This window comes from Rutidosis leptorrhynchoides, chromosome 6 (assembly GCF_046630445.1).
Source record: "Rutidosis leptorrhynchoides isolate AG116_Rl617_1_P2 chromosome 6, CSIRO_AGI_Rlap_v1, whole genome shotgun sequence".
Lineage (NCBI taxonomy): Eukaryota > Viridiplantae > Streptophyta > Magnoliopsida > Asterales > Asteraceae > Rutidosis > Rutidosis leptorrhynchoides.
In genome coordinates, this window is record NC_092338.1 from 260,971,023 (window position 1) to 261,043,111 (window position 72,089).

At 33.4% G+C, this 72,089-nt stretch overlaps 1 protein-coding gene and 1 long non-coding RNA gene across 3 annotated transcripts; one reads left to right on the top strand and one right to left on the bottom strand.

The window, feature by feature from the left end:
- Positions 1-25,357: 25,357 nt before the first annotated feature.
- On the top strand, positions 25,358-27,980 carry LOC139852324 (uncharacterized). Its single transcript, XR_011761019.1, has 3 exons — positions 25,358-26,859; positions 27,009-27,157; positions 27,741-27,980. It is a non-coding gene; the product is annotated as an uncharacterized lncRNA (long non-coding RNA).
- LOC139852323 (G-type lectin S-receptor-like serine/threonine-protein kinase At1g61370) lies at positions 25,923-29,588 on the bottom strand. 2 transcript variants are annotated; one of them, XM_071841597.1, is made up of 7 exons: positions 28,147-29,588; positions 27,926-28,030; positions 27,649-27,842; positions 26,935-27,145; positions 26,594-26,846; positions 26,353-26,500; positions 25,923-26,252 (listed from the first exon to the last, which is right to left on the bottom strand). In XM_071841597.1, the coding sequence occupies exons 1-7, from the start codon at positions 29,441-29,443 to the stop codon at positions 25,950-25,952; spliced, it is 2,511 nt and encodes an 836-aa protein (XP_071697698.1). In that variant the 5' UTR covers positions 29,444-29,588; the 3' UTR covers positions 25,923-25,949. The 2 variants fall into 2 exon arrangements, with proteins under 2 accessions (XP_071697698.1, XP_071697697.1); XM_071841596.1 differs by having other exon boundaries at positions 26,594-26,831; positions 28,147-29,453.
- Positions 29,589-72,089: the final 42,501 nt, after the last annotated feature.

Genomic DNA, 72,089 nt, shown 5'->3' on the forward strand with positions numbered 1-72,089 from the left:
AACCCATTCGACAACTTTACACAACTTAACGATTTATTCAACTTGTACACCTTGTTCATGGTTCTTATGCACGTCTAAACTTCATCTTTTAGTCTCACAAGACTTAACATCAACAAGGACCCATGCATATACTCATACATGCATATATTCTAAACACATATATATACACATACATATTCATATATATATATATATATATATATATATATATATATATATATATATATATATATATATATATATATATATATATATATATATATATATATACACAATAACTAGCACTTGGGTCTTTTAATCACATAAATGCACAAGTTATAAGTGTACTAATAATTAAGTTTGTACCTTTAAATATGTACGGGAAAAACGGGATGTTACAACTCTCCCCCACTTGAATCGGAGCGCGTCCTCGTGATCCAAGCCGCATGACAAGCTGGAAGATAAACCAAGACAAAATCTTCGGATTCCCACGTAAACTCGGAACCCTTTCGATGTCGCCATTGAACTTTAAAGGTCCTCACTTCTTTGTTACGCAACAATTTAACCTTTTCATCGAGAATAGCTATCGGTTCTTCAACATACTCTAGCTTGTTATTCAAGGTAATCTCATCTAACGGCACCCAAGTCGAGTCATCCGCAAGACACCTACGGAGATGGGAAACATGAAACGTGCTATGAATCCCCGCAAGCTCTTCGGGCAACTCTAGTCTATAGGTAACCTCACCCACACGTGCCAAAACCTTGAAAGGACCAATAAACCGAGAAGCTAATTTTCCTCATTTTCAAAACCAAATAACTCCTTTCCATGGCGAAAATTTAAGCATCACCATGTCTCCTTCTTGAAGCTCAATCGTTCGCCTCCCTTTATCGGCATAAGATTTTTGTCTATCTTGCGCTGCCTTAAGTCGAGCCCGAATCATCTCAATTTTACTATTCGTCTCTAGAACCAAATCGGTACTCCCGATTTCTCATTGTCCCACTTCACCCCAACAAATAGGAGTTCGACACCTACGCCCATAAAGCATCTCATAAGGTGGCATTCCAATACTAGTGCGGTAACTATTATTGTACGAGAATTCCACCAATGGTAAGTGCTCATCCCAACTACCGCCGAAATCAATAACACACGCCCTTAACATATCCTCCAACGTTTGGTTCGTACGCTCGGTTTGACCATCTGTTTGAGGATGATACGCCGTGCTCATTTTCAATTGAGTACCCATATCTTCATGAACTTATTCCAAAACTGAGACGTGAAACGAGTATCTCGATCCGAAACAATAGATATAGGAACCCCATGCCTTGATATCACCTCTTTGATAAACAACTTGGACAAGGTCTCTGACGATATAGTTTCCCGAATGGGAAGAAACAAAGCACTCCTCGTCAATCGATCGACTATCACCCATATCGTATCATATTGGGTTCTCACCGTCTTTGGTAACTTTGTAATGAAGTCCATGGTAATGTGCACCCATTTCCATTTCGGGACTTCCAATGGTTGTAACTTACCGTACGGCTTTTGGTGTTCGGCTTTAACTTGCAAACATGTGACGCATTGTTCAACATACTTAACAACGTCACGTTTCATGCTCGGCCACCAATACTCCTTCTTTAAATCAAGGTACATTTTCGTCGCACCCGGATGAATGGAATATTTTGACTTATGTGTTTCATCAAGGAGCACTTGTCGGTAACCACCCATCTTAGGCACCCACACTCTTCCTTGAAAAGATAACAAGCCGTGCGGGCCTAAAGTAATAGACCCCGTTTGTCCCATGATTCGTTCCTCATGCTTGTTATTGACAAAAGCCTCAATTTGAATCTCACCAAGCTTTACAAGGAAATCATTAGTAATAATCATGCGTAACGATCCTACTCGTATTGCCGGATGTTGACTCTTTCTACTTAACGCATCCGCGACCACGTTCGCCTTACCCGAATGATAAAGTATCTCGCAATCATAATCTTTTACCACATACATCCACCTACGTTGACGATAATTCAAATCTCGTTGATTAAAGAGATGTTTTAAGCTCTTGTGATCCGAATAAATCGTACACTTAACACCATACAAGTAATGGCGCCCAATTTTCAATGCATGGACCACCACCGCCAATTCAAGATCATGAGTTAGGTATCTCTTTTTGTGTTCCTTTAGTTGTCGAGAGGCATAGGCGATAACTTTACCTCTTTGCATCAAAACACACCCGAACCCATTTAATGAAGCATCACAATAAACCGTCATGTCCTATACCCCTTCCGGCAACACTAACACTGGAGCTTGACACAACTTCTCTTTTAGCAATTGAAAAGCAATCTCTTGCTCGTTTTCCCAATTGAACCTTACGTTCTTCCTCGTCAACTTCGTCAAAGGAGAAGAAATTTTAGAAAAGTCTTGGATAAACCGACGATATTAACCGGCCAATCCGAGAAAACTTCGGATTTCCGTAGGCGTAGTCGGTCGTCCCCAACTCTTCACCGTATCTATCTTCCCCGGATTTACTTGAATACATTCTTTATTCACAATATGGCCAACGAATTGAACTTCCCTTAGCCAAAATTCACATTTGGAGAATTTAGCATACAACTTCTCCTTCCGCAACGTCTTCAACACTTCATGCAAATGGTGTTCATGTTCCTTCATACTCTTAGAGTAAACAAGTATGTCATCGATGAACATGATTACTGACTTGTCCAACATAGGTTGGCACACTCGGTTCATTAGATCCATGAATGCCGCCGGTGCATTCGTAAGACCAAAAGGCATAACTACAAACTCAAAATGCCCGTAACGAGTTCGGAAAGCCGTCTTCTCTATATCTTCCTCACGGACCTGCACTTGGTGATAGCCGGACCGTAAGTCAATCTTAGAAAAATACGTTGCACCTTGGAGTTGGTCAAACAAATCATCAATCCGAGGCAATGGATAATGATTCTTGATCGTCACTTTGTTCAACTCTCGATAATCGATGCACATCCGCATACTACCGTCTTTCTTTTTCACAAATAAAACCGGAGCACCCCATGGCGAGGAACTCGGTCGAATAAAACCCTTCTTAAGCAACTCTTGGGTTTGATTTAACAACTCTTGCATTTCTGTCGGCGCTAAACGATAAGGAGTTTTAGCAATGGGGGTAGCCCCCGGAACCAACTCAATGCGAAATTCAACTTGTCTTTCCGCCGGAACACCCAGTAACTCATCCGGAAAAACGTCTTCAAATTCATTTACCACCGGAATTGCACAAATGGGTGGTGGCTCATCACGAGTATCAACAACATGGGCAAGGAAAGCCATGCCACCACTAACAAGGAAACTACATGCCCGTGCAAAAGTGCATATCGGCGCAAGTCTTCTTCGCTTATCGCCATGAATAATTAACTCTCCCCCACTTGGGGTCTTCACCCGAATGAATTTATCATGGCATGCAATATTGGCTCTATTACGAAAGAGCCAATCCATACCAACAATAATATCAAAATCACCCAAAGTCATCGGAATGAGATCGATTTCAAAAGTTTCGGTACCAAACACAACATTGCAATTTTTACAAACATCAACCCCTAGCACCGTTTTACCATCCGCTATTTCGACTTCTACCGGATGACTTAACTTAGCTAGCAGTTTATTCAACTTAGGCACAAATCTTGGAGACACAAACGACAAGTTAGCACCACTATCAAAAAGTATACGTGCCGGACTAGAGTTAATTATGAAAGTACCTGAGATGACTTCATTGGATTGTTTGGCTTCTTCATTCATCATCAAGTAGTTGCGACCCCTAGCCGTACCCGTCGCTTTCTCTAATTTCTTAACATGATCATTGTTCAAATTGGGACATTCCGGCCTCTTATGCCCTTCTTTACCACAATTATAACAAGTGAGTTTGGTTGTAGAAGGAGCGTTGGTGCAATCACGGGCCATATGTCCCTCTCGTCCACAATTGTGACAAGAATAACGGAACTCTCCGGGAACACTTTTCTTCACACTACCGAAACTCTCGGTTGCACCCTTACTCTTCTTGTTCGAATGACTTGTAGCTTCGAACTTCCTCTTGCCAAAAGTAAAGCTACTATTTCTTAACACGAGCGCCTCAAAACCTTTGGCCATATTAAACAACTCATCGAAACTCCTCACCACATTCACACTAATCTTCTCTTGATAACTATCATTCAAGATTCGATAGAAATCTTCTTTCAACATTTTATCATTCCCGACATACTCCGGGCAAAATTGGGTCTTGGACAAAAACACGGATTTGAGAGTGTTCAAATCCATTGACCCTTGCCTCAAGGAACGTAACTCATCCTTAAGCCTAGTAAGATCGGCCGAAGTTCGGTATTCATCGAAAAACTCCGCCTTGAACTCGTCTCATGTAAAATCCATGCATTGTTCTTCACCATAGACTTGGATTTTCGTGTCCCACCACAATTTAGCATCGCATCTTAACATGCTACAACCATATCTCGTCTTTTTATCGAGAGGGCATTCACATGTACGAAAGGCCCCCTCCATATCGGAGATCCAACGGGCACTCTTAAGTGGGTCCCGTTCACCATCGAAGGTGGGAGGTTGAGAGTCCTTGAAATTCTTATAAAAGAAGTCCCGTCTCCCCACATTATCCCCTTGTAGAACAAGCTTAACTTGTTCCCTAATCACATTAACTAGTTGCTCGTTGATCGTATCTAGAAACATCTTCTTAACGTCTTCGAGAACCTCCGCTTTTTGATGTTTAAAGATGACCTCAACTTTAGTCGTGAACTCGGGGTCCTCACTCGTGCCCCCATTATCGGTGTCGTGTCCATTTCTCATCTTCATTCTATAAAACGAAAGAGGTTAAATAACGAATGAAAAGACATGATACGCATATATATACATATACACCTTACCGCCCCATCTTGCTCAACAATCGTCGTACATCGCTCATTTGACACGATTTGCACACGTAACAATGGTAGCTAGTCATTGCTACGTGAGCACGTCACATTAACTCATTAGTACAACGTCTATCTCGCTTGATGATTACAACTACAACACAAAACAATTAGTGCAAGGTTAGATCACATAAACCTAAGCACTAACAATTCCCGATTCGACCCGAAGATCTACAAGTCCCGAATAAAAGCGCATACACAATAAAGTCTAAGTCTAGGCACCTATCTCAAGTCGCCTAAATCCCTTAGACCATACTCTGATACCACTTGAAACAACCCAACCCGTATTCCATACGATAATAATTTTTTTTTTATAATACACATTTACGCGCCAATTAAATATGTAACCATACCACACGTTCCATTAGAACATACTAAAATTTTAATGTTTTACAAAAGGCACGAAGGCCATTAACAAATGTGATACAAGTTTTACCTATCCAAAAATGATAGTTTTAATCCAAACAACACATCGAGCATGGTTTGGGGCAAAACTACTCAAAACGCTAGGCCAACTTCAAAAGCTCCAACAAACATCATCAAAGGGCACCTAGTGCCCAACAACCCCTTTCCCCTATCCGCACCTGCATCTAAAAAGATAAACAACGAGAGGGGTAAGCTAACACTTAGTGAATGCAATAATTATACATGTTCATATATAACCTACTTACTTGTAATCACTTACGCAATACCGCATAAAAGCTAGCATCTCAACAACCATGCAAACATCATGCATAAACTACTATCCACATTTCACGATAAGCTAGAAACATTAATAGCATATAGTTCACAATTTGTTATGCTAAATACAATTCACACAACCATGGTTAACCAATCGTACAAGGGAACGGTACTCGTAAAAGACCGTCGGTGTTCATAACATCCATTAGTGTTACTTAAACACCGCGTAATCACCAATCCCCTGGGTGATGTCTTGAACACCGCGACTAACTCACCCCCATGACAATGTGGCGTCTTGAACACCGCGACGATTCCACATGTCAATCAAAACCATGAGTGGTGCCTTGAACACTGCGGCATCCACTCCCATGACAATGTGGTGTCTTAAACACCGCGACAATACCACATGTCAATCAAACAATGAGTAGTGTCTTGAACACCGCGACAATACTACTCGTTACTTAGAATGTGGTGTCTTGAACTCCGCGACAATGCCACATTCATACTACACAAATAAATACATTTTATACGTACACGCATAATTATTCCACTCACCTTGACACAAGGATGATGATTATGCACTTCCGAACTTTAAAGCAATGTACCTAATACATTAAGTACACCTTTAATACACAAACTAGTGGAACTAGCCACATTACTTACACTTGAGCATTTAATAACCCAATTTGCATTAAATAACATCAACTACACCAAAACCGCCCTTAATTGGACAAGACACATGTTAAATCACCAAAACTAGTTATTTAAAGTCTACTAACATAAACCAACACAAACTTAGGGTAATTCATACCCATTTCACCCAAACTTGGTCAACATTACTATTTTGACCCATTTCAACACTTAAACTTACAAACTCGGTCAACTTAACCCATTTACCATTCTTTCAACATTTAACAAGTGTTTTAGTGCTTAACAACACAATTAACACTTACAAATCTCATTTCATTTCACCAAAACTCTAGATTGTAGCTATTAGGGTTTCCTTTCATCAACATAACCCAAATTCATCCATATATCCCCCAAATGGGTCTTACAAGTTCCAAATGAACCAAACCCTAGCATAAACTAATTAAAACTCAAAATATGGAGTTAAGACTTACCAACACTATCCACTCGTAGCTAAGAATGAGGAGAAAAACTTTAATTCTTGCTCCAAAGATCAACTCTAAATTCTTCAATCTCAAATCTCACTTGAATCTAAGTGGGTTTTTATGTTTTGAGAGAAATTGGAGAAAGAAAAGAGAAAAGGAAATGAATTAAATGGATAAGTGGTGGAGATTAAATGCTCCCTTCAGATCTACACGTAAAAAGACGAATTTGCCCTTGAACCACTTATTTTAAAAACAAAATCCGGAACCAGTTCGCCCAGTGGGTCGCGGCGCGGCTCCAGTTGTCGCGTCGCGGCAATTAACTTATTTTACGAGTTGTCTTAATTCACTCCTGACTCAGATTCTAGTTATTGGTCACGGCGCGACATATAAAGGAACACTCTACCCTTCTTAGCAGGCCTCCTGACTTTGTTTTGAGTTCAATGTCGCGGCGCGACAAAGGCTTCCGCGGCGTGGCAATGGCCTTCAACTGACCCATTCGACAACTTTACACAACTTAACAATTTATTCAACTTGTACACCTTGTTCATGCTTCCTATGCACGTCTAAACTTCATCTTTTAGTCTCACAAGACTTAGCATCAACAAGGACCTTTAAAAATGTTTACACATACATATTCATATATATATATATATATATATATATATATATATATATATATATATATATATATATATATATATATATATATATATATATATATATATTTACACAATAACTAGCACTTAGGTCTTTTAATCACATAAATGCACAAGTTATAAGCGTACTAATAATTAAGTTTGTACCTTTAAAAATGTACGGGAAAAATGGGATGTTACACCTCTTTATATTGATAATACTGCTGTAATCGCAATTACTAAGAATCCTGTGCAACATTTTTAGACTAAACACATAGGTGTTAAGTATCATTTTCTTAGGGATTGCCATGAGAAAAAGATTATTGAGGTTAAGAGAATAGGTACTAAGGACCAGAGGGCTGACCTTTTCACTAAGGCTTTTGATAAACCTAGGTTCTTGCTACTTTTAGAGATGAATGGCATTGTTGATCGAAACAAAGTAATTTCGGATGTTGATTGTGAGGTTTAATCAAACTTTTAGACTTTGCATGTAGGATGCATGACATATAGATTTTAGTTTCTAATTATCTGTACTGCATATTTTTGCTTTCTGTCTACATTTCCTTGCATGATTTCTTTCATGTTTGCATGCTAGTCTGTAGATATTTTCTGTTTGTTTAAAATGCTAAAAGGCAAAAAGATTTTATGTTTTAGTATTTTAGGGGGAGTATATGTTTCAACAAAAAAATACCTAAAAAGTGTAAAATGCCTCATCAGAAAATCCTAAAAAGTTGAAAATTTCAAAAATGAGCTTGTTTTGATTAATATGTTGGAGATGAAGATATTACTGTACTGAGAATTGATATATTTGATTAGTAAGGACTGATTTGAACGTTTATGTTTATCTGTTGTGTGATGTACTAATAGATGTGACTTATGAATTCTTGGCATTAGACAATCATAATAAGAATAACGATCATCTAAGATTCATAAGTCATGGACAATCTGTAGCATTTGAAGGTAATCACCTAATTATCTCCGAATCTGTATGAAGTGATAATTGTTGAGGAACTCAACAGTCGGTTGAGGGTATCCCCTATCATAATTGATAATCACTAGAAAAGGTTGGGGGTGGATTTAAGGTTGAGGATTATCTGTTTGGCTGGTGCATACCATGTTGTCACGGGCCTAAGACTTAATAATCAAAACTAAACCCCCAAAATGTCAGAGAAAAATTAGTTTATGTCGAAGTAAGTGTCCCTTCTCGCTTAAGGTCGAAAAGTATAATTCCTTATTGCGGATCGTTCAAGCATTTAAGGGAGAACACCTTCGAGTGATCTGAGCACACAACAAAGAAACATGAGTTCAAGCATAAATATGGAAAATCCATTCATGATGCAGATCAAAATCAGTATACCAAAAGACAATGATATGCTGAAAAAGAAATATCAAAAGAAAATCAAAGTAAAAAATAATTGGTGTATCAAGATGGCAAAGTCCTGAAAGTTGAAAGAAAGAGAAATGCTGATTCATGAAGAGCTCATAAAGAACTCAGATCATTCTTAGTGTGACACCCCCGCGCAGCTTGAATTGTTTAATCACGACGTTCACACTGAACTATCAAGATTCTTGTCATCTGCAATTTAGAGTTATACCAATTAAGGCTGTAAGTTAGGAAGATACTTACCTAGATATACTATATATATATATATATATATATATATATATATATATATATATATATATATATATATATATATATATATATATATATATATATATATATATATATATATATATATATATATATATATATATATATATATATATATATATATATATATATATATATATATATATATATATATATATATATATATATATATATATATATATATATATATATATATATATAAAGTTTAACTTTTGATTCCGTTTTCCATGTCAACTTAAACATAAAGAAGTTAAGGGCCTTGAGATTTATTTCGTGTGACGACTGGTCATCTGGCAAGTCTGCTTTAATTGTAGACCAATCCCCGCGGTAAATAATGCGCCTATTCGGATAATCCAATATATTCTGAGATCTGCCGACCAACTAGATTAAAGATTGTCAATACATTAGTAGAAGCCAAAGGCTGACCGGGTTATTCAAAATGCCGTGAGAACCATCCTGTTCAATTTGAACGAAGTACATGGATAGAGATAACGGAAAGTTACGTGTAATGAATTGACAACATAATAGAAATGCACAATCATAAGTGATGAAAGAATCAAGGATTAATGAACTTAGCGTGATCTCAAAAATCACTGCTCTTTAATGTTCAAGTAATTAATGCCAACATGATTGTCGAAGTGTCCGGAATAAATATGTTCATGTTTAATGAGGATTGATATCAGTAATTGCATGACAATAGACATAGGCTGGATAATTAGGAATGAATAACAGAAGTTGATTCAATATGTCAGTTCTGATCCATTTTTAAAATTGTTAAATCATCTTGCTCACAAAAAGAATGTGGATTTGAATGTTTTTGCTTGTCTGTATGTTAATTAGTTTGCATTGAAAACTGTAAAATAACAAAAAGATTTTGGTTTGCATGTTACTGCATTTCATGATAGAATGTCTTTCATTTGCATATTTTTAGTTGCATGACATTATATCTCAGAAAATTCTTAAAGATTTTATCTTTCCTTTGTTTTCTGATTATCCTCTGAATGCACAATGACATCTAAAAGAACCTTGTTGAGATCAAAATATTTCTGGCCACCAAATCCATGAGATAGAAGTTTGTAGAGCTTGTGATTGTTTGAAGGACTTTAATGATTTAAGGTGTTAGTGACATTAAGATGACATTACACTATAGGACTTACTCATGTGAAACATAATGTTTAGAGTAATAACCTCGTTTTCGTTAAGATGTTTGGATTGCCTAAGTGTTAGTGTTCATTTCTTGATGGATTAGTGATTTATGATTCAAATTGAAGGTGCTAGTTAGCTCTAAGATTGACAAAAGAGTCAAAATCCTAAGTTTGAGAAAATTTAAATTTGCCTAAGTGGCTCACTCGCACGTTTGAAGTGTGAACCGTACGAGTTATCACGCGATTGAGGTTAACCGTACGGATGACCCTGTTCTAGACTTGTCCAAAGACTTCTGGGTCACATGCACGAGTGAATGTAAGATGCGCGGTTAGAAGGTGAATCATGTGCTCACCCGTACGGTTGAGCGCGAGAGTATAAATATGGGGGGCTGAGCACAGTCGCTCACTCTTGCACACCCACATCATTTTTCTCTCAAAATTCAATCTTCACCAATCAAGTTTTCCACCGTAGGTTTTGTTAAGCGTCTTAAGCCGATATCAGTGCCACTAACTAGGTACAATTTCATTGATGTTTCATTGGTTAATTCGTTGTTTGAATGTGTCAAAACCCTAGAGGGTTATAAATCGAATTTTGTATAATTGCTTTGTGTTTTAGTTGCTATTTGCTATTGTTTTGTGTTAAACGATACCTAAACTTACTATCGTGATGTAAATCGGCCCCTAAAACACTCAAACATGCAATCTCATTGATTTAAATAATTGCATTTAATATTGGTTTCATCAAACATGCACGAGTGACATCACTCGCACGCATGGGACATGACTCGCACGAGTCAGTACGCGGTTAAGGCTTAACGTGTGAACCTTTTAGCCCACTCGTTTGATACCACTTAATGTTTATTTGGATGCTCACTCATTTGACTGAGCTGACACGTGTGCTTAACCACACGAGTTACCACACAGTTGACTCACTCGCTTATCCAGGTTGCCTCAACCGTGTACCTTGTCTGAAACCATGTTATTGCTCAAATGTGTCAACAGTGACACGAGTGACAATGTTACTCACACGACTGACCTCTCAGTCGTACGTGTGACAGTACCACTTGCATGGTTTGTCCTGTCTAACAAGTTTATGACACTTTGTTGCAAATTCTTTGATGATTTATGATTACTATTTCTAACATTTATGTTGATGTTTCAGTTTGTTAATATACTTCAAATGGCTGAACAACAAGTTAATGTTCCGATTGTTAATCAAGAAGCTTAGGGGGAGCAAGGACAGAATCCTCAAGTGAATCCCGTTAACCCACCTGCTCAACCAGAGATTATCCTAGAAATGGGTAAGCTCAACAATCAAGTCGCTCTCTACGACACTACTCTTGAGAAAGGAAACCACTTTGTAGAGATTGTTGATTTTCTTAAGCGATCAAGGATCCATACTGCCATTTCTACTCAGTGTACAGCCTACTATAGTCACCAAAGGGAATTATGGAGAAATGTAGTACTTGATGTGTCAGAGGATGAAGTTAAGCTAGTTAGTAATGTTCAAGGGCACGAGATTACTATTTCCAAGACTGTGATTAGGTGGATCCTAGGCTTTAATGATAAGAATTGCTCCCACATGACAATTAATCGAGAAAGAATCCACGGATGCTTCAAGAGATGTGGATACTCTGGTTACCTTGCTGGTAATTCAGAACTGATGAAGACACTTTTGCCTCCACAGTATCGATATCTTGCTCATGTGTTGATACACTGCTTGAGTGGACGAAAAGCAGGTTTTGATAAGCTGAATGAGAAAGTGCATAGTATGTTTGTTGCACTCGTCCTAAAGGCAACGTATGATTTCTTCGGATTTGTTTTCTATTACTTCAAAGCTAATCACTTCAGTTCTACTCAGAGGTATCATATCTACGCCCGTTTTCTTCAATTGATTATCAACGACGCTACACCAGACTTACCTAAGCTTGAACATGATATTATTCATATACATCCAATGAATGTTGTTACCTTTCAAAGAATAGAGCAAACACGAAACGAGGGTTTAAAACCTGATTTTAACAGAAAGCTTGTTTTCCATCGTATCAAGGAGGATTATAGATGTCCATCTGGTAATGCTTGGAGAAACGATGATTCCGATTCTGACTATGAAGTTACTGATGAGGAAGAAGGAGAAGATGATAATCAGAAAGCTACTAGTGAAGCACAAGGAGGAAACAATGATGATGTTAATGATGGTGATGATGATGAAGCGACTGAAGAGGATGTTAGTCTAATTCAAAGGAAGAGGAAAGGAAAGGAAGCGATGACTTCCGAGCAACTTAAGAAGAAGGAGAGGAGAACCAAACACCATTATGACTCATCTCAGAGATCATCACATGGAGGTTCAAAGCAACAAGCTCAACCCCAACCTTCCATCTTTATGAAGGAAGCTAGAGCTGCCGTTACCTCACCTAAAGCTGCAGTTACAACACCTTAAGTTACCCCATCAGAATTCAAGACACAACAAAATCTTCTTTTGTCATTGATCATGAAGATTACAAATCTTGAAAATCAAGCCGTTGAAGAGAAGAAAGCTAGTGAAGCAAAGATTGAGTTGTTGGTGGAAGACAACAAAAAGTTGTGGAGACGTGTGAACTGTGAGAAGGGGAAGTCTGCAAAGATGAGGAAGGAGATTGTGGAAGTTAAGAATTCGAATGAGATCAAGTTGAAGGAGTTGAATGATAAGATTAATCAACTCACTTCTGGTAAAACCAAATTGATAACGGATGGAGGAGAAGAATATTCCTCTGATTTGGGTGGTGACGAAAAAGATGAAGAAGACACTGGCATTGGAGGACCCTCTTTTAGATACCCGTTAGTGATACCTATTTGAAGTTTTAATGAATATGGTGAGGTCTTTACTGCTGAATATTATATGAAATATTCAAATGTTTTTAATGATGCAGAAAAAGGGGACGTTCCACCAAGTGATTTCCCAATGGAACAGCTTGTTGCTCTGGCATACGACAGTGATAATGATACAAAGGATGCAGAGACAGTTGAAGCTGAAAACAAGGCTCCACTGGAAGAGCCAGCTGCTGAAGTCCCTCCCGAATCAATCCAAAATATCGATTTAAGTGATTTCGATAATTTGTTCACGGATGAAAAGAGTGAAGATTATGTCGGTAAAGGTAATGTGAAAGAGGATGTGATTATTGAATCCGAAGATGAACTGGTGATAGAATCTGAGAGTGAAGAAGAAAAAGAAGAAGAAGTTGAGATTGTAATACCTTCGCTCGAGCCCTACTCGAATCCGTCACTCAATACTTTAAGTGACTTTTTCAATTTGAGTAGTAAGGTGAAAATGAAGAGGTTGATTGAATTAGAAAAGGCAAGGAAGGTATACAAGGAGCAAATCAAATAAGTTGATGTTTTGATGGAAAGGAATAAGAGAATCCGACATGAGAAACTGCTCGTTGAGAAAGAAAGAAATGAGATTGAACTAAAGAAGAAGAAACTCTGATCCGAGCAAGCTAAGACCGAGGGATGGAATGAGATTAAGAAGTGGTTCGAACGTGATAGGTTTAAAGTGAATATAAACGTTGAAGAAGACGAGATTCGTCAAAGTTGGTGGAAACAGAACGTTGATAACCCTGATCAGATGAATAAACCAGAACTCGAGCAAACGTTTGTTAGTTTTTATGAAAAAGGGAAAAGAAGTATGCCAAGGGTAAAATATTGAGCTGGGGTTACTTCAAGGAGATCAATTGTTTTACGATCAAAAGAGTAGGAGGAGTTGATTACATGGCAAGACTGAGTCACTTCAAAACTCTACCTTACTTTGAGATCATGCAACTTGCAAAGCTGAAGATGTTGAACGCTGAGGATAGTAACCTTTCCAGATTGTTTCAAAGAAAACTCAGATTTGAGTACAAAACAGGGAAGTAGGATATCCTCAAGTCAACGGCCGCCAGGTTCTCCATGCACCCGACAAAGTTGAATTCGAAAGGTGGACATGTTCGTGTTGTTAAGTTCCGTCCAGCTAAGTACATGAAACGGTCTCCCTTGATGCCCTTACCCAAGGACATTTGCAAAAACTTCAGATGGTGTTTCTATGATGAATTATTGGAGGAAGCGGTGATCCTGACTGCAATTGGGAAAGATGATGGAAGCATACAGTTCGACAATGTGAGGATTCTGGATCCTATGTGGCTGAGGAACTTGATGAGATTTGATGTGGAGACACTTCACCGCCATCATATTACGTTCAGAGATGATAGAAAAGAGGAAGCTATGAGATATCAACGTGTGATCGATGTCTATCATGCCTACCTCAACAGAGATAATGATGCTCAAAGATTGAACCAAGCTCATGCTAACTGAATCCTGTCTGATCCTGTGTTGCTAGTTTGTATTTTGTTTTTGGTGATGTATTTATGTGAGAGAAAGAATCTGGATATGTATTGATGTTAAACTGATGTTACTTTTGGACTTTTATGTATTTCACAAATGTTTACTTTATTGTAATCAATGTTCTAGGTCCTAGGGGGAGTTGTTGATGCATTTTCTATAAGTCCCTAGGACATCTATCCTACGTTTATGATTAGTACTTCAGTTTATGGGTTACCATGATCGCTCATTGTTATCCTATATGTGTTTATATGTGGTTACAGGTACTGCAGGAACGTGATAAGGAAGTTTGACTATATTAGACTCACTCAGAAGTACGAGTGAAGCCTCACTCGTACGGCTGACAAGCTCATACACACGAGTGTGCTGAGCTGAATCACAAACCTAATCTGTTTACACATACACGAGTAGGTGATCAACCGTACGACTGAGTCAGGCCACTCGTACGAGTGAGGACTGACTCGCACAGTTGACTCAACAGCAGGGGTATATAAGTGTTCATGTTCTTCATTTTAGGTTAAGCCTCTCATTACACACACATCACTCAGATCTGGTAACCTGTCCGATTCTCTCTCAACCCAAATCACTCAAGGGGTGAATAATAGCTCTAGGTATTAATCTAATCACACATCCATTGTTTTGGTTTGACTTAATTAATCCCAAAAAGCATTTCATATTCACTAGAGGGTTTGATTCACTAATTCCGCCATTGTGTGAGTTAAATCTGTTGATTTCGAAGTTCCTAGTCATGTTTCATCATCATGAATAATCTTGTTCCCAAGTTTCTTGTAAGGCACTCCAAAATCTAGAAGTGAAACGAGCATCTTGATCCGAAGTGAGGTACATTTCTTTCAGATACATTTGAACAAGTTTTATCGGTTTCTGAAAACGTTTGCTAGGATTATTCACCCTCGTGACGAATACTAGTATAATGTGAAGAGTCTCTCTCTCCATTGAGAATTTAGATAAAAGATTTCCTTATACGGAATTACGAGTGTAATACGAGAGAAGTTTCCACCTCGATGTGAGCATATCAAACATTTTGTAGTTCATCGATAAAACTGTGCAAAACGAGATAGTATACACGTGTATCATATGTTTTGAAGTTGAAAGAATTTGTCATTTATTCAGAAGCATCAATATGGTTTGACAATAATCAAAGGTGTGTCCTTGGTATGGTTGTTATCAATATTCTCGGAGTTTTCGGATGTTCAATAAAGAAAAATAAAGTCACGTAACATGGCATATGGTGGTGATTAGGATGATCGAGTCCAATCACCATCACGAATCATTAGAACTTTGGTATGACTTACCATAATTTAACCACGTTGATCGAGTGTCGTTATATTATGCTAACTCACACCTCCATTCCCACATCACTCTATATATTTTAGTTCGTGTAATCGTGAAGATTTAAAATGAACAAAGTGTAATGACATCTCTAACGTGACTCGTATTTAATCGAAAGAATTAGTGCAACTCTGAAGATGCGTTTCCTGAGGGAAGTGTATAACTGGTTGTTCGCGTCAATGCGGTTCAAACCAAACAATAATGTCTTTAGGTACGAAAAGAGTAACGAATTATGATTACGAGTAGTACACAACCGTAGTGATAAGTAGTGATGACAATACTCACCTAGAGTAGTGGTGGTAGTAACAAGAAGTGGTAGATAGTGAAGAACATCGGTGTAACATCGGTAGTGGTTAATGATTGCCATAGTGGTGGAAACTTTACAACACTTGTGGATAGTAAGCTGGAACGATGGTGAATAACAACCTGGGATACAGAGTTCCTGAACTAGTATAACTAATGAAATCGTCGTCATCCTTACGTGTATGAATCTTGAATTTACGTGTGTTACCAGAAAGTGGCAGAATACAGATTCGTATGATGAGAGTTAGGTACAATTAAGAAGTTCACCTAAGAAAGTTTCAAATATGAATGCACAAGTAGTCAAGTAAGTGCTATTTATAGCAAATGCAAGTCAAAATGCAATGGTTAACTATCGGGTTGTAGTCTAGACTCACTAATGCGTCCTAACGACTCTGTCAGGCACATTAATGCATATCCTAGATCCCTACAACCAACACTCTGATACTAGCTGTGACGACCCGCCAAAATCGCCATTGACGGTGCCATCAACTTAGGTCCCGTTACGTGGTCATAGTCCCTAAATGAGACGTGTTTGACCAAAATTATGTCGCATTCATTTAAAACGTACATGACTTGCAAAGTTTTAAGTTACCAAACGGTTCGACAACAAGTTTAAGTTTACAAAAGTTATAAAGTATAAATGAAATAACTTGCGACATAATATAAGTTGAAAATCACGAATGCTATCAATAGCGTATGCATGTATGCCTTAAGTTTGAATCCAAAGGTGCTATCAATAGCGTTTGCATGTATGCTTGACCCCAAGCAAGTAAACAAAGTGTGCGGAAGCATGTATCAAGTAGCCAATCAAGAACCTGATAAATATATAGAAAACTGTCAACGAAAAATGTTGGTGAAATCATAGGTGTATTTGTAAACGTTGTTTTTGACCCACAAGATTTAGTATAAGCTGATTATCCAAATCGTTTGTATTCCAAAGATGTTGTTTGTTTGTTGAGCACCCAATTATCAAGGCTTAATTGAATGGTACCTCTGAATCATAGTGTTAGAATCTACACTATGCCCGTAAATATATTTCATCCGCTAACGGTAGCGAACCGTCCGAATGAGGGCTCGTCAAGCCCGTATCGATCCACACAACATAAGTTCTCGCTTACACTTACACCCTACAAGTGTAACTAATGATAATTAAATTTGAGGATTTTTGTTCTAACTCGTACGTGGAATGTTTGTTTTCGTACTTGTGTTCAAAGTTTAAAAGTATAAACCGTATATGTTTCTCATCCCATGATTTAAAAGAGTAAAAGTTGTTGAAAAGATGGGACTATGATCTCACCGTAGTTGCATGCCAAACTACTTCATTTTAAACGTTGTGCAATGAAAGTTGTTTAGTCTTGACCTAAACAAGTAAGTTATATCAATACTGGGTAAGACACAAGGTCGGTCAAAATGTGTTCAATTAGTTCTATGGCTCGTTACAACTCGATTATATAGCATGTGAGTCAAGTTTTCAAGTTTCATGCAAGATATAAGTATAAAAAAAGAGCTAGGACGATTGCATAAGTCTTTGGTTAAGTTTTGATAAAAGTCAACTTTGGTCAAAGTCAACGTAAAAAGTCAAAGTGATCGGGTAGGATATTCGATAAGTTTTCTATGAAATATAGTCATATATAAGCATGTGGGAACAAGTTGCATGTTAAACGAAGTTGTGGATCGACGGGAACATTAAAAGATGCGAAATTTGGTCAGCAGGAATCGGAGCCGCGCTCCAAGCCTTTGAGCGGCGCTCAAATAGGCATGTGGGGGCCTTGAGCGGCACTCCAGGGGCCTTGAGTTGCGCTCAGGGTGTCAGATCAGCAATTTGAGCAGTTTTGAACACTTAATGCACGAATCAAGACACAAACCACCACATTTAATGATCAAGAAACATGTAAAACACATATCTTATATCGTTGGAAAGCTCTTTTAACAAGGAATACAAGTAAACACATATCATCAACCAAATCCATTATTTACAATAACAAAATCCTCGTCGAATGATCATTGAATTTTCATCATTCAAAGTTTCAAGCTCATAAATGCAAATGATGATTCGGGGACTTAATACACACATATAATACGCCGTTTCGTAGGTAATTACGCATACAATACAACTAAACACTTACCAACAATGCTCGTTATTGTTTAAGACCTTAAATGTTCATATCAAAACCTATCAAACCCAAATCAAGAATCACAAAATCAATAATCATGTTAATGTGAGATTTTCATGTCATCCAACATACCAAATTGAAGCATATGAAGTAACTAACTCTTTGAACACACAAACATTAACATCTAAACACATTTCATCATTCAAAATTAAAGATTTGACAAACCCATTTCAAGTGTTCATGCTAGTTATTCAAAACAAACAAATCGAGCAAACCATTTACATACACAACAACCTAGTGAGCCATAGACACTAATTAACACCATTTCAAGTCTATAAAACGAATTTAGAGAAATCTATAGTTTTTAGAAACCTTACCCCAAGTAGTGAAATTGGCATCTATGTATAGAGGATGATGAGGGAATCCGAAAAGTACAATTTGTTTGAGTTGAGGCTTGCTAGATCCTGAGTAGATGATGAATTTGTGGAGAAGATGAAGATGAGTTTAAGTTGAGGATTTTATGTTGAGAGAAAATGGAAAAAGAAGTGAAATGAGGATTGGGTGGTGGGAGGTGGTGATTAATTGACTTAGTCAACTACTAGTTGATCAAGTTTGGCCAAGTGACAAAGTTAGTCCCTCGAGTTTAAATGTGGGTGCGTGAATTACCCAAACGAATTATTTTAAATATGCAAGAGTAAACAGAAGATGTTATAATTAAATAACGGGAATATTAAAATGCTTATTAGTGAAAAATACGAATTTAGATAACGAAAGATATTATCTAAAAAAAAGACGGGTGTTAAAATAAATTAGCAAAAAAAGGCGGGTTATTACAGGGCAGGCCGTGCAAACTGCCCTTGTAAAACTGGGCAACCCATGGTGGGTGCGCGTAGAACAAGCCGAGTTGCCCTTGGAAACTGTCCATGTTCTTCTTTGGTCGTGGAGAATGTCAGTGTAATTGGTCGGGGTGGCAGCCCGTGTCTGATAATGGGCAGCTTGGTTGGCAGCCCGTGTGGCTTGTCTTGGCAGCCCATGTCTGGCTTGTTTCCCGGGTCATAACTTGATTTCACCGTTTTCGCTCTAGATTCTTCATTTTAAGTCTGTTTTCGCTGATTCTTGCATTGCCTTTTTAATTTCTAGACCTACAAAATAAAGCAAACAAATGCATATTTTCTCGATAAAGTTCGAATCTTTTTTATGTTTGGGCCTATATCGAGCGTAAAAACATGTATTTTTAGACGATATCAAATATCCCACACTTAAGCTTTGTTTGTCCTCAAGCAGAATGCTATTAATAAAAGGTCTTTTTACTTAATTCTTACCTTGCCAAACCTCGGATTCTTTTATTATGCTAGAGTCGAAAATCAGAACATTGTTCGAAGGTAATAGAAAAAGTTTCTATCACACCCCCAAATAGGGCCAGGGGTATTTGTGACCATTCATATCATAACAGTTGTATAACGAGAACGACTTTATATGAGACGTTTTGAAATAAACCTTTATTAATAAAACAGCGAAAGCATTAAGAGTGTTTACATCAAATCCAAACTGAAATAGTAATAGTTTTAAAATGCAAAGTAAATGTAATAAAATGAAGACTCCATGCAGCAGCATTCAATTCATCAAGTAGCAGTCATAGCAATCATCTTATTCGTCACTTTAGACAAAACATGCTTAAAGTGTCAACCAAAAAGGTTGAGTGAAATTCATAGGTTTATATAATATGCATTAGACCACAAGATTTAGTTTAAGGTTGATTGATACCAAATATATCAATCTAAAAGTGTTGCTGCAGTTTGTAATATCGCGACTAAACAAAAGTTACCCCTTGACACCTTGTACTGTCAGTGTCGTTGAATCATTATTATGTAACCAAAGACCAGAGGTCAAATGGTTAGAGACGTTACTCTCAATAGGCCTACTCATAATAATTAAGTTTGCGTTATACCAAGCAATTAACGATATTACGGTGAGGATTTGCATGACAAAGCAAGACAGCATAATAACATTTGAGTACTTGTATCTAAACGTAAAATAGTTATAAAGCAAGCATGTGTCTCACCCCAAAAGTTATAAATAGTTAAGTAAATAGTAAAAGTGGGGCTATGAAAATCACCTTAAATAGCTGTTGAAGTATTCCACGCAAGAAAGGAAAGTAAAGAAAGTAAGTGGCCGGGATATCAACCTAGAGGTATAACGTTCGATCAGTAAATGTCTAATAGACCAAGTGTATGTTTATTAATATAATGAATTATATTAATAGAGACAGTCCAAAATAGGAAGATTTCAACTTATGGAAAGTTTATAAGTTCAGGTTATATTCATTAATAAGACGTTGTACAACTTTACTCAAACTTCGTTGCTATCAAATAAGTCAGGAATGACCAGATGTAACTGGGGGCCCAGGACTCTTGACCAAAATCTAAGTCATGGCATTCGAGATCCACAAGCTTACCCATAAATGGCAACCTAGACATCATTCACTTACGACTATAAGTAGCGATGAAGTTTGTATATAGTGCACGTTATCTTTAGAGTATAACCTTCACGTTATGTGCGTATAGAATTACAACACATTGATATAATTTACTTATATAGTAAATATATATTGTATTAAGTTTGAATATATTTAATATTATTAATGTATTATCATTATTAATTTATTTTAAAATTAATCTTATAACAAAGTATTATAAGTTTAATTATGTAGATAGGTTAAATATATAATAATTATGTCTTACATATTTATTACAGATCTTAAATTTATATACTATTATTTGATTAATATAAATCTTATATTTATTATATATATCGAAATTTATATACATAAATTATCTAAATTCAAATTTATATATCAATAAATTATCTAATAATTCTAATTAGTATTTTATTGACTTTAAATCAGTAGATAATTTGTACAAAATTTTATAAAATAATCTATACAATATTACTAGTTTTTATGTATTAATTATTATTTTCAATAATCGTTTAATACTTAAAATACAAAAAAATAGGTAAACGAGTTTAAAATTATATTTTATATTTTTCTCAGCATCTACTAATCTTAATAAACATACAAAAATTTTATAAAATATTTTTATCACGTTTTAGTATTTATTTCTAATATTGTTCTCAGTTTGCATTAAATCAAAATTAATTATGTAATAAATACCAAATCGAATTAAGTAAATTAGTTTATAATTTTCTCAGGCTTCTATATGTTTAATAAACTCAAAAAAATTATTTATGTATTTTTATTGCTAATAAACATATTTATTACGAATTTTATATATCTTTTAATATATAATCGAAATTAATTATAAATAATAATCCAAAAATTCTAAAAATCGTTTTTATAACTTTCTTAACAGTTCCTAACTATTTTCTATTCATTCTTACAGTTATAAATAGTTTTCACCAATTAATTCTATTTTTATATACATATATAATAGTTACCGATAAAAATTAGAGAATAAATATATAAAATAGTAAATAAATTACAATTTCGATTCTATAATTACTTTTATGTTATGTATGACCTGAGAAAAATATCTTTAAATATTTTAAGTATATAAAATATTTTCTATTGATTTATTTTGTTATATATAAATAATCCGTATATGATATATATATTCTTAAATTCGTTTTTAAATAAAAAATATTAAATCTGTACATATAATTCATGAAAATAATTTTTATATCTAACATAATAGTTAATACTAATTATCAAGTGTTTACTTGATTTTGTTATAATTGTTTCATATTTTCTATAATTAATATCGGCTAGTACAATAAAATAAATAAATAAAAAGCGTATAAAATAAAAAAAAAATAAATAAATGTAGAGAACTTATAATATTTCTCCAGAGGATTTTGAAGGTTCTCCAATTTTTTTGTGGCAAAATTTGTGAAGATTGAGTGTAGTATTTATAGTTGGAAAAATGGATAAAGAAATAATAAAAATAAAAAGAATTCCTAGTTAATTTGCAAATGGGTTTTAAAAAAATAAAAAGTATACATGTCTAGTCATTTTTGGCATGTTACTAATTAAAATAAGGAAAAGTAATTTTTATCTTTTATTTATTTATTAAAAGTAGATCTAAAAGTTAAAATAAGAAAAAGTAGTTTGTATTTTTATTAAAAGTAAATCTTAAAAGTTAAAATAAGAAAAAGTAGTTTGTATCTTTATTAAAAGTAAATCTTAAAAGTTAAAATAAGAAAAAGTAGTTTGTATCTTTGTATTTATTTATTAAAAGTAGATCCAGTTTTGATTTTTTTTTTAATTCTAAAAATCGTTTAATATATTTCTAAGAACATTTAACATTTTATTTCTATTTTTGTTTAATTATTAAATACGAATTTTATATAAAAAAGTATTATTATATTCGGTTTTTATAATTAAAATTAAAATTTATGATTATTACTTTATAGTTTTTATTAGTTTTATTAGTTTTATAAGTGTTATAATATTATTTATTATTTAATTAATTATATATTTTATTAACTAAATAACAAAAGTAATATAAATAATATATATATTCATTGATGTAATTATGTTATATTATATAACATAACCTTATTTATAATATTTATAATTATATTATTTATTTTAAGCGTACGTTTATTCGATCAACGTTAAATTTATTCGTATATAATAACTCTAGGTATTTTATTAAAATCGGAAGTCGAAAAGTGAGGGTTGTTATAGTTTCAAACGTTATGTTTTTAACGCTGGATTCGAGTTCGTTTCTTGCTTCAAAAAAGGGCGTACCTTCCAATTCTCATCTATAGAATATACATGACCAGGCTTCTCACTAACAGATCACTTACATTACTCAAGTGTTTAGGGTGTCATACTCTTATTGTATTGTCTCTCAAAAGCCATTCGTGTAATGGTTATCGTCATAAGCTTGGTCAGGAATCGATATCTCCACCGGTTAGAAAAGGAAGGAACCGATCTTCTTCCTAGTCATTCTTTTAAGAGGAAGACGGGTTTAAGGGTTGTTTAACTAAGCATACTAGAGCACATAATTAAGCATAAAAGCACAAATTGAACAAAAGTCAAATTTTTAACCCTAGGTCAAAACTCAAATTTTAAAGAAAAAGAGTACCTTCAACACCAAATTGGACACGGGAATGAGCTTGTATGGCACGAGAGAACAAATTTTGAGCTTTGAATCGTTTGATTTGCTCAAAAATTGAGGTGTGTAGGTGTGTGTTGAGGCCGACGGCCAAGAGAGAAGAGGAGGAAGAGAAAGAAGAAAAAGAAGAAGAAAAGAAAGGAGGAGAAAGAAGAAAAGAAAAAGGAAAGAAAATTTAAATGGGCCCGTGAATTTCCGGGCTCGTTCCCCGACTCGACTCTCGATTTGTTTTTCGGTTTTAACGGTTATAAATTATGGGTTATCGGGTATTATTATTATTATTATTATTATTATTATTATTATTATTATTATTATTATTATTATTATTATTATCATTTTTTATAATTAAACTTGCCCGATATATTTTATATTTTAAAATATTCTACAAAATAAAGGGAAGCAGAATAAAATAAAACAAAATTTTATTATTTATAAACGTTTACATAGGTTCCGAATATCCTACAACAGTTTTCCAAAGATGACGAGGAAAGGAATGCGAATCTAAAGACTTTTTTTTACCATCCAAAGCAAATCAGCGGATCGTAATGAAAATCTTCAAATTCACTTGATATTTTTTTTTTCACATGTTTGTAAATCTCGGGTATCATCCATGAATTGAACTAGGGCTTTTCTAACTTTCTTGGAGTTTAATATTCCGTCCATAGGTCCTTTATCGTGATAATTTTATTCGAAAAGAAGTCTTGACACTATATCTTGAAAAGCACAATCTTCTTCAGCATCGGGGTGTCCGATAGTAAATTTGAGATTTTTTGATATTTCTCGGATAATCTTTTGCTGAGAAGTTCTAAACCGGGATTTGGACATAGTGATAATTCATACGAGCTCGGAATAGATTTTTTCCAGCTAAAACAGGAGAGAACAAAACGAGTGAATAATTGCACATATGAGCACCCTCAACTTTTCTATGTATGCACATAAGACCTCGAACAATCAAACTGGTTGCAATAGCCTCTCAACTTTTGCATAACATCCATTTAGCTCCTCATATAACTCCAGAATGACAAAAAAGGTCCTTACACTTACACTAACATATAAGACATGCACAAATTGCTAGAACAAACCGCAAATAAGAAAGAAGAATAAATGATCATCAAAATAAGCTTGAAAAACTTAACCTTTTAACATTTGGAGTCATCAATATGTGAAAATCAATATGCCAAACAATCTGAATCTTAGTTTGACAAGAAAAAAAGTCACGTATTTTTACGTAACGATTGTTTGATATAAGATACTACCTTCGTCTCATTACAAGTGCTCATTTACTTTTTGCATATAGTTTCAGAAAATCCAATAACTTCATTCTTCACCAATCATAAATATTTTTATTGTAGAATAACCACTTATGATTGGTTGAAATACAAAATGGACACTTGAAATGAAACATCCCAACATGATAATGTAGATACATGTGATGGGATGGAGACAGTATAACGCATGGAATTTGTTCTCTAAACGTAAGTCAACCATTTTGGAATTACCGGAAAAATGAGTTGCATAGACCGATCTTTCATAAGGTTTCATTTTTTACTCCCTAAAAGGGAGATTTTTTTTATTATAAAAGACTTTACCGTAGTTGTGGGATTTGTTGCAAATGTAAAGGCTAAAAAATGAAATAACTCATATTTGAGGGGTTATATATGTACTTTCTTAACATCAAAATTGCATCAACCATAAGTACTTTTTTAATCGATTTGCCCAAAACAATTTTGGGATACGCAATTAACGAAGGAGTGAGGCCAATGTCGATCCTAGCTTTCATCAATTTGCGGTAAATTTTCAATAACTAGTAGGATCTTAATTTAAAATTGAACACTAATCTTGTAAGGGGATGATTCTCACACACTGTTTTTTATCCTGACACACCAATTTATTTGAACTCCTCCCTAATAATAGGGTAAAAGGGTGTGTGAGGATTAAAACAGTTTGTGAGAATCATCCATCTTGTAATGCTCTGTATCTCTGTATAGTTTGCTTACATACAATGTTAGGGTTTATAATTGCGCTTGGAACTACGGAACTGATGTTCAGGCTGCTGATGTTATTCTTTTTGATAGGAAATATTCTGGAATGTTTTATAGGATTACTGCTTATACATCTGTTTGTAAACTGTAATATCATCATATAGCCTAACATAAGAAATTAGATACTAGCTTAATGGATCATGATTGATCAACTGAGAAAAGTGAGATTTCTTTTGAGCGTAGGTATAATGAGCATGCATGCCTTTATAATCTTAGAAGGTAAGGTAGAAATTAAATAGTTGTAGATGTTTTCATCTCTTTATTAACATGGCTGGATAGCATTTTATGTTGTGAAACATCCATATTATGTTGGATATTACCTGTTACATTAGGATGGCTATTATTACACATGCTTATGTGTTTCCAAAATGTTAGAAAAAGCTTTTCACAAGGTCACAACTAATATGATAAATAATCCATGATTTAAATCACATGGTTGTAGATCGCAAATGTTGTCATTAAATCAAATTACCCTCCTTTGGTGTTATCGCCCTACAACCATAGATATAGTTACTTCATTTACAGAAAACATGTTTTCAAGTCCTTGTCCAGAACTTATACCAGACAACCTTTGCAAAGTAAATAATGGTTCTTTTGGCTCTTGAAGATTAGTTTCACTCGTTAACAAAGAAACGGCTTCTGTCATAGTTGGCCTATCTTTAGGCAGATCTTGAACACAAAGAAGTCCCACGTGTATGCATCTTAAACCCTCTGATTGACAAGATGATCCTGTCAATGTTTGATCCAACAATTCTGTTCCTCTGCCTTCTTTCCAAGAATTCCATGCCTGAAATATATATTATATTTTTAATTAAATCATTAAAAATTAGCATCTAAACGAGATGAATTTACTCGGTATATTTTCCTAAGTGAAATGTTGTACTTACGTGCGCAAGAGGGTATACTTGTTCCCGCTGTATAAGTTCAGTATTTCTTTTTCCACTCAAGATCTCTAATAGCATTACTCCATAACTAAATACATCTGATTTTTCAGAAATTACTCCTCCCATTGCATATTCAGGAGACATGTAGCCACTGGATTATAAGAAGTTTTAGTTAATAATGTATATGGTTAAATTTATAAATTGAAAGTCTAAAAAATGCTAAAAGGAAATACAAATTTCTCACTATGTGCCAACAATCCGGCGAGTATTCGCTAGCTCTTGTGTCATTTGAAAAGTTCGTGCCAATCCAAAGTCGGATATCTTGGGATTCATTTGCTCATCCAGTAGTATATTGCTACACTTCAAATCTCGATGTATGATTCTTAAACAAGAATCACGATGGAGATATATAAGTCCGCGACCAATACCCTGAATAATGCTGAAACGTGTTGCCCAATCAAGTCGTGTGCTTTTCTTTGGATCTGCGTATGAAGAAGCTAAATTTGTGAGGTAGGTCAATAATTATTTAATTATAAACTAAATTATATTATATACATCATAATTATAATTATAATTATCTCTCACCAAAAAGAAATTTGTCCAAGCTTTTGTTTGTCATATACTCATAAATCAATAATCTTTCTTTTCCTTCAATGCAGCAACCTAAAAGTTTAACAAGATTCCTGTGTTGGAGCTTGGAAATCAACATTATTTCATTCTTAAACTCTTCAACGCCTTGCCCCGAGTCACCTGACAGCCTCTTCACTGCTATTTTCTGTCCATCATCTAGCATTCCCTATTTCAAATGGTATGTCAAATTTCATTAAATTGTTGACCAATATTGACTTTGACAATTTTGACCGACTAAATTCGATTTTGAACCACTGACCTAAGTTGACCATTTAAATACTCGGATTTTATTAACTCGGATCAGCCGCAATGGCGATTCTAGAATCAAAATTAAAAGGCATCCTATGTAATTTGAGTGGTATTTTTAGTATTAATTTTTTTTCCATAAAATGGCTGTATACTTCCAAAAAACCATTAATTTTATTAACATAAGGGGTCCTATCTTTAAATTTAGTGGTGTTCTATACCATTTGAGTGATAATTTGTAAAAACAGTTGTAAAATAGTGACCCCACAACCTAACAGCTGCATTCGCCCCTGATCAGCCAGTTCCTAAAAAGTAGCAATTGTGTTTTACAACATTTGTTGCTGCTAGCATTCCCTATTTTATGTTTGATATATTAAAAATTTAAGAATATAATTAAATTTATGAATAAAAATATGTTTGTACCTTATAGACAGGGCCAAATCCTCCTTCCCCAAGTTTGTTTTTGTTGCTAAAGTTATCAGTGGAAGCTAATATTTGTTTGAAGTTGTATATAGGCAATTCATAAGACTCCTGGCTACGAACATCTTCTTGTAGTGATACGTTTTCAGCCTCTGGATTGAAGTTTTTCACCTTAATTTTCATACCTGCATAAAGAACTTTTGACAGATACGTGTCAGTACTTATCTCTGTTCATTAAGATTATCAAGATGTCTGAATGGAAATTGTTTTACGGTCGTACCTTTTTTATATTTCTTCCACCTGTATAACCATAATACGAAGCCACTTAAAAGGAGTAAACCACCTATGGTTGTAAGTGTGATAAGAACTGCTGATCTATGTGGGTCTTCCCATATAAACAAACAATCGTGTTAAGCTCAAACATCCAAATATAATAATATTTTTCAATAAAAGGAGAATTTGCTATTTTACACCTCAATAATAATAATAATTCTTGTTTACCTGAATCTTCAAAAGCAACGCGCAAGGAAAGATTCTGATCACCATCTGATAACTGTTCGATATCCACAATTTCTTCCGTCCAAGCCATACAATGAATCCCGGTCACAAACGCATACGCGTTACACGAACAATTACCCAAGCACCAATCCCGGCATGGTTCACTATCCAGACCCGGAAAATAGTGATAGTTATCTGGGAGCTTGACCCGTTTCAGAATCTCAAACTTATCGGGCTTACTATTTCTAGAAGCTAAACTACTCGCATTAATCTCGCACGAAAGTTCACTTCGTCTCACACAACCACTAGTCCAGTTGCTATTACTCCATTCGTCATTCGATTGTGGCACAAATCCTTTCAAGCATTCACACATACTCGACTTATTATTCGTACACATTGCAAACGCACCACAAACTCCATAAACATCACAAGAATTATTCGGCTCTTCCCAAGTAAAATCCCACATACTTTTATCATCATCCCAGTAATACAACCGTAACGTACCATCAGATGTTAAATAAATCCACTGAATATCATATATAGTTCGAAGATTAATAACAACATACGCTCCATCTTGTGAATTATCTGGCATAAGACTCATTAAATTCGAGTACCCAGATCCCATTTCCGGTACACCTATAAATTTCCCGCCATCCCAGGGCCCGCTTCTCCAGTATGCCTCAGAACCACGCCAAATAAACGCTTGTGGCGGCTGCTCTACCGAAAGCCCAACTACAAAATCTCCTGGGGTCGGATCATTAACACTTTTCCACGATGTTAATAAATGTTTGTTCCCTTGTGTTTTATCTTTTGTCCCAAGCCTCATTCCCGGTAATAAAATGTTACCGGGATAATCAAAACTCTCCCACAAAATCGAGCTTGAGATGCTATCGTTAAGACAAAAGTTTCCCATATCTGTAAGTTGTGCAATTGTTTCGTTAAACATGACCGTTACATTTGTTTTCCAGACGGTGTTATTCTTACCGTCTAGAATTCTCATGTTACCTTCGTAATCAATCAATAGGGTAGAACTGGTGTCGGAAATTGAGAGCGGATTTTGTCTGTTTGCTACCCAAATAACTTGCCTTGCTGTAACGTTTTTAAACCAGATACCGATATAACGGTTACTGGAATTACCTGGATTGAAGAATCCTAACTCGAAAATTGAATTATTAGAAACAAGAGTTTGTTCTAAGGAAAGGTAACTATCTTTAGTCAATATATCAATTGACTTGCAGATTTGTGTTGTAATCATCAGTATATAAATGCACGTCACGCATAAGCCATTTTCCATTACCATCTGTGTATATTGCTTTCGTCGTTTTTGTTGTTGCGAATTTTTAAAATCACATTCTTTGGTAGTATACAGAGAAATGATATTGCTAGTAAAATTTGCTATGGATCTGATCAAAGCCACGTCTGTATCTGTAGATGTTCTTGTTCTTGTTTTTGTTTCTGTTGCAGATTATGTCTTTTGAATTTAAAATCACATTCTTTGGTAGTGAAATTAGCTATGGATCTGGTGAAGGCCACATAAAGTCAACATGATCAATATAAATAGTATTGTGTGCTGAGTACTTCATTAGGGAATCGAATATTGCTAACAACATTTGGTTTCACATGATTATTTGGTCAAAGCCAGATAAAGTCAACTTGATGAAAGTAAATCATGTGGTGCTGTGTGCTACATTATGGTATTCAATATTGACAACAACATTTGGTTTCACACAGTTTTTCATGACTAATGAATGAGGACACTTCCTCGAAATTCCAGTTATAATCAAGGGGTTGGCCAGTTGTTACATGGCTAACGAAATAGAACCTATTGGTATTATTTGCTTACAAAGGTGTCAAACAATCATTTTCTTGATCTAAATCTTCTATCTAAACGGGTGCAATAATGTTTGATATAAAGTGAAACCAATATTTCTGTCATAACTTTTTTTTTTTTTTGATTTGGATGTATCGGTTTATAGGTTCGGCTCTATTTTTAAGTCAACAGCAAGTGTCGATTTATTAGCGTCTTGACGGCCGTTTAGAGCCTAAATTGAATTCCATGCGGGATTTAAAATCCATGAAAATTTGATTCTACCATTTTCATGGCGTCTCAATTTTATTTTAATTTTGTTTTAATATTTTTTTTAAAAAAAATTTCCTACTTATTGGCTGGAGGTCACTAGGAAGCAAACTCTTTATTCGTCGAATAGAGAGAGGGATGACTTTCTCTAATTTTGAGAGTGTTTCACTCTGGGTGGAGAAATGACTTGTTTTTATTCTAGGATAGAGGAAAGATTGTCTACATCTCACCTCCCCCATAGACCACTAATGTGGTATTGAGTTTTGTTGTTGTTGCTGCTGCTGGTGGTGGTGGTGGTGGTGCTGGTGGTGGTGCTGGTGGTGTCCTAATATTAGTAGTATTTGTTATTCTAGAAAAAAAAGTGTTAATCTGACTATACTTGCAGCTGATTCTTTTTTTCCTTCTCTTGAAAATGTGCACATCACTTTCTCATATTGAAAACCTTATGTACTTCTCCAGCCCGGCGGTGAAATACACTACTCCCACTCCTTTCCATTCTTCTTTTATTCGGTTGTTCTATTGTTTTGTAATCTTTACTCTGCAACTATAGCCTCCGGCCTCTTGCCGGCGGTCCGGAGGAAACCGCCTTCTGCTCTCTCTTATCTCACTTTTCCTAGCGGTTCTCACAATTTCCGCCGTTTGAGGAGTGTTCGGACAACGAACAATGGAAGGATAACCACTTTCAGCCAATATACTATGTTAGTAATATCTTAACCGGAACTTAAAAGAAAGGAAAAATGTGTTAGAATTAGCATTCGCCTTCGACAAATTCAGATTCTATTTGATATTTTATAAAACTGTGGTTTATACAGACCCATTCAGCCCTTAAATATCCAGACGCAAAACCAAGACTTTTTCGATGGATTCTGATTCTACAAGAATTCGACATTGAGATTAAGGATGAGAAATGAGCAGAGAACGTCGCAGCACACCATCTAAGTCGCCTAGAAAATCCGACAATGGAACAATTAAAAAATAAGATATTAGAGATAAATTTTCAGAAGAACAACTTATGAACTTAAGACAAGCTGAAACATGATCTCAATTCATAGATAATCCTTAGTATGCGGACATTGCAAACTATTTAGTTGCATGGGTAGTGAAAAAAGGAATGAAAACATCTCGAAGACGAAAATTCTTTCGAGATGTCAATCATTATTACTTTGAAGATACGTACTTTTTCAAAGTCTGTCCAGATCAAAGTATCAGAAGATGTGTTGACGGAAAACAAGCAACGAGAATCCTCCACCAATATCACCACGGACTAACTGGAGGTCATTACGGATCCAACTTAACTGCAAGAAAGATCTAGGATTCGAGCTTTATTGGCCAACTTTATTCAAGGATGCCCAATATCTTGTGAAACATTGTGATGCTTGCCAAAGGCAAGGAATCATTTCCGCAAGGAATGAGATGTCGCGCACCAACATCCAAGCTTGTGAAATTTTTGACATATGGGGTTTAGACTTCATGGGACTAAAAGTCTAATGGAAAAGAGTACGTTCTCGTAGCAGTTGGTTACGTCTCCAGATGGGTCAAAGCTCAAGCATTTCCAACAAATTATGCCAAAATCGTTAACAATATTGGGTTACCCACAGGATGTCAACTACTATCATCCGCGGACAAATGGACAGGCAGAAGTCACGAATGGAACATAAGAGCATTTGGAATGGACCGTGGGTCAACATGGAAACAAATGGTCCGAAAATCTTGACGATGCTCTGTGGGCATTTCACAATGCCAACAAGAATCCTATCTGCACTACACCATATGGAATGATATATGGAAAAGCTTGCTATCTTCCAATAGACTTAGAGTATAGAGCTTTATAGGCATTGAAGACCTGTAACCTCAATCTTTCATAAACAGGAAGACACCGAAAAAGCAAATGCATAGACTCGCCGAATTAAGAAATTAAGCCTATGAGACTTTTACAAGGAACACGAAGCTTTTTACGACACAAAGCAAATTCCTATAAAATTCGCTCCAAGAGATAAAGTCCTACTATTTAACTCGCGATTCAAGAAATTTTCCGATAAGTTCAAATCAAGATGTAGTCGACCATTCACTATTGCCAAAGTCTTTCCGCAGGGAGCGGTAGAACTGGAAGGATCCACTAGAAACTTCTAAGTAAACGTGAGAGAAAAGCTCTTTTATATTTGAACGTTCTTTTTCCGGATGAAGTGGCGTTATGGGCTTGGGAAGGCAAACTGTTGGGTTGTGGTCTATAATCTTCATGGTCATAGCATGTGAGTGAGTCACGTTGGACTCATGTCACAAAGCTAAACAAATCCATCATTACCATCTTCATATAATTTGACATTGTCCTAAATATGACTGGAACCTTGCTGCAAACACAAAAAAGCGAAACAAAGAAAAAGAAACACAAGCGGGTAACTTTTGAGGAAATAAATTCACACGAAAAGATCGAATAATTAAGGTGAGAAATAAAAACAAATCTCAGCACTCCGATAATTATCAATATACAAACTGTTCCTTCTTGACGCGTCGCATAAGCAAATTGTCAGGTAGTCTAGTGGAGAGGCAGGATCCTTTAAATCGGAAAATCCAGTAACCAAGTCCACAATTTAGACGTTCTAGACACCACTCAATCTCGTAAACTTATCAAAAAGTACTATGCTCATTTATCTAAAAATTAACCTCAAAATGTCGTACTTCCCCGGCAGCGGCGCCAAATAGTTGATGTGCAAGATCAGCTATTACATTTATAATCTCCTAAACTACTAATCACTAAAACGCACACGTACGTTTAACTATCCTGGTCAGTGTAGTAAAGCAATCGAAAAGTAAGGTTCGTTCCACATGGAGGCGAAGTGTTCAAGGCTAGGGATTGGTGATTGCTACTATTCTCACGATTATTAAGATTTCTGGTGATTTCTTCAAAAAAAGCAATCGATTTTTATATTTCAAAATTAAATTGTTTTTGGGGCAGATTTTGGGTTTATAACGATAAAAAAAAGATAACAATAAAAATAAAGATAGTGCATATTACTATATTATCTAATAGACAAAAATGGTAAATAGTAACCAGGACATTTTCGTCCTTTCACCTTTTTTTTAATTCTAATTAAATTTCACTACACCAACAAAGACCCCCACACTTTTTTCAAATATTCAAATCGACCCCCCAAACAGGGAGTAAAGTGTCAAATAATCATTTTCATAAAAAATCTTAAATAAACTCCACCCAAATATTCAACGGGTCATATCTTCTCGCTCGCAGCGAGTTAAATTTTTTCGACACCATCGTTAAACTCGAAATAATTTTAGGAACACAATGTCACTAACTATACACAAAACGGACGCTTTTTAAAAAACGCTAAATATTTAGGGTACTTTTCATACACGTTGATTTTGCGTTAAATTTTTAAAAGTCGATAATTACATAGCTAAACGCAGAGATAGACATATATTGTTAATTTAAAATAACATTTATATCTTTCACGGGTTATACAAATGCTTTAGGCTTGAAGTATTTGAATTATCTTGGACTTAGCTTTAGTGACTTGTCACAAACACTTTGGGCAAGTCTTTTTTTCTTGGCATTCCATCATGAATACCTAAATAAGCCAAGTGCAGATTTGGAACACATCCAATCTATAATTTAAACTTTGGTCAATACCTAGCCATTTGGTTATATGTTAACAAAGCAACTTTTACTTTAGTCATAAACTCGATATCACTAGCGAACAGTTATAAGCTTTAGAGACAACAACAACAACAACAACAACAACAACAACAACAACAACAACAACAACAACAATACCCAATCCCATATGAGTGGGGTATGGGGGAGGTGGGATGTAGACAATCCTTCCTCTATCCTAGAATAAAGAGAAATCATTTCTCCAACCCGAGTTAAACACTCACAAGAGCGGAGAAAGTCCTCCCTCTCTCTATTCGACGGGTAAAGAGATTGCTTTCAAGGGGACCTCCGGCCATAAAGAATGAGAAAAAACAATAAAAAATACACTAAAAAAGTAATAATAAATAAGAAAATAAAAAATAAAAAAATAAATAAAATAAAATAAGATAAACAGAGACGCCATGAAAATGGTAGAATCAAATTTTCATAAGTTTCACATTGTGCCTGGAGTTCAATTTAGGCTCTAAGCGGCAGTCAAGTCGCCAATAAATCGACGCTTGCTAAGTCTCGCTTAACAGAACCGTTTATGAAACACACAAAAAAAAAAAAAAAAAAGACAACTAATAGTAAGAGTATATATATATATATATATATATATATATATATATATATATATATATATATATATATATATATATATATATATATATATATATATATATGACCGTAAACAAGCAACCCTAAACACATACAGACGAACCTTAGACAGTAGAGCGAAGCTCAGGACAAAACGAGAGATGCTACAACTAAAAAACAAAAAACATATATGACCGCAAACAAGCAACCCTAAACACATACAGACAAACCTAGAAACACAGACCAACAAACAAACAAACAAACATACATACATACATACATACATACATACATACATACATACATACATACATACATACATACATACATACATACATATATACATACATGCATACATACATACATGCAAACATACATACATGCAAACAAACATACATACATACATACATATAAACAAACAAACATACATACATACATACATACATACATACATACATACATACATACATACATACATACATACATACATACATACATACATACATACATACATACATACAAGAAACCGTACGTAACCAAACAAAAAACATGAAAACCCGAAGCGTACCCGCGAACATACATACAAACATACATAAAAACAGACCCACATATGCATACCAACAAACATACAGAAACAAACGTAACAATCCCGCATATACAACAAACGCAACATACAAAAACCAAACAAATAAACAAACAAACAAACATACACGCAACCACAATCTAATCCATAAACAAGTAAACAAACAAACACACACAAGCACACACAAACATACCCAGTAAAAAGAAGAGGGCCCGGTAATAAACAAAGCGCAGAAAAACACGCTACAAGACGAAACAAACAAACAAAGACAAACACGTGAAAAACACAAAAAAAGAAGACACAAATACCCAAAACACACAGACCCACGAACACACCAACATACCAAACCTACTCGTTTATTCTGATTCTAGTCCTCCACGCATTCCTATCAGAGGTCATGTCCTAGGTCAATAAAAGCTCCTTCAAGTCGAGCTTTATTTTATCCTCCCACCTACGAGTAGGTCTACCCCTTCTCCTTACACCGTCAACCGTGAGTGCCTCTACTCTTCTAACAGGAGCGGTAAGAGGTCGCCTCCTCACATGCCCAAACCATCGGAGCCGTTCTTCTCTTAGCTTGTCGATGATGCTTCCAACTTTCAGGTTCTCCCTAAAAAAACTATTTGGAATCATATCCAACATGGTTTTACCGCATGTCTACCTAAGCATCCTCATCTCTGCCACCTCCATCCTTCTCTCTTGCGCCTTCGTCATTGGCCAACACTCTGATCCGTATAACATGGCAGGTCTAATTGCCACCTTGAAGATTTTCCCTTTCAGCTTAAGGGGGATCTTCTTGTCGCATAAGACTCCAGTCGCTGCTCTCCACTTTACCCACCCTACTATTATACGGTGCGACACGTCTTCATCTATCCTACCTGATTTGTGGAGCATTGAGCCTAGGTATCTAAACGAGGTTTGTGGGCGCAAGATTTGGTCTCCAATGCAGATGTTCACTCCATCATCTTGTTCATCATCGTTCCCATCGAAATCACATCTAAGATATTCCGTCTTTTGTCTACTAATTTGTAGACCGTTACTTTCTCAGGCCACCCTCCATTGCTCAAGTCTTCTGTTAAGCTCCTCCTTATATTCCGACACAAGGACAATATCATCGGAAAAAATCAAGCACCAAGGGATACACACTTGTATCCCTCGAGAAAGCTCGTCAAGGATCAAAGCGAAAAGAAAAGGGCTAAGGGCCGATCCCTGATGCAGACTTACTTCTACAGGAAAAACTTCAGTATTCCCCACCGGCGTTCTAACACAGGACTTCGCCCCTTCGTACATATCCCTGATAGCACTAATATATCTACTCGAGATACTTCTATCATATAGGGTCTTCCAGATTAAGTTTCGTGGGACGTAATCGTAAGCCTTTTCCAGGTCTAAGAAAACCATCTCTAAGTTCTTTTGCTTTTCTCTATACCTCTCCATAAGGTTCCTAATAATATGAATTTCCTCTATCGAAGAGTGCCCTGGCATGAAACCAAATTGGTTCTCCGACACGTTCGTTTCGCGTCTAAGTCTAGTCTCAATCACTCTCTCCCAAAGCTTCATACTATGGCAAAGTTATAAGCTTTAGAGAGTTGACCTTAAACCTAAGCACATACTTAATCTTATATTGTTAATTGATTCATACGTACAAGTATTGCTCATTGACATTGCTTGTTGTTTATATAATCACTTGCTCGGTTTGTTGTATGCGGTAGTTTAACTTATGTGTATGTATGTATATAATCGTCACATTCACCAATCGTTGCTTACCCCTTGTTGTTGTTTATCTTTTTATAGACACGAGCGCGGATAAAGGCATGGGTAAGCTTGCAAATTAGTTGACTATTGTGGATTGTATGGTAGAAGATTCTTTTGATTGGATGCTTAGGTTTGGGTAGTGAATTCCCAAACACCATGCTCGGTCCCTTATTTTGTACTAAAATAAATGGGTCGAAATTGTTACCTTGTCATTGTAATTGGGTCATTAAGTTTCTAAAGGTCAATTACACTTATTACTTTCATGTTTGGATTGTGTACCATAATACTTAAAACTGTGTTTGAAATATTTTGATAAATTGTTGAAGTGGAGACATGTGTTCAACTTCTGTTTTGAAATCTAGTTTTGTGGCGCGATGTGCAGGTCAACTGCGCGCCGCGCATATGGGCACGGGTTGGTAAGCAGGTCTGGTTTAAGGTCTGTTGAAAAACGGATTTATGGCACCGCCCGGGGCTGTTGCGCGCCGCGCAGATTCCCTGTTAAAAAATGTGTCGTTTTTAGAGAATGAGTTTGAGTCGTTTCTGTTTAGCGATCTAACGACACCGCACAAAAAAAACCCGTCCATTTAGGTCATATCACACCTTCATTTGGCTAAGATTTTCTTCCCCATGTTGAGCAAGCCAGAAAAAGGTTTACGACATTCTTCTTCTTTGTAACCCAACTTGACACCAAGATCTACCGTATGTTCCCCTTCATTCTTAACAGAAAAACCATTAGGAATAGTTGAAGTGGATCCTATATCCATACGATTGTTCTCACTCAAAGCCCGGAGGTTTATTGTAGTCCGAAACATTGTGTTGGCTATCACCCCTTACAATTTCAGACTGAATGGATTGTGCTTCAAATTCCTCATCACCCCTTTTGAAAAATTATCCCAACTAACTTCATGATCAGTACATTCATCGTTGCCCTCATGACTTATATGATCAAAGTCATCAAATTTTAGAATATGCATCATTACGAACTGCATAATCTTCCAATCTTATACCCCATGTTCCAATTTCATGTACATATGCTTCGATCACAACACCGTCTATCTTAACATTTGTAACTTCAGATATAAAATCTTTTAGTTGCAATACATAGTCTTCCAATACTTAACCAACGTGAGTCATTTAACTTCTAGAACTTAGGTCATTGAGTTACATTTCCGTATCCTAGACTCGTATTTACAGAATCAAAGAATATATTTATGAGTGGTCATTTTTAGACACAAATAATACCAAACTGGGCTGAAGGAAGCAGATGTCGGTATATAAGAAGTCGAGCATGTTTAACAGTAAAAATCCCGTCCTTGTTCGAGCTTTCGTCATGTTTAACAGATAGCGACGGGGAGCCCACCTGCTCTAAAAGAACGTTAATAGAATGCTCATTTCGACCACCAACAACATCTCTATTCCAATTAAAAGTCCACGAACCATTGATAACCTTACAGGCAATGGATTCGTTCGGGTCGGAATCTAAATGGAATAACCTATTATTACGAGAAGCCAACTGTTCGTTACCTATCCATAAATCGTGCCAAAAATGAATGGACTCACCATTCTCGAGCGCCATTTTAAAGAAATCATTCGGAAGATGGCCATCTCTTAAACAAGAAAGGCAACATGAGACAATGTTACACCAATTTCTACCGCTGAAAACAGAAGGTTTTTCAAAAATCGAACCATGCAAAGATTTAATGATTTTGACCCATAAATCATTTGGTTTTGTAAGATATCTCCATCTCCATTTTAGAATAAGGGCTAAATTTGTGACGACCCGAAAATTTTCAACCAAATTTAAACCTAATCTTTATATGATTTCGACACGATAAGCAAAGTCTGTTAGGTTGAGTTTCAAAAATTTTGAACTGCATCATATATTTAATTGACCTTCGACTAATCTCGACGATTCATGAACAACTATTTGTAGATACATACGTATATATTTAAATATATATATATATATAAATAATTATTTTAAATATTATATGATTCAGTTGTTAAAATTAAATATGTAAAATAAAACAATATATAATAATTATTATTTAAAACTTATCCATATATATAAATAAATAAAGTATATTGAATAAATTTATACAGTTTCGAATTCATTTAGTAAACAATAGAAACACTCGTTATCATTCAATGGTTATTTAAACAAGTTAAATTCAAACCGTGAAAGGCGACGGCTAACAATTCACACGTTTATATTTTTTAATTTATATTATAATTATTATTATATTAATATTCGATTACTGTGTTTAATTGATTACTTCTTTGATATTACAATGCTTGATTAGTGTATGTTCCTTATCACTTTAACTTACAGATAATTATATCTGTGACTTGTTTTCCTCCATAACTCTTTCTCTATATATAATATATTATATACATATTCATAATGGACAAATATATACAATATCACATCATCTTGATAACTACTTGCATTTCCTATCATTCATACTTTTTCAATTACTATTCTTCTCATTGACTTTCTTTGTTTTCATTCGACAAGCCACACACATATGATAATATTTTAGTTGCATATATAAATATATATATACACAATATATATACAATATATATACAATTGCAGCTCATGTTTTACAAAAACCCATCACCTTACCTCATCTTTTTCTACTTTCTGTTTTGTGTCTAAATCACCCACTTAATTGATTCTTAAATTCTTTAAACAACCCACTAGCTAGTGTTCCCATGTTAGTACCTTTCTGTTTCAAGTTAACATCAAACCTATTGTTTCTTTCCTTCATCTCTTTAACTAATTAATAAATAAATCTATATAAGCATATACATATATTACTCTAACATATATTACAACACATATACATATATTACAAGAACAATAACAATAACAATAACAATACATATTACTCCAACATATATATTACTCTAACATACATACAGAGAGGTAGAGGGATCAATCGTAAACCAAAAACCACCTCTCCATTCAGCCGCCTTTCACCCCGAAACCACCATCAACCACCGATCACCCTTTTCTTTCTTCTTCTTGCTCGATGAACCATCACCCTTATCACATCAACATCTTTGAATTACTTTTGCTGCTACCATTATGATGTGTTCATTACCAAGACAGCCCCACCATCGACTATCATCACAAACCACCACAAAACCACTGTTTACTACTCTTTTAATGGCTACTACGGTGAGTGTTTTTCATTCTATCTCCTTCGTAAACTTATATAATAATGTAGTCGATCCTTACTTGTTTCTTCTTGTTCGATACCCACTTGGGTACTGCCGCTATTTATGGTTTGACACGCCCAATTAAACAACCACCACACTAACCCAATTGTGTTTATACTGCTTCAAACCAACTTTTGTTTTCTAGTTCAACCATCATTGAACCACTATGAAACACTTGCTACAACCATCAGTGGTTACTTCTGTTTTTGACCGAGAACATCAACAAACTAAACCCACCATCAACATTACCTGCTATAACTCGTTTCTGTTTCTACTTGTACTGCAGATGCTTAATTGCTTCTGTTTCAACAGCTCAATCACCACCATCTTAATCACTTCAAACTATCAACTACTTCACCACCACTAGTATCTGCTACTGCTCATGTTTTCTGTTCCAAGCAACCCAACCCAATACCATCAAAACCGTCACCAAACCTAAACTAATTGAACCACTGCTGCTGCACATTTTTCTTCTATTTATCTGTTTGAAACAAGACTGCTATAGCCTGTTAAATACCATCAAAACAGAACCATACAACCATCACAGTTACTACTAAACCTTTCAAGAACACCATTCAATAATATTCGTGTTCGATTCATTTAAAAAGTACAGAAAATAGATAGAATGATGAAGAAATTAAGAGAAATCAATGAACCAATTACCTATTTCACCAATTAATGAATCAATTACTTGATCGATTGATAAAGGATAATGATTAACGATGATGAAAAATCAATGACCTGCTAATCATCGATGGTTGTTGCTTGATTGATCTGTTGATGATGAAGATGATTATTAATTGATTATATGATGATGATGAAACGATGATGAGGAGACATCGATGGTCGATTTTATTGGTGCTTGATTGATTGAAGAATCGAAAGCCAAGAATCGTGAAGTTTTTCCTGCGTGTTGATTCTGCTTCTTCGATCTATTTTTGAGCTGACAACCAAACCCCAATTTCCTTTTATTAGGTATAAATATATTTATAAATAAAATTACTATTATTACTATCATATTATATTATTCTAATTCTTATTATTACTATTTTATTATTATTAATGTTATTATTAATAAGTATTATTAAGTTTTATTTTTATTAAGATTTATTATTAATTATTAATTATTATTATTATTATTATCATTATTATTATTATTATAGTTATTAATATAAATATTAGTATCATTATTATTAGAAAAATCATTATTTCTATAATTATTATTATTACTATTATTATTATTATTATTATTATTATTTTTATCAAAATTTATATTATTATTAAAACTATCATTTCGATTATTATTAGTGACATTATTATTATTATTATTATTAGTATTACAATTATTAAATTGAAAATGATTAAGTTACAATCTAAAATGAATTATTAATTACTATTTTAACAAATAAAAGATATTTATATAAAAAATATCATTTTTAAATATATCATAAGAATATCTAAATTACTATTTTAAAATAACACACACACACACACACACACACACACACACACACACACACACACACACACACATATATATATATATATATATATATATATATATATATATATATATATATATATATATATATATATATATATATATTATATATGTATATATGTATATATAAACTGGTTTGATTAATATAAATATTTGATATAGGTTCGTGAATCCGAGGCCAACTCTACACTTGTTCAATGTCGTCATATGTATTTTTACTACAAAATACAATATTGTGAGTTTTCATTTGCTCCCTTTTTAAATGCTTTTGCAATATATTTTTGGGACTGGGAATACATGCGCTGCTTTTATAAATGCTTTACGAAATAGACACAAGTAATCGAAACTACATTCTATGGTTGGATTATCAAACCGAATATGCCCCTTTTTAGCTTGGTAGCCTAAGAATTGGTGTTTATGATAATTGCCACCAATTGACGCGAATCCTAAAGATAGATTTATCGGGCCCAACGAGCCCCATCCGAGTTACGGATGCTTTAGTACTTTGAATTTATCATGTCCGATGTGAGTCCCGGAATGATGGGGATATTCTATATGCATCTTGTTAAGGTCAGTTACCAGGTGTTCACCATATGAATGAATTTTAATTCGCGAGTTACGCGTGTCAAAATATGAAATCTTGTGGTCTATTAAAATGATGAAAATGAATATTTATGATAAACTAATGAACTCACCAACCTTTTGGTTGACACTTGAAAGCATGTTTATTCTCAGGTATGAAAGAAATCTTCTACTGTGCATTTGTTCATTTTAGAGATATTACTTAGAGTCATTCATGGCATATTTCAAAAGACGTTGCATTCGAGTCGTTGAGTTCATCAAGATTATTATTAAGTCAATTATAGTTGGATATATTATGAAATGGTATGCATGCCGTCAACTTTCAATGTAAAGAAAGTTTGTATTTTAAAAACGAATGCAATATTTGTAAAATGTATCATATAGAGGTCAAGTACCTCGCGATGTAACCAAATGTAATGTATTCGTCCAGATAGATTATGACGGGTCATGAAAGTTGGTATCAGAGCGGTGGTCTTAGTGAACCAGATCTTGCATTAGTGTGTCTAACTGATAGATGTTTAGATGCATTAGTAGGTCTGGACTTCGACCGTGTCTGCATGTCAAAAGTTTTGCTCATCATTTTGTGTCGAAAATTACCTGCTTATCATTCTTAAGGAATCACTTGCTTATCATTCTTAGTCTAGACACATCTTACTGCAATGATTGCATGAATAGTGTATAGATAAAATTCATATCTTAGCATATCCGCTAATTCATATCTTAGCGTATCTGTTACTGTAACTTTGCCTGGCATATTCCATAAATTCCTCCGTTATCTACGAAATTTTTTGTTCTTTATATATAGATATTCTATGTAATTAGAATACCATCCGATAGCCGAAAATCATTTTTATATCGAAAAATCCTTTACTCATTCATACGAAATGGAACTCGTCACTAGTTCTAGTTCTTAAGAACCTGACAGCTATTCCGATATGGAGTTTCACTCAAGCTCCGAAAGCAGTATAACCGGAATGGATCAACAAATCAGTCATCACCAATTCATCTGATGAGTTCGTAGTCGACTTAACTGATGGAGACGAGAAGAAGGTGATCCCTTCCATCCACCACATTGGCCTCTTGGCGATGAACCTGAAGCACTTACCGATGAACCAGTCTGAAACACCCATTTCACTCTCATCTAACACCCTAATATCTATTGTACATAAGTGTAAATATAGTACATAAAGCGTGGGAATAATTATGGAATTTAACAGTGATCAGATTCTGTTCAGGCCTAAGTGCACTCAGCGCACACTTAGGGGTGCGCGTGGCGCACTCCCACTGTAGCCGGGTTCTTTTCATTTAATCAGATATTTTGGAAGGGCATTGTGGTAATTTCACTTAGGGGGCGAGATAAGGTCACCAGATCAGTGGGTTGGGAGTCATAACTCCATTTTCAACCACCTTCATCTTTCTAATTCAATTTTAGTGAGAGAAACCCATTTGAGTAAGAGAAAGCTCAAGTAAAGGAAGAATGAGCTAGTTTCGGGTCTTAGCTCGAGTTATAAAGTTGTTCATCTCCTCACTAGCTACGTTTTGGTTGTGGTGGTAAGTTCTAATCTTGATTTCCTTAATTTGATTTGTATAAGGGTTAGGGCTTGGGTTAGTGATGAACATAAAACCGATTATTGGTGATTTTGGGGGTTTGTGCGTAAGATTGAGTCATGAGGACTCAAGAACAACCAACCTAGGTTTTTAAAGTAATAAATGGTTAGTTAATAACTAGCTCACTTGTGTTGCTAGTAAAAAGTGTTTCTAGGGTTCATGGTTGACTTGAAATGGGTCAAATGGGTAGGTTTGACCTAGCGGGATAAATTGCGTATGAAAACACCCTAGTTATGTGTTGATAGAGGTCTTAGAACCTTAATCACTAGCTTTTAGTGATTAGTTGGGAGTCTTGACCCTTAATGAGTGATTCTAGTGCAAATGAGTCATAAATGTACTAGTGGGGCTAGTTGGTGGAAAGTACAACTTATTATGTGAATTAATTGAGAATTAATTGTGTTAGGTGACTCGCTTTGAAGTTACAAGTTGTTATTGGAAATCTCGCCAAGTCGACAAGGTGAGTGGAATGATTATACATGTGTGTATATAATGTATCTATTTGTAGGGCGGGAAAGGGGCCGGGTATATGTTGTCTATACCACCAAGAGTTAGTGATATATTTCATTGTACACTAACGATGGATATTTCATTGTCCAAATTGCCCAAGAGTTAGTGATATATTTCGTTGTACACTAACGATTGCTTGAACGAATATTTCGTTGTCCGCGTCGCCTAGGGGGTTAGTGATATATTTCGTTGTACACTAACGGTTGTTATGAACACCGATGAGAAATTCAAAGTACCATTCCCATGTATTATTGATTTACCATAATTAAGCATTGTAGTGTAGCATATTATATTATTCGGGTTATATATATGCTATTGTTGTGGTAGCTTGCGATCTTGAAGGGTTTATAGTTATACTTGCGATGGTATGCTATGTAAATTGCTAGCGTGTATGAGGTATTTGTCTAAGTGTATGCAAGAAGGTATATTATATATGTATGTGTATAATTATTGCATTCACTAAGCGTTAGCTTACCCTCTCGTTGTTTACCTTTTTAGGATCCGGCTTGGATAAGGGTAAAGGTATTCGCACGGATTAGTGGCTTTCGGGGGTTATAGATTTTTGGAAGTTCGACCAAGATTTGGGTAGTTTAACCCCAAACACCATGCTCTTGTGACGTTTGGCAATTTAACTTTTTGTGGTTGAAACTCGTATTTCGTACTTAATGGTATTTTGGGCATATGTGGGCCCCGCGATGTAAAACTCGTTTTATCATTGATTCGTGCTAGTTTTACTTATACTAATATGATGTGAAAAGCATTTCATCTAAAAATGATGGGAAGTGTTAGATCTTTTTACGAAAATGGAATAAATTGGACAGCGGGCTGCCAGGCCCGGTGCGCGCCGCGCACAGGTAGGGCTGCGCGCCGCGCACCCTGCCTGGGCAGGCCTGCTTCGATTTTTGTTTTACGCAATTTTGGTTGGTTAACTGGTTGGGTCGTTACAAGTGGTATCAGAGCATGGTCTAAGGGATTTAGGTGACTTGAGATATGCGCGTAGACTTAGACTTTTGTGTTGTTAAATTATATGCGGAACTTGTAGGACTACGGGTCGGTGCGGGTTTTGATTAGTTCTTTGATGCATAGGTGGACTAACTATGCTATATTATGATGTTACTAATCATGTGTTATTGTTTTGAACATCGAGCAAGATGGTTGTGATACGTTTGAGCATGGCACGGCATGTGAGCGTAATAGTGAGTCGCAACCACTATTACGGTTGCAAGTCAAGTCAAGCAAGGACGTGCGACAAGTATCGTGCTAGATGTGGTATGTGTGCAGTCATATGCATAGGTATATACGTGTATAAAATTGTTGGTGATGTCTAATCCATTTTTAATCTTTAGAATGAAGACAAGAAATGGAACAGATACGAATGGCAATGGTGGTCCTTCTCATGTGGAGGAAGATGAGATGACCACCAATATTGAGACCTCTTTAGAAAACTATGTATCGGTTTTCTCACGAAGGGTTAAACAAATACTCGAAGAGTCAGTTTTGGAACAAATTGTCGATATGATTCAAGAACGAATGACCAATGCTGTCAAAGAAGAAGTTGAAAGGAGGTTTCCTAGACCTCAAAATGGGGGCGAGTTGGAGTTTATCTATAAGAACTTTTTGGCGACTAAGCCTCCTCACTTTCACGGGGTCCCGACCCCATGAAAAGTGCGGCTTGGATCTCCGATGTTGAAGGTTGTTTTCGCACTACCGAGTGCCCACCCGAGGAAAAGACGAGGCTTGCTACTAGTTTGTTGAGGGGCCATGCTAAAGATTGGTTCGATGGTAAAATTGATATGGTGGGTGATGCGGATTTTGTGGGGTTGTCTTGGGCGGAGTTCAAGAAGGAGTTTTTCCTCGAATATCGTACGCAAGCGGATCTTTCCAAATTGTTCAACGAATTAAGGAACATGCGTCAAGGGTCTTTGGACCTAAACACTCTCAAAACCAATTTTCTCGTCAAGGCGCGTTTTTGCCCCGAGTATGTGGAGAATGATCAATTGTTAATGGAACACTTTCATGCAACCCTTAGAGATGATTTGAAGGGTAAAATTAGTATTGGTCATGTTGAGACTTTTGCTAAGCTTTTGGCGGTGGCAAAGGGGTTTGAAGCGCAAGCTCCGAGTCCGGTTAGTTATGCGCCAAGTAAAAGAAAGTTTGAGGCTTCTAGTTTTTCGAACAAAAAGAGTTGGGGAGCATCTGAAAGTTGTTGGTAGTGTGAAGAAAAGTGCTTCTAATGTCCACATGACCACGTGCTACAATTGTGGGCAAAAAGGTTACTACTCTCGTGATTGCCCAAAACCGTGTGCTAATGTGATCACATGTTTTAATTGTCAACAAGAAGGGCACCGAAAGTCGGAGTGCCCCGATCTCCGAAATGATCAAGTTAAGAGGATAGAGAAGGCGGTGGGGTCGGCAAGGGGGCGTAATTATTTGATGACCAATGATGAAGCTAAGCAATCCAATGAAGTCATCTCAGGTACCGCGGGCTGTTTTGGGTTTGATAATCAAAAACTATGATAAACTTTGATTTAAAAGTTGTTCTTTTGGGAAAATGATTTTTCTTATGAACATGAAACTATATCCAAAAATCATGGTTAAACTCAAAGTGGAAGTATGTTTTTCAAAATGGTCATCAAGACGTCGTTCTTTCGACTGAAATGACTACCTCTTACAAAAATGACTTGTAACTTATATTTCCGACTATAAACTTATACTTTTTCTGTTTAGATTCATAAAATAGAGTTCAATATGAAACCATAGCAATTTTATTCACTCAAAACGGATTTAAAACGAATAAGTTATGAGTAAAACAAGATTGGATATTTTTTGATTGTTGTAGCTACGGGAAATATTGTAACAATTCTATACAAATCATATCCTAGCTAACTTATATTGTATTATACATGTATTCTAATATATTATGTATTCTTGGGATACCATAGACACGTATGCAAATGTTTTGACATATCATATCGACCCATGTATATATATTATTTGGAACAACCATAGACACTCTATATGAAGTAATGTTTGAGTTAGCTATACAGGGTTGAGGATGATTCTAAAAATATATATACTTTGAGTTGTGATCTAGTCTGAGACGTGTATACACTGGGTCGTGGATTGATTCAAGATAATATATATCAATTTATTTCTGTACATCTAACTATGGATAACTAGTTGTAGGTTACTAACGAGGACAGCTGACTTAATAAACTTAAAACATCAAAATGTATTAAAAATGTTGTAAATATATTTTGAACATACTTTGATATATATATATGTATATATTTGCTATAGGTTCGTGAATCGACCAATGGCCAAGTCTTACTCCCGACGAAGTAAAAATCTGTGAAAGTGAGTTATAGTCCCACTTTTAAATCTAATATTTTTGGGATAAGAATACATGCAGTTTTGTAAATGTTTTACAAAATAGACACAAGTACTTGAAATTACATTCTATGTTGGATTATGAATACCGAATATCACCCTTTTTGTAACACCCCGCCAAAATCGCCATTGACGCGGATGTTAGCTCTGGTCCCAGTGCTCGGCTTGACTTTTAAGTAACAGCAGAGTTCTACAGCGGAAGCAATATATCTAAGTACCTGAGACAAAACATGTTTAAAGTGTCAAACAAAATGGTTGAGTGAACAACATAGGTTTAATAATTATAACAAGTTTTTAGACCACAAGATTTAAATAAGTAGTTTAATCAGTTCGGTAGTAGTGCTGGTGTATATGATATCGATACTAACCATTAGTTACCCTAAACACATCACGTTCGTGTCGTTCATCGTTATTATGTATCCATTGATCAGCGGTCATCCGGATAGAGATGTCACCCTCAATAGCGCTATCACAATAACTAAGCTTACCAAATTCCAGTAATTAACGATATCATGGTAGGGATTAAGCATGAATCAAAGCATGTTAGCAAACAGTTTGAACTGATCAAAATAAAGTTTGAGTACTTGTGTCTAAGCGTAAAACAGTTTGAAAGCAAGCATGTGTCTCACCCCAAAAGTTTATAAAACAGTTAAGAAATAGTAAAAAGAGGGGCTATGAAGTTCACCTCAATAGTAGATAGATATTCCACGCAAGTTATATGATCGGAGTGTTGAACACGGAGATCTCAACCTAGAGATATTTTGTTCGATTAGTTAATGTCTAATAGACATAAAGTTTGTTTATTAATATAGCAAACTATATTAACAGTGACCGTTCTCGAGAAAAGCTTAAATTTATATTAATGATAATATACTTAGAGTTATTAAGTGTTACCATATAGGTATACGTATAGGTTATACTAATAATAGTATTATTAATCTTTAATTATTCGACCTTTATATATATATACCTATCATTATATGTTACATCTATAAATATACTTCTATGTGATACATACATATACATATATATTCTTTATTATTATTTTATATGTATTCATAACTATATGATATATATATATATATATATATATATATATATATATATATATATATATATATATATATATATATATATATATATATATATATAGTAGATGTATGTGTTACTTATATATAATAGTGTAAGATGGTACATATACATATACTTATTGCTTTTCATTATTATGTTTACTAACTTATGTATCTTACATAATGAACTTTCATACATACATACACATGTACATATACATACACATATACACATATACATACAGTGTATACATGCACATACGTACGTATGCATGCATGCATGCACGTACACCATGATCACTTCACTAATCCATAATCTTAACCTAACCAATACATAAAATCACAACTTTTTACTTATAATTAATCCTAACTTATAATTTTTTAATCACATAAAATAATAACTTTTTAACATATCAACTAATAACCTTATTAGCCATAACCTATTTGTAAACATAATCTTTATATATCCTTACTAACTAGTTAACAATCTTTCACATAAAATCATATCTTTTCTACATAGTTACTAGTTACATTCATTAACCCTAATCATAATGACCATATTCATACTTGTTATCATCTTTTAATCATACTTTTGCCATTCTTATTTTTACTAATCAACTTTTATTAAACCTACTTAACCTTATCATTCCACATAAAATCATAATCATAATCTTATACTAATTCATACCCTTTTTATCATTATCATTAACCATATTCCTACATAAAATCATAACTACTTATTAATAACTACTTATAATACTTGATCATAATCATTTCCAATAATCATAATAATTAACCTTACAACAATTCATAAATCTTTATAAACTTTAAACCTTATTATTCATATCTTATAATTATATATATATTTTTTTTTAACTTGGATCATAACCATTAACATTATACATTATAATTATCACTCATTCAATACTTAATCTTTATACATAACATGTTACTCTTTAATCATCTTATAAGTAATTGATTTAATCACACAATTAGACTAGGGTTATTTGGATACCTTAGGCTAACGATCAAGGAGTATGATGATAGTTAGTGAAGCAGAAAATAGGAAAACAAAGCAGCAGCAGCAACAAGAAAACACGACCCAGTTGGAGGTCTGTTTGCGTCTGAGCAAACACGACAGAAATAGCAGCAGCTCAGCAACAATGGTTCGCTAATGGGGCTGTTGGATCACGATTGAAATAGCACAAATGCAGCAGTAATGGATCACTTTTAGGGCATGGTTTGAGCTCGTAAACAAGCAGATACAAGCTGCAGGATAGGACGGTTTATGGGGCTGAACAGGTGGGCTGTACAGCAGCAGGAAAGTGGCGAGTTTACAGGCTTGTTTGAAGGTGATCAAAGTCGACTGTAAAGAGCTGTGATGGTGTCGACTTGCAGGTTGTTTTGGTGGTTCTATTCGACTGAAAACAGCAAGAAAAACAGAAGCAAATCGAGCAGGAACAAGACTGTTTATGTGGCGAAACACAGCTGCTATTTACAGCCTGTGGTGGCTCGAAATACAGCAGGGAAAATAACAGATTAAAGGACTGTAAAGTGGCGATTAAGATGCTGTTATGGACTGTAGAAGATGGCGACAGGTGGCTGGGTGGGTGGTCGAATATGCAGGCTATTTTAGATGTCGACTAAGAAGAGGGAATAGCTGAAAAAATATGTCGACTAAAAAAAAGTGGGCTGCAGGAATTTTAGTCGACCAAAAACAAATAACAAGAGAAGGATTTGTGAGTTTATTTGTGATGCAATTTACGAAAAATCATAAACCTTTTATAGATGAGTTTTAGGTTTCCAAATCACACTAGGATTGCTTGGAGATAACTTAAGGATCAAGGTTTAAGAGTTAGTATTTGGCTAGGACTAGTCTTTGTGATCAAGCTCTTCATTTTTTTTAACCGACCCCTAATTATTTATACATAACATTTATATATATTTTTTTACCAGTTTATTTATTTATCTATGTATTTTATATTTTTTTTTATTATTAATATTACTAATTATTAGGATTATATTTATTTAAATACATTTTATTTAATTATTAGTCCCTAACTTTTATAAATTCTTAATTTGGTTCTAATTAGTTTATATAAGTTTTTTTTTAAGGGTTATATAATCTCACATTTAATATTAATGCATATAGTTTATAATTTAGGGTTAGGGTTTAATATCCAATATTAAATGGGTATTAGGGTTAGTTTTTAATGCGTAGGGTTAGGTTTAGGGTTTATAAGATTAGAGTTTTAATAATAAATACGATCATTTAATGAGAGCATAAATTTTTAGTTCATAGGTCGTAACGGATAACAACCCTAAATCGATTGAACAGATAAAAAAAACTCCTAGGGCATTTTGGTCATTTCAGAACGAAATATTGAGGGTTGTTATAGTACCTCCCCGTTAATTTAAACTTCGTCCCGAAGTTTCAGGAAGACTTCTCGGATGCATCAGCAGTTGAGATTTGATGTGGATATTTCCGCTTCATCTGGTCTTCACGTTCCCAGTTATACTCGGGGCCTCTTCGTTAATTCCAACGGATCTTTGGCAATAGGAATTGTTGTCCTGTTTCAAGTGTTTGATCTCACAATCCATAACTTCTACAGGTTCTTCTATGAAGTGCATTTTTATTATCAATGCGGGGGTAATTAAAAGAGATAACATGAGTGTTATCTGACTAGGTTTCCTTAAAAGAGATGAAGATGCCATACAAGCTTTTCAATAAGCTGGGTGCATGAAACGCGGCATGAACATTACCAGGCTCTAAACCTCGAGTGTTTATGCCACAATACTAGGGCAGAAAAACAGATAGGAGTACGTGGAGATTACGGCCATGTAGTTTGATGCATGGCTTGTGTTTGATATAGTTGGTGTTTAGATTTTAATTTCGGAAGATTAACCATAGGCATGATGCCTATGATTTTCAAGGAATGCGAAACGAGATGCTAGTCGAGGGTTCATTAATCTGGCTTATATGCAATGCAAGCCATGATTACTAAGATGCCCTCAAAAATGGTCTTGTGGAAAAGATACTGTCTAATATATTACAATACATGTGAACTTATCCTTGGAAGAAATTTTAGAGGCACACTGTCGAATGTAACTTTATGATTATGATTTTCGTTAGGTCGAAACAGAGGTCGAACCCTTATCTAGGATATTCATCTAGTTGCAACAAACAAAGAGAGATATTTGGAGTAAACAAATAAATGTCATATACATTTAAAGTAACTCCTTTAAAGAGGATAGCGAGAATTATAAATTATATTTCGGATAGGAAACTGCACGAAAAAGTGTGATCTCTTAATGGGAAAGACTTTCTTGCACAGATGGTGAGTCGGCCTATTATTCTCTTATGAGTTTAAGTGCGGATGAGAAGAAATATGAATCATTGGGTATGAAGAATAGTTTACACCGGTGAGAAAATCTCCAAAAATGATTTATTGTATCACAAAATATAGAATTATAGAATTGATGTTCACGAGGGTGTTGTGGTTTAACCGTGAGATATTAGAAATAAAATCCTCTCAACGGTTAACCTCAAAAGGGGAAAAGTTGACGAGAACATAGAGTTTTGAATGATGAACTTAATGATAAGTTTCAAAGGACATGAAGAATTGTGATGAATTTGTGGTGTAGAATAATACGAAAATTTTTATATAAACAAGCAATGAAAATTTTATAGAAGTTCGAGTCGTTTAAGGTGATAATTTAAAAAGGAACGAAGTTCTTAGTAAAACTAGAGTTATGTACACATGTACTATTTTATGTAAAATATCTTTTGAAAATAATTGATTTGTAAAAGTGAGAGTATAATTATATTTGTACTAGTCAAAAATAAGTAAAGGTAAGTTTTACTTATTTTATTATATACGATTTATAAAATTTGCAAGAATGACAGAATTTTTATATTTTGGAGGTTACGAGTTGGAAAAAGATTGATGAAGATCAAGTGAATGATTTTTGAAAATTTCGGGGATATTTAAGCAAAAATGTTACGAGTTAATGAAAACCATTAAATGTGGTTAATGACTATTATAAGTTCTTGGAATTTAAAATGTTCATGTGTGAAGCTGTTGCTGTCAAGTGAGATATGAATGGTAGAGTATGAGAACGGGATAGTGAATGTGGTGTTTATAATATCTTCGTTTGAATATTCCAATGAAAATCTTACGAGTGGTTGTCGCTTATCTTCGACGGGTTTCCCTAATGGGTTTATGAAAATCTATACTAGGAGCGTAATTGCAGATAACATAGGAGGCATGCTTCGAAGAAGTTTCGAACTTAAGAACATGCATCCTTCCTTCCAGCGGGGATGTGATAATTAAGAGTCAAAGAGAAAGAGATAAGTTGTTTAAGAAAGAAAGAATGCAAAGCTTTACAACTTTTATGGCATAGGAGAATTTATTAATCTACTCACGGGTATGAGATAGATAGTTTGGTTGAAAAACGAGCTCTTAGTATCTCTATAATTCAGATGATGATTACCCTTCATGTAATAACATTGAGATTTTTGAATGAATGGCTTGGAAATTTTTCTTTGATTCACTTTCTATCCCATATGTCATGATATTGGAATTTCTTTATGAATTACCGTAATATAATCACGTCGGCCAAGCATCATTATATTTCACTAATTCATATTTCCATTCCAAGGTCACTCCATAAGGTCAGGACACGTGATCAAACTTAGATAGTTGACGTGGGAATGTTGAGTCATAAGTGACATCCCTTCGTGTGAGTCAAAGAATACTTTGAATCACAATGGTGAAGTCAGGTCATAGGATATGTTTGGATATGATAATAATCACATATTAGCTGATCCTTCAGAGTCGGGATCATGCAAGATGATAGGGTTTTGGCTTGACATCCTTAGGAAAGGATACATAATGTCAGAAGAAGTAAGCATGTAGTAAGATGGAATGGCAGTATAAAGATTAAGGAAAAGCACTTAAAACTAAGGCAGGAAAGGTTATAGACCTAAAGATTGCTAAGGCACCCACATAAGGCACACATAGAATGCAATCCTGGTTTTCTATAACAAGCCTTGGCTCTCCTAAATTACATAATGAGATAGGTATGGTCGCATTCTATTGTTGGAATACAAGTAAGTCATGGCTCTTATTCTAAGAGTCAGACGTGTAAGTATAGTTCTTATAGCAAAGTGTTTCTAAAGATTTTGAATGGTATAGGAGTTCTAGGCATAACAAATATAAGTGAACTTAATGCACATAATCTAGAATGTAATGCAAATAATCAATGCCAATGAACAACTCAGTTATAGACTAGACTCACTAATGCATCCTAACTATTCATGTTAGTCACACTAATGTAACCTAGTTCCTTATAACCAGAGCTCTGATACCAACTGTAACACCCCGCCAAAATCTCCATTGACGAGGATGTTAGCTCTGGTCCCAGTGCTCGGCTTGACTTCTAAGTAACAGCAGAGTTCTACAGCGGAAGCAATATATCTAAGTACCTGAGACAAAACATGTTTAAAGTGTCAAACAAAATGGTTGAGTGAACAACATAGGTTTAATAATTATAACAAGTTTTTAGACCACAAGATTTAAATAAGTAGTTTAATCAGTTCGGTAGTAGTGCTGGTGTATATGATATCGATACTAACCATTAGTTACCCTAAACACATCACGTTCGTGTCGTTCATCGTTATTATGTATCCATTGATCAGCGGTCATCCGGATAGAGATGTCACCCTCAATAGCGCTATCACAATAACTAAGCTTACCAAATTCCAGTAATTAACGATATCATGGTAGGGATTAAGCATGAATCAAAGCATGTTAGCAAACAGTTTGAACTGATCAAAATAAAGTTTGAGTACTTGTGTCTAAGCATAAAATAGTTTGAAAGCAAGCATGTGTCTCACCCCAAAAGTTTATAAAATAGTTAAGAAATAGTAAAAAGAGGGGCTATGAAGTTCACCTCAATAGCAGATAGATATTCCACGCAAGTTATATGATCGGAGTGTTGAACACGGAGATCTCAACCTAGAGATATTTTGTTCGATTAGTTAATGTCTAATAGACATAAAGTGTGTTTATTAATATAGAAAACTATATTAACAGTGACCGTTCTCGAGAAAAGCTTAAATTTATATTAATGATAATATACTTAGTGTTACCATATAGGTATGCGTATAGGTTATACTAATAATAGTATTATTAATCTTTAATTATTCGACCTTTATATATATACCTATCATTATATGTTACATCTATAAATATACTTCTATGTGATACATACATATACATATATATTCTTTATTATTATTTTATATGTATTCATAACTATATGATATATATATATATATATATATATATATATATATATATATATATATATATATATATATATATATATATATATATATATATATATATATATATATATATATAGTAGATGTATGTGTTACTTATATATAATAGTGTAAGATGGTACATATACATATATTTATTGCTTTTCATTATTATGTTTACTAACTTATGTATCTTACATAATGAACTTTCATACATACATACACACGTACATATACATACACATATACACATATACATACAGTGTATACATGCACATACGTACGTATGCATGCATGCATGCACGTACACCATGATCACTTCACTAATCCATAATCTTAACCTAACCAATATATAAAATCACAACTTTTTACTTATAATTAATCCTAACTTATAATCTTTTAATCACATAAAATAATAACTTTTTAACATATCAACTAATAACCTTATTAGCCATAACCTATTTGTAAACATAATCTTTATATATCCTTACTAACTAGTTAACAATCTTTCACATAAAATCATATCTTTTCTACATAGTTACTAGTTACATTCATTAACCCTAATCATAATGACCATATTCATACTTGTTATCATCTTTTAATCATACTTTTACCATTCTTATTTTTACTAATCAACTTTTATTAAACCTACTTAACCTTATCATTCCACATAAAATCATAATCATAATCTTATACTAATTCATACCCTTTTTATCATTATCATTAACCATATTCCTACATAAAATCATAACTACTTATTAATAACTACTTATAATACTTGATCATAATCCTTTCCAATAATCATAATAATTAACCTTACAACAATTCATAAATCTTTATAAACTTTAAACCTTATTATTCATATCTTATAATTATATATATATATATATATATATATATATATATATATATATATATATATATATATATATATATATATATATATATATATATATATATATATATATATATATATATATATTTTTAACTTGGATCATAACCATTAACATTATACATTATAATTATCACTCATTCAATACTTAATCTTTATACATAACATGTTACTCTTTAATCATCTTATAAGTAATTGATTTAATCACACAATTAGACTAGGGTTATTAGGATACCTTAGGCTAATGATCAAGGAGTATGATGATGGTTAGTGAAGCAGAAAACAGGAAAACAAAGCAGCAGCAGCAACAAGAAAACACGACCCAATTGGAGGTCTGTTTGCGTCTGAGCAAACACGACAGAAACAGCAGCAGCTCAGCAATAATGGTTCGCTAATGGGGCTGTTGGATCACGATTGAAACAGCACAGATGCAGCAGCAATGGATCACTTTTAGGGCCTGGTTTGAGCTCACAAACAAGCAGATACAAGCTGCAGGATAGGACGGTTTATGGGGCTGAACAGGTGGGCTGTACAGCAGCAGGAAAGTGGCGAGTTTGCAGGCTTGTTTGAAGGTGATCAAAGTCGACTGCAAAGAGCTGTGATGTTGTCGACTTGCAGGTTGTTTTGGTGGTTCTATTCAACTGAAAACAGCAAGAAAAACAGAAGCAAATCGAGCAGGAACAAGACTGTTTATGTGGCAAAACACAGCTGCTATTTACAGCCTGTGGTGGCTCGAAATACGGCAGGGAAAATAACAGATTAAAGGACTATAAAGTGGCGATTAAGATGCTGTTATGGACTGTAGAAGATGGCGACAGGTGGCTGGGTGGGTGGTCGAATATGCAGGCTATTTTGGATGTCGACTAAGAAGAGGGAATAGCTGAAAAAAATATGTCGACTAAAAAAAAGTGGGCTGCAGGAATTTTAGTCGACCAAAAACAAATAACAAGAGAAGGATTTGTGAGTTTATTTGTGATGCAATTTAAGAAAAATCATAAACCTTTTATAGATGAGTTTTAGGTTTCCAAATCACACTAGGATTGCTTGGAGATAACTTAAGGATCAAGGTTTAAGAGTTAGTATTTGGCTAGGACTAGTCTTTGTGATCAAGCTCTTCATTTTTTTTAACCAACCCCTAATTATTTATACATAACATTTATATATATTTTTTTACCAGTTTATTTATTTATCTTTGTATTTTATATTTTTTTATTATTAATATTACTAATTATTAGGATTATATTTATTTAAATACATTTTATTTAATTATTAGTCCCTAACTTTTATAAATTCTAAAATTGGTTCTAATTAGTTTATATAAGTTTTTTTTAAGGGTTATATAATCTCACATTTAATATTAATGCATATAGTTTATAATTTAGGGTTAGGGTTTAATATCCAATATTAAATGGGTATTAGGGTTAGTTTTTAATGCGTAGGGTTAGGTTTAGGGTTTATAAGATTAGAGTTTTAATAATAAATACGATCATTTAATGAGAGCATAAATTTTTAGTTCATAGGTCGTAACGGATAACAACCCTAAATCGATTGAACAGATAAAAAAACTCCTAGGGCATTTTGGTCATTTCAGAATGAAATATTAAGGGTTATTATACTTTTAGCTTGGTAGCCTAAGAATTAGGGAACAGACACCCTAATTGACGCGAATTCTAAAGGTAGATCTACAGGCACTAACTCCCCCCATACTGAAAAATGGTATGCTTTAGTACTTCGAGTTATTAATACAGATGGATTTCTGTTTTGGGGATATTCTATATGCATTTTGTTAATGTCGGTTACCAGGTGTTCAACATATGAATGATTTTTATACAGATTGTATGTTATTGAAAGATGAAATCTTGTGGTCTATTATTACGATTTGATATATATAGGTTAAACCTATAACTCACCAACATTTTTGTTGACGTTTAAAGCATGTTTATTCTCAGGTGATTATTAAGAGCTTCCGCTATTGCATGCTAATTTATGGACAAGAGTTGGAGTCAGCATGCTTGTATTATAATGTTTAAAAACTGCATTCGAGGATTTAAATTGATGTGAAATATTATTGTAAACCATTATGTAATAATCGTGTGAAAACGCTATATTTTAGATTATCATTATTTGATAATCGTTGTAATTATTTTAAACCTTTATTGATAAAAAAAAAGATTATGGTTTGTTTAAAAATCGAATGCAGTCTTTGAAAAATGTCTCATATAGAGGTTAAAACCTCGCAACGAAATCAATTAATATGGAACGTTTATAATCGATATGAACGGAACCTTTCAGTTGGTATCAGAGCGTTGGTCTTAGAGAACCAGAAATTTACATTAGTGTGTCTTATCGAGTTTGTTAGGATACATTAGTGACTCTGGACTTCGACCGTATTTTCTTTAAAAATGATTTCTTAATACTTTTGTTGGAAACTATATATTATTAACATGTAAATATTATGTGATATATTAACCTCTTAATGTGTTTGATATTGTGTGATAGATGTCTACCACTAGTACAAATCCCATCGATTCACCTAATAATAATGAAGAGTCGAATATATTTTAGGAAGATTCACAAATTCCCGAAGAAAAACCGGAAGAAGAGGAACCGGAAGAGGAGGAACCGGAAGAAGAGGTACCGAATGAGGAGGAACCAGAAGAAGAAGAGGTTCTGGAGGAAGAAATATTGATACCTATAGTAAATCAATTAAATAAAAGAAAATCCTCAACCAACGGACCAAAGTTAATAATGGTCAATGGTGTTTCCGCCGAGGAAGCAAAATATTGGGAAGATTACCAATTTTCTAATGAATCGGATCCTGATGAGGATTCCGATGATGTTATAGAAATTACCTCGACCCAATTTAATAAAGCGAAAGAAAATAATAAGGGAAAATGTATAAAAATAGAGAAACTCGATTCCAACCCCGATGAACTTTGTATGTATCGGCAACATCCGTATTTCCTAAAATGTAACAATGACCCGGGAACCTCTAAATCACCAGGTTTTTCTAAACCATTGTGGAAAACGACGACTCGTATTAGAGGAACACCATATATTCCTAGAAAATTAGGAAAATGAACCAAGTCCGAAGAAGAAGAAACTAGTGATTCAGATTAGAGGGTTGTAATCATGTTGTGTATTATATGTATTGTAGTGTGATGACCCGAGAATTTCCGACCAAATTTAAACTTAATCTTATCTGATTTCGATACGATAAGCAAAGTCTGTGTTATTGAGTCTCAAAATTTTGAACTGTCTTTATAAATTCATTTAATCTTTGACTATTACCGACGATTCACGAACATTTATTATAAATAAATAGGTATATATATTTTTATATATGTAAGTGTATATAATAATTTTTAATTATAAAATATAAACATTAGGATTAAATATGTAAAATTAAGATACAAAATAATTAAGTATAAATTAAAATGAATCTATATAAATAAATATGATTCTATGTATAGGTATTATTATATGTATATTGTAATATATATATATATATATATATATATATATATATATATATATATATATATATATATATATATATATATATATATATATATATATATATATATATATATATATATATGTATATATGTATATATATATATGTATATATATATAGTGTGGGTAAATATTCAATTTTATAAATAGTAAACATTACTTAAATAATAAAATGTAAAATTTATATACTAAATATAATTACAAGTTTAATTAAAGTTGTTATATTATTACTACAGTCATTATTATTATAAATTATTATTATCATTATTATAGTTATTAGAAAATAATACATTTATTTTTTTATCATTAATAATATTATTAATATCATTTTTAGTATTTTTATAACAATTAATATTATAACTATTAATTCTATTAATAATATTATTAGAATTTTAATTATTATTAATATATTAATAATTATTAATTATATATATATATATGAATCATACGTACCATTATAGAATCCAATTCAATTGTAAAACACTATTTGTTCTTTTGAATTTATCTGCTAAAGTTCACAGAATGATTCCATTGTCATTACAAACCAAAATCACTTTAATGTCACAATCCCCTTTTATTTTGATTTTATTCATTTTTTCTTCTGAGTTAATTGATTCTGTCGATTCCAATTCACACAAAAATGAATCATTGATGTTTACACTAACTGTTAATGACGCGTACTCAATCATACAATATATTTTACCTCCTGCAATTGTTAAATAAAACCCAAAATAATTAAACAAGTTCATTCTCCATCTGTTCTTCCACTTCTTTAGTCAAGTCTCAAAAGCGAATCAATTTTGAAAATATAACAATGCAGTTCTGTTAGAAATCCTATATACAAACTATCTGCAAAGTTTCAAATCCTAATTTCTAAAATCGAATCTTAATTTCGGAGTCAAAATTATTTTACAAAAAGTCAAACTTTGTGTTCATCACGAAATTCATAATCGTTTCGATGTTTTCAGTTAAGTTGACGATTGATAAAGTTTTTAGGGATGATTTGAAACACACTTGGTGTTATAACCTTTGTCTATAACAATCTAATTATCAAAATCAATTTTTTTTTATGGTAGCGACGAGCAGACCATATACTTTTTTTTTTCCTTTCAATTAATCATAAATAGATGGTTATATACGTTGTATATTAAGTCCCAAATTGAAATTGTAAATCAAGAATATGTTTTGGTTCAAGTCTAATTCGATGAGATGTAGAAGGGATGATGAATAACTGATAAAAAAATAAATACTAGTGGGAAGTGTATCTAATCAGAAAAACAAAGATGGAGGGGTGGTTTGGAAGGGGTGTCAGGGTTCGAGTGGTCATGGGATCGAAACTGGGCATATGCATTTTTTTAATTCTTTATTGATTCAACCATGGGTGTTTCCTCTCTTGGGCTTATTTCCAACCGTTGGGCCGAGTTAAGCCACTTTCTATGGGGATTGTTTAAATGTTGGGCCGAAATGAAAGAAACAGGATATATAGAAATAAATTTAAGATTAAAACATATAGAAAGCAGATGGAGTAATGGTAGGAGGTATTGACGGGTTGCGGGAGGTCATGGGTTCGAGCCTCGTTGTAGGCAATTCTTTTTACACAAATCTTTAAATGGTATACATCTTAATTTTCATTTCCATTATTATTATTATTATTATTATTATTATTATTATTATTATTATTATTATTATTATTATTATTATTATTATTATTATTATTATTATTATTATTATTATTATTATTATTATTATTATTATTGATATTGATATGTTGTTATTATTATTATAAATATAATTATTATTGTTATCATTATGATTATTATTATTGTTAAGTATTATAAGTATTATATCTAGTATTATTAAAAGTATTAATTATGATATTATTATTAAATTTAAAGCTATAATGTTATTATCATGGATAGGTTTATTATTGTCAGTATAAAAATAACACAAATTATTATTATTTTCGTAAATTTTAGTATTAGTATCACTTTTGTAACTACTTGTATTATTATTATTATTATTATTATTATTATTATTATTATTATTATTATTATTATTATTATTAATTTATAATTTTAGTATTATTATCATTTTTATTATTAGTATCATTATATATAAAATTATTATTAATATCAAAACTATCATTCTTAACAAATAGATATTTGGTACATAAAACCTACTAATTACATATACTACAATTATATTACTAATCTATATAACTATATATAAGACATATTAACATTTATTATATAAATACCTACATACGACGAATTCGATATTTCTAATATAATACTAAATATATATATGTATATATTAATATAACTAAATGTATAGATTCTAATCATTTTAAATATATATAAAATAAATATATATAACATATACCTTAAAATATAATAATAGTATATATATTTAAATGGAATTTAATATAAATTATATAAACTACAAACACATAAATAATATATAATTAATAAAGAAAAATTATGTGATTTCTATTATATGTTTTTAACAGATATATAAATGATATAGATTCGTGAATCCGAGGCCAACACTATACTTGTTCAATATCGTTCTATGTATTTTTACTACAAAATACATTAGGTGAGTTTCATTTGCCCTGTTTTACTCTTTACGTTTTTGGGCTGAGAATACATGCAAATGCTTTATTAACTGTTTTACAATATTTATATGCGTGAGTTTCATTTGCCCTTTTTTACTCTTTACGTTTTTGGGCTGAGAATACATGCAAATGTTTTATTAACTGTTTTACAATATTTATATGCGTGAGTTTCATTTACCTTTTTTTACCCTTTATATTTTTGGGCTGAGAATACATGCGCAAATTTTTATAAATGTTTTATGAAATAGACACAAGTAATCGAAACTACATTATATGGTTGAATTATCGAAATCGAATATGCCCCTTTTTATTAAGTCTGGTAATCTAAGAATAAGGGAACAGACACCCTAATTGACACGAACTCTAAAGATAGATCTATCGGGCCCAACAAGCCCCATCCAAAGTATCGGATGCTTTAGTACTTCGAAATTTTATATCATGTCCGAAGGAGGATGACGGAATGATGGGGATATTCATATATACAAATTGTGAATGTCGATTACCAGGTGTTCAATCCATATGAATGATATTTTTGTCTCTATGCACGGGACGTATGTTTATGAGAAATGGAAATATGAAATCTTGTGGTCTATTAAAATTATGAAATGATTATTTATGTTAAACTAATGAACTCACCAACCTTTTGATTGACACTTTAAAGCATGTTTATTCTCAGGTACGAAAGAAATCTTCCGCTGTGCATTTGCTCATTTTAGAGATATTACTTGGAATTATTCATGACATATTTCAAAAAACGCTGCATTCGAGTCGTTGAGTTCATCAAGATTATTATTAAGTCAACTTTAGTTAGATTTATTATGAAATGGTTTGCGTGACGTCAATTTCCGATGTAATGAAAGATTGTCTTTTCAAAAACGAATGCAATGTTTGTAAAATGTATCATATAGAGGTCAAGTACCTCGCGATGTAATCAACTGTTGTGAATCGTTTATAATCGATATGGACTTCGTCCGGATGGATTAGGACGGGTCCTTTCAGTTGGTATCAGAGCGATGGTCTTAGCGAACCAGGTCTTGCATTAGTGTGTCTAACTGATAGTCGTTAGGATGCATTAGTGAGTCTGGACTTCGACCGTGTCTGCATGTCAAAAGTTTTGCTTATCATTTTTATCGAAAATCATCTGCTTATCATCCTTAGGAAATTACCTGCTCATTATTCTTAGTCTAGACACATCTTACTGCATTGATTGCATGAATAGTGTATAGACAAAATTCATATCTTAGCATATCTGTTATTGTTACCTTTGACTGACAGATTCTGTAGATTCCTCCGTAACTTATAGGATTTTAGTATTATATATGCATATGTAAATTATGTATTGCAGGGTACTAATCTACATCCTATAATCTATTTCTTTTCAAAAATTCTTCATCTGATCGTATGAGATAAATCCCTCAACCAGTTCGAGTCCCTCATATTTCGATAGCTATTCCGATAGTTATTCCGACAGCTATTCCGACATGGATATTCACCTAAGCTCCGAAAGCGGTGTCACCGGAATGGATCAATCAATCAGTCATTCCCAATTCATTTGATGAGTTCGTAGTCGACTTAAACAATGGAGACGCGGAGAAGGCGATCCCTTCTACTAACCGAATTCACCTCTTGACAATGAACCTGAAGCGTTTACCGGCGAACCTATTCGAGACACCATTTCCACTCTCATTTTCAGAGAATCTCATCACGATCATATACTATCTCAATTTCTGGGTCTTATTCATTCGCTCGTCCGAACCGACAATCATCCCGGCGTAATAGAAGAAGTCAATAAGCTTTGCGCTCGAGTAGTGGCTCTAGAGAATATGGTGCAAAATGTACCAGCTTCAGCAACATCACTGGCACCAACAGTACCACCAGTAACAGCACCAATACCATCAACAATCCATGCCTCAACATTTCATCCTATATCTCGAGCATAATCATCGTTCTACATGACGTTCTATACCATTTATCTTCGTTCTATATGACGATTATGTAATCTCTAATGTTTTAGAGATTATATATTATTGTTCTAACGGTAAATCAAATGAGTTTAATATCATATTGACTCATTAAATCCATGATTACATCTGAAGAAAATATATATGTATATATTTTCATAAAGATTGTAATTAAAAATTCTTTCGTACAAAATGTTAATGGTGAAAATATTTTAACGGGTAGGTAATACCCGAGGAATATTCAGATTTCACATAAATAAGTTACAAAGTACATTCTTCGAAGCTGATTCAACAGCCGTTTATTATCCTACTTACATCCACTGATATACAAATCCGTTCACCGCAGAATAACCATTTTCATCCAATTTCATATTTGGATTTTGATTTATCAGAATTCAACAAGTGGCATAATGAAGAAAACATTTGACAAAATAAAATTTGTTAGAAACAAACAAATTAACTATGCGAAATTTTGTTAAGAATCCACGCTAACTGTTCCTAGCAAATTGTTCCTTGCTAACTGATTACATTTTATTATTCGCAATTTACATTCTCGCAATTTTATTTATCATCATTTAATTTCTGTTATTTACTTTACGCATTTAATTTATCGTCATTTAATTTCTGTTATTTATTTTACGCACTTTAAATATCGGGACACGTATATAAGGTTTTGACATATCATATCGACGCATCTACATATATTATTTGGAATCACCATAGACACTCTATATGCAGTAATGATCGAGTTCTCTATACAGGGTTGAGGTTGATTCTATAATAATATATATAATTTGAGTTGTGATCGAGTCTGAGACGTATACGGGTCACGACACGTATTAATTAATTCGAATATTATATATTAAACTATATATGAATTATTGAACTGTCAACTGTGGACTATCGACTGTGGACTAATGACATTGGACAATTAAAATGAATTAAAATATTGATTATAACATATGAAACTAAACAATTCTTCAAGTTTGACACTTGATTTTATCTTAAACCTCATTTGTATCTTGACGATTACAATCTGCGTTCAAACCTTTCACGATTCTTGAAAACACCTCAATCTAGAGGATGAACCAACCGCACTTAATCTACGGAAGGAAAGATTTATGCATATAGTTATACACCTGAAAAACACTCGGAACCTGAGTAAACGTTTAACACGTGTCTGTGCTAACTCCTTTAGCATTGTTATTATCGAAAATAACATTGCAACTCTTTTTCAAATTAGCCAATTTTGTCACAGCTTCAACAAATCAACTTCGACTTCCATTCGAATTAGCCTTATTATAACCTCGATATATAAGTTTTCCTGTTGTCATCGTTACCGGGGAACCATTTATATTCCACCACATTAGCAGTAAACTTACCAGCAACTTCAATGAATTTGGATTTTCTGAAAAATCATTATATTCATTGAAACCCCATCGTGTATTCATCTATACCCTGTAACAATATTAGCCATATCAACTACCGAGAATCGGCAACCAGTATTTTGAAAACTCACAGCATATCTACGTCAACAGTTATATGTATAACATTTATCTCTTAGAATTATGATCTTTCATTCTGAAATTTTGAAAAGCACTCAGTCTACAAAACAATACTCTGAATGTTGAAAAAGCTGAATGAAGCAGCAGAAACTATAGACAACCGTAAACGACCTTAATCATCAGAAGTTTAATAATAAAGAATAGTATGATGGAAAATCTCAGAAAAGTTGGAACTGCAAAACGGATTGAGCTAACCATGAAAGGGACCAAGGACAAATACAAGAACCATACCCTATATTCAAAGAATCCAGGCAATTCTGGATCAGTTGAAATCTTTAGAGAATATCTCGCTTCGAAGTCATGTTAAAATCTTGCGGAAAATCTTTCCCCATCAACCATCGAACTTAGAAATTCCAAAATATCATCATCAATATCTTCGATATTTCTGAGGATATTTTCATAAATATTCTCGTCCGAAATTATATACCTCTTCGTGCTTCCTGTGTATCATTATATTGGAAACATTCAATAGAAAATTTAGTACCGAAAAGCAGATTATGCGAAACTATGAAGAAAGCCATGGACAAATCACAAAGAATAAGTTTGACTTCAAAGAATCCAAATGATTCAATATCTGCTAAAGTCTTTAGTGAATATCTTGCTCCTTACTCTAAACCCTTGCAGACAATAGTTTCTATCATCCTCTGATCTTAGATATTCCGAGATATTATCGTATCTTTCATTATAAATATCCTCCGCATTTCTGAAGATATTTTCATAACTATTCTTATCTGAAATCATTAATCTCTTCATGATATCAGTGTTACATCATATAGAAACTGTTAGTTTCTATATTCTGTAAACTTTCAAGCTTAACATATGAATGTTATTGAAGTAATGTTGGGAACTGATGCATGAGTTAGTATAATATAATGACACTTGATCAACGTGATTATATTACAGTAAGTCATGCTGAGTTTCTAAATGGAACATGATGATTCACAGATTATAACGTCATCATGTGTCATGTTACATAACTCTTTCATTCTGATTAACTTCTGAACATATCAAGAAAATATATTCTTGATAGTTCTATTCTCAATGATTCTGGTAATTTGACAAATCAAATCGTGCTATTACGTTCTTTCTTTTTTAGAACATTAAGCTCATTCGAAACTCCACACCTATGAATTCTGGACCGTTACTTGCGAAAAGAAAACAAAAGCATGAAGCTCCGAAATAGAAAGGGGGTATAAATCGCAGCAAATAGGAGAAAGCATTAACTGTGGAGGACAATGATTATAGGAGATAGAAGCAAGGACATCGAAATATAAGGAAAGATATAAAACCCAACAAACAACACAGAAATTACAAACCGTAGATTTTAATACGAATAGAAATATAAAGTCACGGTATAATTAAGAATAGTATCACCCAAGGTAATAGTAGAAGTAAACAGATTTTTCTGGTGAAAGACTGAAAAGAAGGATGACATAAATGATAATTAGGAAAATATCAAGGATTAGAACTGGATTAAGCATTTTCACAATCTTTTGGATGTATGAACTAAGGAAGAAAGTATAGGAATGGTGAGAATAATAGAAAGGAAGAGCTTCATTTATAATGGAAATATCAGACAGAGTAATCGAGACAGATCACCGTATTTAATTATAGAGATCTTAATTTCCTTACTCGCCGAAGAATCAAATCTTTTAGATTTCGAAGATTTTCTTTAAATCCCTTGAATTCCGGAATTCAACCCTGACTCTGTCAAAAGTTAAGATGAATCTTTACTTTTCTATTTCACTCTTTGGTGATAGCTTCATTCGTACTCTTCGAATAATCGAATTATTTTTATCCATATTACTCAATAATAATAAAACTCAATTTATCAACTCATATTCGTCATGAAAACATTTTTAATGTTAGCCATGACCACCACACTCAAATTTCGGGACGAAATTTCTTTAACGGGTAGGTACTGTGATGACCCGGGAATTTCCGACCAAATTTAAACTTAATCTTATCTGATTTCGATACGATAAGCAAAGTCTGTGTTATTGAGTCTCAAAATTTTGAACTGTCTTTATAAATTCATTTAATCTTTGACTATTACCGACGATTCACAAACAATTATTATAAATAAATAGGTATATATATTTTTATATATGTAAGTGTATATAATATTTTGTAATTATAAAATATAAACATTAGGATTAAATATGTAAAATTAAGATACAAAATAATTAAGTATAAATTAAAATGAATCTATATAAATAAATATGATTCTATGTATAGGTATTATTATATGTATATTGTAATAGATATATATATATATATATATATATATATATATATATATATATATATATATATATATATATAGTGTGGCTAAATATTCAAATTTATAAATAGTAAACATTACTTAAATAATAAAATGTAAAATTTATATACTAAATATAATTACAAGTTTAATTAAAGTTGTTATATTATTACTACAGTCATTATTATTATAAATTATTATTATCATTATTATAGTTATTAGAAAATAATACATTTATTTTTTTTATCATTAATAATATTATTAATATCATTTTTAGTATTTTTATAACAATTAATATTATAACTATTAATTCTATTAATATATTATTAGAATTTTAATTATTATTAATATATTTATAATTTTTAATTATATATATATATATATATGAATCATACGTACCATTATAGAATCCAATTCAATTGTAAAACACTATTTGTTCTTTTGAATTTATCTGCTAAAGTTCACAGAATGATTCCATTGTCATTACAAACCAAAATCACTTTAATGTCACAATCCCCTTTTATTTTGATTTTATTCATTTTTTCTTCTGAGTTAATTGATTCTGTCAAATCCAATTCACACAAAAACGAATCATTGATGTTTACACTAACTGTTAATGACACGTACTCAATCATACAATATATTTTACCTCCTGCAATTGTTAAATAAAACCCAAAATAATTAAACAAGTTCATTCTCCCTCTGTTCTTCCACTTCTTTAGTCAAGTCTCAAAAGTGAATCAATTTTGAAAATATAACAATGCAGTTCTGTTAGAAATCCTATATACAAACTATCTGCAAAGTTTCAAATCCTAATTTCTAAAATCGAATCTTAATTTCGGAGTCAAAATTATTTTACAAAAAGTCAAACTTTGTGTTCATCGCGAAATTCATAATCGTTTCGATGTTTTCAGTTAAGTTGACGATTGATAAAGTTTTTAGGGATGATTTGAAACACACTTTGTGTTATAACCTTTGTCTATAACAATCTAATTATCAAAATCAATTTTTTTTATGGTAGCGACGAGCAGACCATATACTTTTTTTTTTCCTTTCAATTAATCATAAATAGATGGTTATATACGTTGTATATTAAGTCCCAAATTGAAATTGTAAATCAAGAATATGTTTTAGTTCAAGTCTAATTCGATGAGATGTAGAAGGGATGATGAATAACTGATAACAAATAAATACTAGTGGGAAGTGTATCTAATCAGAAAAACAAAGATAGAGGGGTGGTTTGGAAGGGGTGTCAGGGTTCGAGTGGTCATGGGATCGAAACTGGGCATATGCATTTTTTTAATTCTTTATTGATTTAACCATGGGTGTTTCCTCTCTTGGGCTTATTTCCAACTGTTGGGCCTAGTTAAGCCACTTTCTATGGGGATTGTTTAAATGTTGGGCCGAAATGAAAGAAACAGGATATATAGAAATAAATTTAAGATTAAAACATATAGAAAGCAGATGGAGTAATGGTAGGAGGTATTGACGGGTTGCGGGAGGTCGTGGGTTCGAGCCTCGTTGTAGGCAATTTTTTTACACAAATCTTTAAAGGGTATACATCTTAATTTTCATTTCCATTATTATTATTATTATTATTATTATTATTATTATTATTATTATTATTATTATTATTATTATTATTATTATTATTATTATTATTATTATTATTGATATTGATATGTTGTTGTTATTATTATAAATATAATTATTATTGTTATCATTATGATTATTATTATTGTTAAGTATTATAAGTATTATATCTAGTATTATTAAAAGTATTAATTATGATATTATTATTAAATTTAAAGCTATAATATTATTATCATGGATAGGTTTATTATTATCAGTATAAAAATAACACAAATTATTATTATTTTCGTAAATTTTAGTATTAGTATCACTTTTGTAACTACTAGTATTATTATTATTATTAATTTATCATTTTAGTATTATTATCATTTTTATTATTAGTATCATTATATATAAAATTATTATTAATATCAAAACTATCATTCTTAACAAATAGATATTTGGTACATAAAACCTACTAATTACATATACTACAATTATATTACTAATCTATATAACTATATATAAGACATATTAACATTTATTATATAAATACCTACATACGATGAATTCGATATTTATAATATAATACTAAATATATATATATGTATATATTAATATAACTAAATGTATAGATTCTAATCATTTTAAATATATATAAAATAAATATATATAACATATACCTTAAAATATAATAAAAGTATATATGTTTAAATGGAATTTAATATAAATTATATAAACTACAAACACATAAATAATATATAATTAATAAAGAAAAATTATGTGATTTCTATTATATGTTTTTAACAGATATATAAATGATATAGATTCGTGAATCCGATGCCAACCCTATACTTGTTCAATGTCGTTCTATGTATTTTTACTACAAAATACATTAGGTGAGTTTCATTTGCCCTTTTTTACTCTTTACGTTTTTGGGCTGAGAATACATGCAAATGCTTTATTAATTGTTTTACAATATTTATATACGTGAGTTTCATTTGCCCTTTTTTACTCTTTACGTTTTTGGGCTGAGAATACATGCAAATGCTTTATTAACTGTTTTACAATATTTATATGCGTGAGTTTCATTTACCTTTTTTTACCCTTTATATTTTTGGGCTGAGAATACATGCGCAAATTTTTATAAATGTTTTACGAAATAGACACAAGTAATCGAAACTACATTATATGGTTGAATTATCGAAATCGAATATGCCCCTTTTTATTAAGTCTGGTAATCTAAGAATTAGGGAACAGACACCCTAATTGACGCGAACTCTAAAGATAGATCTATCGGGCCCAAAAAGCCCCATCCAAAGTATCGGATGCTTTAGTACTTCGAAATTTTATATCATGTCCGAAGGAGGATCCCGAAATGATGGGGATATTCATAAATACAAATTGTGAATGTCGATTACCAGGTGTTCAATCCATATGAATGATATTTTTGTCTCTATGCACGGGACGTATGTTTATGAGAAATGGAAATATGAAATCTTGTGGTCTATTAAAATTATGAAATGATTATTTATGTTAAACTAATGAACTCACCAACCTTTTGGTTGACACTTTAAAGCATGTTTATTCTCAGGTACGAAAGAAATCTTCCGATATGCATTTGCTCATTTTAGAGATATTACTTGGAATTATTCATGACATATTGCAAAAAACGTTGCATTCGAGTCGTTGAGTTCATCAAGATTATTATTAAGTCAACTTTAGTTAGATTTATTATGAAATGGTTTGCATGACGTCAATTTCCGATGTAATGAAAGATTGTCTTTTCAAAAACGAATGCAATGTTTGTAAAATGTATCATATAGAGGTCATGTACCTCGCGATGTAATCAACTGTTGTAAATCGTTTATAATCGATATGGACTTCGTCCGAATGGATTAGGACGGGTCCTTTCATGTAGTGTGGTTGTACTTTTATGTTCTGTGTAAAAATTGCTTGTATTGTTTGTTAATTATCTTTTACGAATCTAATCCTTGTCTATTTTACAGTATAAAAACAAAATGGACGTTAAGGGTAGACAACCGAATATTTTAGAAGATCTACCAGAGGATATGATTAAGGAAATCTTGTCTAGAGTCGGTCAGAATTCATCAGCACAATTATTTATGGCAAAATTAACTTGTCAAACATTTGAAAGACTTTCCAGAAATGCCTTAGTTTATAAAAGACTTTCCTTTGATAGGTATGGTATATCACATTGGGGAGACCGTAAGTTACGCCGTGTTTTCTTTAAAGCGTTAAATGCGGGGAACCCAAATGCAATTTTACGCTACGGGTTAAGAATCTATTTTGACTCAACATATCCCAACATAGGATTTCGTGAATTAGAAAGAGCTTCTAACATGAAACATATAGAAGCATGTTATGCTTACGGGTTAGTGATGTTCGCTTCTTACCAAAGTGAGAAAAAGAACATCGGATTGCAACTTTTGTATAAAACCTTCCCACAAGTGACGAATTCAGTAGTTGGGGTGAGAAACAAGGTTTTTAGATTATTACGGGGCTGTTGGACATTACGAAACCCTCGTCCTTTTGACGACATTACAACACGCTGCCTAGCCAATGGTCATAACGGTTATTTTCCATAAAACCAAGGATGGGAAGTCGTCTTAGTAAAACCAGAATGCATGACTTGTTTCTGGACTTATGAATTACGTGTCTTTATTTCCT

Coding starts and splice junctions, on each gene's coding strand:
- LOC139852323 (XM_071841597.1), bottom strand. CDS start 29,443: ATGGTAATGGAAAATGGCTTATGCGTGACGTGCATTTATATACTGATG. Junction 28,031..28,146: donor CGTTGCTTTTGAAGATTCAG/GTAAACAAGAAT, acceptor TTATATGGGAAG/ACCCACATAGATCAGCAGTT. Junction 26,847..26,934: donor CTTGGACAAATTTCTTTTTG/GTGAGAGATAAT, acceptor TCACAAATTTAG/CTTCTTCATACGCAGATCCA.